General features: G+C 45.7%; 3 long non-coding RNA genes across 3 annotated transcripts; 2 read left to right on the forward strand and 1 right to left on the reverse strand.

Moving 5' to 3' along the window:
• The first annotated feature begins 21,324 nt into the window (after nucleotides 1-21,324).
• LOC123069854 (uncharacterized) lies at nucleotides 21,325-24,325 on the forward strand. The gene is made up of 3 exons (XR_006433094.1): nucleotides 21,325-22,373; nucleotides 22,885-23,245; nucleotides 23,348-24,325. It is a non-coding gene; the product is annotated as an uncharacterized lncRNA (long non-coding RNA).
• A 2,972-nt stretch (nucleotides 24,326-27,297) lies between these two features.
• On the forward strand, nucleotides 27,298-31,782 carry LOC123069855 (uncharacterized). Its single transcript, XR_006433095.1, has 3 exons — nucleotides 27,298-27,641; nucleotides 29,846-29,941; nucleotides 31,087-31,782. It is a non-coding gene; the product is annotated as an uncharacterized lncRNA (long non-coding RNA).
• A 723-nt stretch (nucleotides 31,783-32,505) lies between these two features.
• LOC123069856 (uncharacterized) lies at nucleotides 32,506-35,316 on the reverse strand. The gene is made up of 2 exons (XR_006433096.1): nucleotides 34,349-35,316; nucleotides 32,506-32,912 (listed from the first exon to the last, which is right to left on the reverse strand). It is a non-coding gene; the product is annotated as an uncharacterized lncRNA (long non-coding RNA).
• Between the last annotated feature and the right edge of the window lie 36,773 nt (nucleotides 35,317-72,089).

The raw sequence follows: 72,089 nt of genomic DNA on the forward strand, positions 1-72,089 counted from the left end.
GACACGGGACGAAGTCTTCAATCTTGTATCTTCATAGTCTTGGAGTCCGGCCGATCATGATAGTTCGGCTATCCGGACACCCCCTAGTCCAGGACTCCCTCAGTAGCCCCTGAACCAGGCTTCAATGACGACGAGTCCGGCGTGCATGTTGTCTTCGGCATTGCAAGGCGGGTTCTTCCTCCGAATAATTTATAGAAGATTGTGAACACCAGGATAGTGTCCGGCTCTGCAAAAATAAATTCCACGTACCACCGTAGAGAGAATAATATGACACAAGTTCAATCTGCTGACGTATTTTGTGGCGTGACGTCACACCACTACCAAGCCTTTACTAGAATCGTTTTTATTGTACCACCTCAGCGCATTTAGTGAAGCGGTTTCCTTGGCATGTCTTGTCGAAGCAGAGATCGTGTTCCCCTTATTCCGGGATTCCCATCAATACGGACATGGGTAACCCAACCGCGCCCGTTGCCACGCCCCCTCCATCGAAGGCGGGTTCCAAACGGTCACGGGGACGGCTCTTGGTATTCTTCCTCTTTATAATGAGACCAAGGCCCATTCTTTTCCTTCAATCCTCTATCGAATCCGCCCCTTGCCCCGAGTTCCAACACCCAGGGTTCCAGATTCGGGTACCTTCGATCTTCGACAATGTCCGGCCCCGACTTACGAGGTCGGTGGATGCCCTCCTCTGTCACGAAAGAGGACGTGCTAAAGCTGAGAGACGCCAGGTACTTAACCTACGAGATTTCGCATAGGCTGCATGCCCGAGGGCAAGTTATTCCTACTCCCGAGCTTGGTGAGAGCGTCATGTTCGTGTCTCACCTCCGTCGGGGTTTATGCTTCCCGACGGATCCCTTCGTGAGGGGGCTCATGTTTTACTATGGGCTGGAATTCCATGACTTGGCTCCGGAGTCCATCCTCCACATCTCATCATTCATTGTCATCTGCGAAGCCTTCCTCCGCACTACCCCTCACTTCGGCTTGTGGCTCAAAACCTTCAACGTGGAGCCGAAGATGATTGAGGGGCGTCAGGCAGAGTGCGGCGGGGTGGTTATAAGCAAGAGGGCCGATGCTCCATGGCCCGAGGGCTCTTTTCAGGAGGAGCTCGGCTTGTGGCAACAGGAGTGGTTCTATATCACCGCTCCCAGGGGCAGCAGGCAGAGGCCGCCGCCCGTCTTCCGCTCGGGCCCTCCACAACAGCTGACGTCATGGGTCAACAAGGGGCATGATTGGGGGCCGTCCAAAGACGTACCCCTGTTGCAGGACCGGATTCGAGGCCTCCAAGAAAGGCAGATCAATCTGGTCGTAGTTGTACAGGTTATGTTGATCCGGCGCCTACTGCCCTGCAAACGTCGCCCCCTCCGCCTGTGGGAATTTAATCCGGAGGGGCCACGAGCTCTTCAACACTTCATGGGTTTGACACCCGCGGAGATGTACAAACTGTTCTTCGGATCGCAAGAGATGCGTCCGGACTTGACCGAGGATGCTGGCCTAAGCTGCAATCACCCGGATACTCAAGTAAGTAGCCCTGTGTCCGGACACATCGTCCATTTATTTATCGTGGGTTTGCCTTTTAACCAGCTATCCCTTGGACAGGAGTGGATAGCGCAAGCAAAACTAATACGGTGTCCGGCCCCCCTCCCCGAGACCACGCAGGATCCCGTGTTAATCAAAATGTTGGAGGTTGCACCTTTGGAGGAGGGCGAAGGGGGCACAGGGGAACTACCACCTCTGCCAAGGAGGCTTTCAGTAAGGGAGGAATCGAGAGTCCCTCCTTCCAGGGGGAGAAGAGGACCGCTTCTGAAGACCCGGAGGCCAAGGCCTCAAAGCGGGGAAAGAAATCTGTATCGGAAGGTCCTGTGCCGGGAAGAGCCCCGGCCGTACTGTCTCCTCGAGAGGAATCAGCCCTCCAGCGAGCCGTAAGTAAAAAAGGGGGAATTTTGTAATAGGGACACCCCTGCTTTATTTCTAAGGTAACCGAAGTTTTCACCTTGTAGTTTCGGATCTCAGCCCATCTCAGCAGAGCTCATCTTCGGGGGACCTTCGTCCGGAGATGATGGAGAGCGAAACGCCTCCATCTGCCACCCGTCGGCGGGCGGACGACCCTGAGGTGTCGTCACGGAGGGTCTCCCCGAGTCCGGCGGGGCCGGAGAGTTCGGCACCCATTGGAGTACGGCCGGTGGAGCTGCAGGATTTGCTCAAGAGGGTGTCTATCTCAGAAGATCACCGCACATTAATGAGTAAGGTGATTGAGAGGATATCGTCCGCCGAAAGCGGGTTGTGTGAGGCCGTCGGAAGTTTGCTGACGAGATTTGAGGTACGCAGAAAATGACATACCTTTTGACAGTTTTGCACACGAAGTGCGCCCTGTATAGATAGTAGCCCCTGAGACTTGGTATGCTGTCGAAAGCGACAGCGTGCCGAGGATCATAATCTTAGTTATAGATTGTTGCCTTTCCTATGCATGTGGCGGAACGTTTGGTGGCCAGCCGGACTGATGGAGTTGCCGAGCTAAAGAGGCAACTCGACGTTGCGGATGCGGACATCTCGCTGGTCAATAAACGACTTGATGAGTCACAAGGTATGTGGTTGCTCCGCGGTCGCCTAGTAAGGGAGTTGACGCCCATTCCTTACAATTTGTATGCTTGATGCAGATGGTGCTGCTACTGTGGAAGACCTTCAAGCAGAGCTTGCTCGGGCCAAGGAGCAAACCAAAAAAAGCGAGGCGGCTGCCTCGAAGGCAGCGGAAGAGCTAGAAGCCGAGAAGGCTGCTCATTGCCGAAGCAGGGAGGAGATGGCCGGAATGGCCGCAAAATTAAAAGATGCTACCGACCGCCAGGAGGTTCTTGAAAGAGGACGCCGAGCGGAGCAAGAGGACCTGAAGAAGGCCGACGCCGAAGCCAAGGATGCCCGTAGTGCGATGCGGGCTATGAAGGAGGAACTGCGTCAGGTCGGAGACATTGTGGCTGGAAAGCCCTTTATGCTGCGTAGGAAGTTCATGGATCCGAAGTATGCTCAGCTGGGCCGGTTGTGCGGTGCGGAGGATCCTTATCTGGATTTGGCGGCGAGTGCGGCGGACGCAGTCGTGCACTTCCGAAGCCAGAAGGATCACGAAATGGAAGAGCTTTTCTGGTCTCAATTCCATAGTCCGGAGCATCCACTTCCGTTGAGTGATCGGCTGGTTGAGTGGGCTGAGCTGAATAGGTTGTCCGGACTTGCCATGACGGATGTGGTCGCTCATCTGTGGCCGGAAAGGCCCAAGCCGAAGAGTTATTTTGGCTTGTTGCAGCAATTCCTTGGGGCGGTGCCGCATATCGGGGCGATGAAGCGGTCGGCATGCATAGAAGGTGCATGGATGGCTCTCGCCCGTGTTAAGACATACTGGGCGGAGATGGATGCCACCGCTGTTGCATCCCGGGGTTCGGACAAAAGCCGATTCCCCACCGAGCACTATTTTGAGGAAGTCCTGCAGGGCGCTCATTTAATAGAGTCGCAGTGCTCGAAAGATGTTATGTTTAAATGACATGTATGATTTCTGAGATCATGTTTATAATGCAATAGCTTTTTATACTTGTGCGTTCAAGTATTGAACTATCTCCTGTGCGGCCGTATATGTATGAATAACCTGAAAGATGGCAGTCTTTGGCTTCAGCCCCCACGCACATGGTGCGGGGGTGTTTGCAAAAAGAAAAGCGCTTTTTCACACTTAATCCAACGTCTTGGTCCTTTAAGGAGGTGATAGCGTAGCAAACTAGGCAACCGGACTATAATGCTTTATCACTTTCACTTAGCCATAGGAGCTCGAATGTGGGGCTACTATATAGCCCCTAGAGGCACCGCTCTCTCCGAACTCGGGCGCGTATGTGCCTGACCGGGAAGCGGTCCTTCGTCAAAGCGGAGGAATTCTAAACATTCCAATGGTCGATCGAGTGGTTGACCAGTCTCTCGCTATATCATGACAGTCAGTTTTCGGCTTTCTCTACTGAGGTGCTCGCCCGGCCGAACCGGGGCACAATCGCAGTAGTTCTCCTGGTGCCGCGTTAGCCGATGGAGCGGAACGTAAGGCAGCAAAACACAGGAGCCGGGCAAACCCAACATTTGACCAAAGACATGATTCGGAGCTGATGCATATAAGGCCTAACTCGAGACGCCGAACACTCCCTGAGGTGTTCGGTCTTTATGATACCGGGCAGAACAATGCCCTAAGCCCCTAGTGTCCAGGTACAGGCGGGAACTTCTGACGCGGCCGATGCCAAAACGCCAGCCTCCTCCTCGGCTATGGTAGGAAACCGGGGGATGTGTATCAACAAGAGACAGTAAGAAAGGTTTACGCAGGGTCTTAATCTGAAAAGAATCCTTGCAACGGGTCCCTGCTGCACGTCTGCGCCTGTGTCTCCGTTGTGCTGTATCCTGGACGGGTGTAGCACGTGCTTCATCTGTAAAAGAGAAGGACTTAGTTTCGAAGAAATATCGTGCAGAAGTTGTATTAAAATAAAGTATAATTTGGAAGATGAATAAAGTTGAGCTTTATTGGCTCTCATCGTTTATACGCGCGGCCCCTTATAAAGGGGTATGCGGCTGGGAAGCCCCTTGTTTATTTACGCCGGACTCGCCTAACCGTGTCCGAGGTCTGAATGACCTGTTTTAGGGGCCTTGACCTGCAAGGTCGGATTAGTGTGTGGCTGTCAAGGCAGCCTCACGTTCTCCGTGGTCGAGGAACACTCGGAGTTACTCTTTAAGGAGATTATGCCGCGTGGACCGGGCATTTTAAGCGTAAGAGACGTGTAATGTGGTATTGCGTTAAAGCGGGCGAAAGCTTTGCGTCCCAGTAGTGCTCGAGGGCCACCGTGAAATGGGGCGATATGGAGAGTGAGCTTTTCGCGACGGAAGTTGTCGGATGAACCGAACACAACCTCTAGTTGTACAGAGCCTGTATAATCGGCTTGAAGGCCTGGCGTCACTCCTTTGAAGGAAGTGCTGCTATGGCGAATTTTGGTAGGGTCTATCCCCATTCTGCGGACGGTGTCCTGGTATGGCAGGTGCCGCGCTCTGTTTTCGTGTTATCACATGAAGTGAGTTCACTGTTTTGACTTCTAGTGGGAAAGTCTTCTATTTTCTGGAGTGCTGCTTTTGGGGTTCGTCACTTTCGCTTGGTGTGTCGAGCCCCTTGCGTTTGGCATTAAGTCGGCCGGACTGCTTGAAGACCCAACAATCTATGTGGGTATGGTTTGCAGGCTTCCCGGAGGTACCATGTATTTGACATAGCCTATCCAGAATCTTGTTTAGGTTGGATAGCTCGTCACTGTTGTCCTTGAGGGGCAGTGTTTTGTTATTCGGCCGAGAGCTTTTGAATCTGGCGTTGACCGCCGTACTATTTGGGCCATTTTCCTTATTCCGGCACTGATCTTTTCTGCGTCGTGATTTCCCATTTCCATCCCTGACTTCGGATGTACTCGGGTCGCTGGTGCTGCATCTAGCCAGCCAGCTGTCTTCCCCCGCGCAAAAGCGGGTCATGAGGCTTGTTAGTGCGGCCATTGTTCTTGGTTTTTCCTGGCCGAGGTGTCTGGCAAGCCATTCGTCTCGGACGTTGTGTTCAAAGGCTGCTAAGGCTTCAGCGCCCGGACAGTCGACTATTTGGTTCTTTTTAGTGAGGAACATGTTCCAGAATTTGCGTGCTGACTCTCCGGGCTGTTGAGTTATGTGACTTAAATCGTCTGCATCCGGAGGGCGGACATAAGTCCCCTGAAAATTTGCTCGAAACGCATCCTCAAGCTCTTCCCAACTTCCAATGGTATTTTCTGGGAGGCTTTTGAGCCAATGCCGAGCCGGCCCTTTGAGCTTGAGGGGTAGGTATTTTATGGCATGGAGATCGTCTCCTCTGGCCATATGTATGTGTAGGATATAATCCTTAATCCAGACTCCGGCGTCTGTTGTTCCGTCATATGCCTCTATGTTTATGGGTTTGAATCCCGCTGGAAATCCATGATCCAGTACCTCGTCGGTGAAACATAGTGGGTGTGCGGCGCCCCTGTATTTGGGTGTGCCGTTGTCTTCAAATGCTCGGCGGGTTATGTTGCTTCCTGGAGTCTTCTTTTTTGGCCCATAGATGGACCTGGCCGGGTCATCCTTTTTTTGAGGATCGTGTGCCGGCTTGTGTCCGGCGCCCCTTGCTGCTCTTGGCCTGTCATCTGGTCGTCTATCCGGCCAGGCGGCTTCTTTCTGTTTTGGCTGCGGGGGCTCTAAGGCCTCCTCGTCAAATTCGGGTAACAGCTTACGCTTCGGGTAGCTCTTTATCTGATGACTAGCGCCATATTTATCTGCGGTGTTGAGTACTTTTCTCCATCTCATTCTGAGTGCGTCCTCCGCTGTTTTGAGCTTCCGCTTTTGCTTCTTCAAACTTCTTGCAGTGGCGACGAGCCTTTTATGAAGGTTCGTATGCTCTGGTGATGTGAGATCGTCTTCGCCGGGGATGGGTTGCTTGTCCAGTTCATCATGTTCGGATGGTTGCTTGGTGGCATGTTCGTCGTCCACTGCTTCGCCCTGCTCTAGGGCCGGGTCCGTATGGGTGCCGTTTTTATCGAGGCCGGTCTTCGGGCGGCGCTTGCGTCGCCGTTTTGGTTGTTTGTTGGGGGAGTTGTCCTTCGCCACGTCCCGTTTTTCCTCGTTGTCGCTTCCTTTTGGTGTATCCACCATGTATACATCGTGCGTTGGGGTGGCTTTCCGGTGCCGGATGGGTGCTGGTTCTTGGTCGTCTCCGACATCGTCGTCCATACCATCGATGTCTTCGGAGTCGTAGTCTAGCATGTCGGTTAAATCGTCGACAGTGGCTACCAAGTGGGTGGTGGGTGGGCTTTGAATTTCTTCGTCGTCCGCATCCCAACTGTCCTGGCCACAGTCCGGCCAGGGCTCTCCTGATAACGAGAGATACTTTAGCAAACCCAAGATGTCGCCGAAAGGTGAGTGTTGAAAGATGTCCGCTGCGGTGAACTCCATGATTGGCGCCCAATCGGAATCGATCGGAGGGGGCGCGGGAGGTTCGGAGTCCGGTGAGGAGTTCGACACCTCAGAGTCACGAGCTTCATGAGGGACAAGGTTAGTGTTCAGCTCTGTCGCCGTAGAGGTTGCAGCCCCCGAGGCGGTGTCTAGCCATCCGTCCTCGATCTGCACAGCCGGCTCCGAATTGAAGATCGAAGCGGGCTCGAGTGCGGCCTCCAGGGTACTGTCCGGCTGCAGAGCTAAATCATGCTCTTCGTGACAGTGCAACACGCTCGGCTGTGGCTCGAATCCATCGAGGATCAAGTTCCCGCGGATGTCAGCCGTGAAGTTCAAACTTCCAAATCTGACCTGACGGCCAGGGGCGTAGCTTTCGATCTGCTCCAATTGGCCAAGCGAATTGGCCCGCAGTGCGAAGCCGCCGAATACGAAGATCTGTCCGGGGAGAAAGGTCTCACCCTGGACCGCGTCGTAGTTGATGATCGAAGAAGCCATCGAGCCTATCGGTGACGACACAAAGGAACTCTCAATGAAAGCACCAATGTCGGTGTCAAAACCGGCGGATCTCGGGTAGGGGGTCCCGAACTATGCGTCTAGGCGGATGGTAACAGGAGACAAGGGACACGATGTTTTACCCAGGTTCAGGCCCTCTTGATGGAGGTAAAACCCTACGTCCTGCTTGATTAATATTGATGATGTGTGTTACAAGAGTAGATCTACCACGAGATCAAGGAGGCTAAACCCTAGAAGCTAGCCTATGGTATGATTGTTGTTCGTTCTACGGACTAAAGCCATCCGGTTTATATAGACACCGGAGAGGGCTAGGGTTACACAGAGTCGATTACAATGGTAGGAGATCTACATATCCGTATCGCCAAGCTTGCCTTCCACGCCAAGGAAAGTCCCATCCGGACACGGGACGAAGTCTTCAATCTTGTATCTTCATAGTCTTGGAGTCCGGCCGATCATGATAGTTCGGCTGTCCGGACACCCCCTAGTCCAGGACCCCCTCAGGCGGCGCTGGACCTCCTCCAGGGTGAGCTTCAGGGCCCGGATCGTCGTTCGGCGCAAGGACACCTGGGATGATCTCTGGTTGGCTCAAGGCTGATGCGTTTGTTCGCGCAGCCTTGGGCTCCGCGGAGGAGGCCTAGAAGGCACTTGGGGTGGCCGCCACGGCACACGACCTGGCACGGAAGGAGGCCACAGAAGCTGAGAACTGGTGCTGTGTGGCAGAGGCTGATCTGAAGACTCTCCAGGACCAGCAGGCCACCTAGGCCAGCCAGCTCCAGGAGTGTGAGGAGAAGCTGAAGGCCCAGGAGGTTGCGTCGCCAGTCGAGACACCGAGGTGAAGAAGACGGCCTTAGAGCAGGATGGAGAGCGTGATCGCCTAGTGAAGCTGAGGGAGGAGGCGGAGGCAGCCCAAGCGGCCGTGTCCGAGGCCAAGAAGGTGGCCGCCATGGAGTGATGCACCCTCTCCTTCCTCAAGGCACGCTTCCACAAGGCCTAGAAGGCGCTCTTTGGAGATGGTCCCTCGGGAAAGGCGGTGGTGACGATCCCAAGGGAGAGCCCTGTTGCTCTGCTTCCTGAAGTCGTGGCGGTGCTCAAAGATGTTGTCGACGGGTTTACATCCCTGGTGGAAAGCGAGGCATGCTCACTTTCTTCCTCGGCTCTGACATGCGTCTTCAGCCATCTTTATCTCCAGGATGCCAACTTCAACCTCTCCTCCTTCCTTACTCCGGTGGACGCCGACTCCCGGGATGCTACTGCTGCCGCCATGAAGAGCTTCGTGGACGCCATGCTGAACAAGTACATGGTGGTTGGTCCTCCAAGTGAAGCCGGTGGGATGAGCGACGAGCCTGGCGATGAGGTTCCACTGGCGAGCAGTGGTGATGCCCAAGTCTGAAGAGGTAGCTCGGAGATTCTATTTTTGCCTGTTTATCCTGCACCATGCGACATGCCTCGGGGAGGCGTTTAAAACTATTTGCTTGGAACAATATGTCTTGTAATAACTAGATTATGCTCCTTCAGCTTCTCCGTTTGCTTTGTTGTTCTGCCTCGGCAGAGCCCGGCCCCGCGCGTACCTCAGCTGTCGTTGGGTCATCTGGATCACCAGGACGAGCCCAAGAGGTGAGGGTCTACGTGACCAGTTAGGCTCCTGAGTCGCGATGCTCAGGAGTCCTCCTTGACGTGCGAACAGCTTAGGAAAAGATGCGGGGGCAAGCCTTGATGTTCTGCGTCGGCAGGGCCCAGCCCCGCGCATACCTCAGCCGTCATTGAGTCGTCCGGATAACCAAGACGAGCCCAAGAGGTGAGGGGCTACAGGGCCAGTTAGGCTCCTGAGTCGCGATGCTCAGGAGTCCCCCTTTCGTACGAACGACTTGAAGGAGAAGGGTGACAACCAGGTCTTGGCGTTCTGCGTCGGCAGGGCCCGGCCCCGCGCATAGCTCAGCCGTCGTTGAGTCGTCTGGATCACCAGGACGAGCCTACAAGGTGAGGGGCTACATGGCCAGTTAGGCTCCTGAGTCGCGATGCTCAGGAGTCCCCCTTGATGTTCGAACAGACCATCCTACCTTTCCCTCACTGAGCTCTTCCTTGGGAGGGGTGCGTGAAGACTAGACCCGTGAGGCCTAGCGAGGTGGGGTACGCCAGGCGTGACCTGAGCGTAGCCCCCGTGCCCAGCCCCCCTCGCGCTACCTTCCCGAGGGAGAGCAGCGCGGTGAGGCTAGTCACTGAGCCCGGAGGCTCCCTGAGGTTAACGCGGCTGTGAGGCCATCCCTAGTTGTTTATCACCAGCGCGGAGCATAGCGCTTCCGCTCTTGCACGGGCATAGCCCCTCCTCAGCAGTGTCAACGGCCAGCGCGGAGCATGGTGCTTCCACTGGTGCGTGGGAGGGGGCTCCTCTAAGGAGAGCCCCCGGGGCGTGTACAGCCCTGCCCTGACACGTGGCTTGCACGGTAGGGTTGGAGGAGGTGTATATGGGCACCCGTGAGCCAGCGCGGGACTCACGAGGCCCTACCTCAAGGTGGGTTGCGCCTGGTCTTGATTGGGGATTCTTGAATTGGTCCTGTGAGATGGTTAGGCAGCCCCCGCCGAATGAATTTCCTGAGGCTATTGCATGAGAAGGCTAGACACCAACGACCCCAGGAGGTGACATGAACAGGGCCGGCCCGCCAGACAGAGCTCAACCGCTAGATTTATCGATGCTGCAGGGACGGACCCGAGCACAGACGCCGTGCCCAGTCTTCTCATGCAAAGATCCTGAAGAAAAACAGTCGGTGTGCGGTTCCCGTGGCCACGAGGGCACCATGTCGCGTGCCCTTGCTCATCCATCACGATTAGCTCATGTGAGAACAAGGCACCAAGAGCCACGGGTGGTGATGTACACGGGACTGGCCCGTGAGCTAGAGCTCAGCTACTTGGGTTTAGCGACGCTGCAGGGACGAACCCGAGCACAGACGCCGTGCCAGTCCTTAATCATGAGGTGGTCGTGGGAGGACTTGCAAGGGTGCGAGACATTCTGAGCGACGAAGCGTCGGTCCGGCAGTCGGTAATTCGAAAGTAGTTTGCAAAGGATTGTAACTGGCTCTGATAAAATGCAAAAGGGATACACGCTATAGGGACAGACCCACACGACCTGGGGATGATGCAGTCCGAGGGGCGCCCCCAAACTGAATGAACTAGGCGGATGTCACCTGGTACCGTTGCTGAAGAGTTTTTGGAGTAGCCAAAAAACGCATGCTGCTAAAGCCGTTCCTCATGAGCCGCTCCGGTGCCGAGCTTCGGGAGGCTCGGAGGAACCGAAAGGCTCCTGAGGGTGCTCCTCCATCTCCACCAAGATTGCCTGGTGCCTGGCCTCGCAGGCCACCTAAGCGTCCCTCGTGCAGCGCTGGAACGCCTCAGCCGCGCCTACCAGGCCGAAAGGCATGCGGACGTAGCTGTGAGGCGTTCCTCGCATCGGCCGACACGAGACGGCCACATGAGCTGCCGAGACGTGGCCTTGTTGAGCCCAGGGATGTCGATGCAAATGCGGAACTCTTTGCCCTCACCAGGGCAGCGAGCCCCGCCTCGCGGCAGGCGACGATCACCTTGCATAACCCTTCCTTCCTGAATCTCCTTGATCGCCTCGTTGATGAACTCCTGAACGTCTAGTGCCTCACGCATGCTGCCTTCTCCTGGGAAGCGTGCTCTGAAGGGCGCCTCCACATGGTGCTCGAGCGCCACTCTCGCGACATTGGCTAGGTCTGAGGCCCTCCAGAGGAGAGCCCCCGAGCCTAGCCTGAGAGGGGCGCTAGACACGCCTTCCTATGCGATGGGTGAAGGTGCCGTGTCCAGAGACGCGAGACTCAGTGTTGCGTCCTCGAGTGATGCTCCCTCACGAGGCCCCTGGCCCAGCTGCAGCTTCTTTGTTTTGGGGGCGACCTCAGGAGGGAGGGCGCCGTCTTTGTCTTCCGGGTTCTCAACTGCTACAGCCTGGAAGGCGCGCTCGAGGGAGCACACCGCATCCTTCTCTTGGCAGGCGACTATGATGATGCCGCTGCTTCCTGGCATCTTGAGGACGTTGTAGCTGTGGTGTGTGGCTGCCATGAACTTGGCCAGTGCTGGGTACCCAAGGATGGCATTGTAGGGCAGGCGATGTCGGCGACGTCGAAGTCAATGAGCTCAGTGCGGTAGTTGTTGCGCTCGCCCAAGGTGACTGGGAGGCAAACCTGCCCGATCGGGTGCGTTGATTCGTCGGTCACTCCTGAGAATGGCTTGGTGGGGTGCAGCTGGTAGTATGGGACCTGGAGCCTGTCGAACGTCTGGACGGAGATAACATTGAGCCTTGCTCCGCCATCAATGAGAGTCTTGGTGACGGTCACGTTGTTGATGACGGGGGAGCAGAGCATGGGGAGCGTGCCAGCGGTGGCCGCGCACTTGAGCCGGTCTGTGGAGTCGAAGGTGATGGCGCACTTTGACCACTTGAGAGGGCAAGTTGCCTCAAGCTTGGGGAGCGCCGCATTGACCTCGCGCGCAAACTGCTTGAAGACACAGTGGGAAGCTGGGGCTTGTGAGCTGCCCAAGATGCAGGCGATGGCCCGCGGCTCCTGGAAGCCCCCAGCCGTCTCATCCTGATGGTGATCTTCGTTCCTTCTTGGAGGTGGAGGCAGAGCAGGCAAGGGTGCATTGCCCGTAGGGCGGTCCTCACGAGGTTGCTCCCTCCAGTTGCCCTCGCAAGGCTGGTCCTGCCAGCGGTCCTCACGAGGCTGGTCGCGCCAATCCTGACGGCGGTCGCGTCCATCCCAGCATCCTCCACCTCGGCCACCTGTGCGACAGTAGTCACGATCATTGCGCTCGGGGCGTTGGCCGAGGCGCCCATCGCGGAGAGCCGTGAGCTCCTGGCAGTCGCTGGTGTTGTGGATGTAGACGTTGTGGAAGGCGCAGAACGGCCGCTTTCCCTTGGATGACTCGGGGTGGTCGCAGCCGCGCTTGGTCTCTGGCTCTGCCGCAAGCACAGCTAGCCCCTCACGCTTCGTGTCCTTGGTCTTGGTCTTCTTGTCTTCTGGATCAGCATCAGGGAGCTCGAGGAGGGAAAGGCGTCCCTCCTCAGCCCTCGCACACTTGTTCGCCATGTAGAACATCTCCAGAGCAGTGCAGAGGTCCTCGCGGATGGCGAGCTCCTCCTTCATCTTGACATCGCGGAGGCCATTGGTGAATGTGGAGATGATGGCCTCGTCAGACACCTTGGAAATCTTGAGGCGGACGTTGTTGAAGCGCTGGATATACTTATGCAGGATCTCCCCAGGCTGCTGCTTGACGTGGCGCAGGTCGCCCGTGGCCGACGGACGGTCGCGAGTGCCCTGGAAGTTGGCGATGAAGCGGCTGCGCATCTCATTCCAGGAAGAAACTGACCCCTCGGTCAGGTTTAGGAGCCAAGAACGCGCGCCATCCTTGAGGGCCATCGGGAACCAGTTTGCCATGATCTTCTCGTTGCCGTTGGCCGCCTCAATGCTCAGCTTGTAGATCTGTAGGAACTCGGCGGGGTCTGTGGTGTCGTCGTATTGTGGAGGCAGGTCAGGCTTGAACTTGCTCAGCCAAACGACGTTGCGGAGCTCTGCAGTAAACGCACGGCATCCTGCCGTGGCCACCGGAGGTCGTCGAGGGGGTGGAACGTGGTCCTGGTGCACGCGCACCGCCACCTCCTATGGCGGCTCGCGAGCCTGGTGCTGGGGTGCTGGAAGCACGCGCTCTTCTCCTTTGGGACGTTGAACCACCTGGCAGCTCACGTCGTCCCGAGCTAGCGCCGAGCACTATGGGTTGCGTCATGGAGCCATACGCCTTGGCTCGACGATGGCGCCCCGGGCCGGAAGCGGAGAAGGAGCCCCGTGCACGACGTCGCCCGCTGCAGGTGGTTGCTGAGGCAGCGAGCGAGCCAGCCTGTCGGAGCCCCCGTGCGCGACACTGACGAGCTCGGCAATACGCTCGAGCCACTCCTCGTAGAGATCACCCATGGGACGGTAGCGAAGGAGCTCCCGCGCCGTGAGCAGAGCGGCCTGCGCGTCCACCTGGCCGCGGTGCGCGTGGGAGAACGAAGCTGCTGGGGTCAGTGATGGAGTAGCGGTGCGGCCATCACGGCGCACTGATGGGTGCAGCGACGAAGCTTGCTGCTCGTGGCCGGCAGGGCCCATGGTGGCGTTGGTCACCGGAGAAGGAGCACGGTAGGCGCAGTCGTCACCCGTCGGAGCCGTCTGAGCGACGCGGGCAACGACCCCGGCCTGACGCTTGGCGCGAGCCCTGCGCGCGTCGGCCATGGAGATATCAGAGCAGAGATGGATCAAAAGACGGAAGAGAGGATCCGACGCACCCCTACCTGGCACGCCAAATGTCAGATTTTGGGATCCGGCAACCCTTGAGAGGTCCAAACTCTGGGGTGCATGCGGAGATCTCAACCTGTCCAGCCTGCCTACTCGCGATCCTCCTTAGCCTAGCGTGTAGAGCTCACAGAGACACAAAGACACAGAGATTGATACTGGTTCGGGCCACCGTTGAGTTTAATACCCTAATCCAGTGTGATGTGGTGGATTGCCTCGAGGGGCTATGGATGAACTATTACAAGGATGAACAAGCCTCAGGAGGTGAGGTGTTCTTGAGACGGTGTGGTGCTCGGGGTGGAAAAATGATCTCCCTCCCACTATGGTGGTGGCTAAGTCCTATATATAGTGGCCTTGGTCCTCTTCCCAAATATGAGCAGGAAGGGATTCCACAACGGCGGGATTTGAAAGGGGACAAGTAGTACAGTCTATCCTGACAAAAGTAGTCTTCGCCTACGAAAAGGCTTTGGTTGTGACGCTGCGGTGGGCTCGGTGATGACCTCCGTCCTGCCGTCCTGGCGGTCTTGGTATTGTTGCACCAGAATGGAAACCTTTGGTTGATTCCTCGGGACTCCGCGCCTGTGGCTTGCCTCCCTTGCACCGAACAGGAAACTTGCGCTCTGCACCCGCCTGGTGCCCGCCTGGCCTTGGTCGTCATGGCTCACGTCAGTTGTGCCTCATGAGGTAGCTCCATAGAACTCTCCACCCCTCAGGAGCCCTTCTGAGGAGGCTAACTCCTTCAGGGGTCTTGGCGTCGTTCACTCGCGAGGCTCGGCCCCTGGCGAGGGTCTTGATGTGTTGGTGTTGAAGCTGAGCCATACCAGGTCGTCGATGGAGTCACGCGGTGGGCCGCAGCCAGGCAGGACTAGATACCCCCAAGTACAGGACGCCGACAGGTTCCACATGGGCAAAAGTGCCACTACCATTTCTACCACTAGACAAAGGAACTTTCTCACTAGTAGCTTCCCCCTTCTGGGAGTTAGCATCCGTCACCTTGTTAGTGGAATCGACCACTTCCAACGGTGCGGTGCATAATTTGAGACCATCAAGAAAGTTCTTAAGCATGCCTTTAACCTCGGCCGTCATGGAGGTTTTCAATGTGTCCAAATCCACATTGAATTCCTCACGTGTGACCGAGGTTCCCCCATCGGCCGTAGACGAGGTCGGAATCGCACCGGGGTGCTCCTCCTCACCGTCAATGATGTCAACCATACTCTTTGGACGACAAAGTCCTTAATAAAGAGACGAGGCTCTGATACCAATTGAAAGGATCGATATAGTTTACTAGAGGGGGGTGAATAGGCAACTAACAATTTTTAGCTTTTCTTTAACAAATTAAACTTTGCATCAAAGTAGGTTGTCTAGATATGCAACTAGGTGAGCAACCTATATGATACAACAACAATAAACACACAAGCAAGCAAAGGATAGAACACAATATATCTTGCACAAGTAAAGGTAAGAGATAACCAAGAGTGGAACAGATGGAGACGAGGATGTGTTACCGAAGTTCCTTCCCTTTGAAGGGAAGTACGTCTCCGTTGGAGCGGTGTGGAGGCACAATGCTCCCCAAGAAGCCACTAGGGCCACCGTATTCTCCTCACGCCCTCACACAATGCGAGATGCCGTGATTCCACTATTGGTGCCCTTGGAGGCGGCGACCGAACCTTTACAAACAAGGTTGTGGCAATCTCCACAACTTAATTGGAGGCTCCCAACGACACCACGAAGCTTCACCACAATGGACTATAGCTCCGTGGTGACCTCAACCGTCTAGGGTGCTCAAACACCCAAGAATAACAAGATCTGCAAGGGATTAGTGGGGGATCAAATTTCTCTTGGTGCAGGTGTAGATCGAGGCCTTCTCAAGCAATCCCTAAAGAATCAACAAGTTTGATTGGCTAGGGAGAGAGATCGGGCAAAAATGGAGCTTAGAGCATCAATGGAGCTTGGGGATGGAAGAGGTAGTCAACTCGAAGAAGAAGACACCCCTTTTATAGTGGAAGAACAAATCCAACCGTTATCCACCAACTCAGCCCGCGACGCGCGGTACTACCGCACCAAACAAGCGGTACTACCGCACGGGCCTGCGGTACTACCGCGGGGGACCGCGGTACTACCGATGGCTCGGCAGAGACCAGGACTAGACCTGTTGTGCAGAGACAGGGAGCGGTAGAACCGCTGGCGCGGCACTACCGTGCCCCCTTGCGGTACTATCGCAAGGCAGGGATAGTCAAGCCAGAGAAGGCATGGACATAAAAAATTACATCCGTGACTACTTCCGCTGAGTTTAGGACTATGCAAAAATCCGACATGGTACTACCGCACGACAAGCGCGGTACTACCGTGTAGGGCGCGGATGTAAAAAATTACATCCGCCCCTACTACCGTTCATGCCGCTGTGCCTGGCCAGGGCTTACGGTACTACCGCACCGAGAGCGTGGTACTACCGCCTTGGGCGCGGATGTAAAAAGTTACATCCGCGCCTACTACCGCTCGGGCAACAGCACCTGACCTGAAACCTACGGTACTACCGCTCCCGTGGAGCGGTACTACCATGGGCACTTGTGGTACTACCGTGCAGGATGCCGGTACTACCGCAAGGGCATGCAGTAGTACCGCTCAGGGGAGCAGTACTACCGCCTGCCTCAGAACAGCAACATTAGGAGTCCTTCATTTTGTCTAGACATGGAAAGACGGAGGATGCTCCAAAGAGCCAAAGGAAAGGCGGTGCAAAAAGGAACAAATGTGTACGTGAGATTCCACCCAAACCTTTCCAACGCGGACCCCCTCTTAATAGTATGGCTTTCCTACGACTCAAATCCACCGAAAAGAAACGTAGAGAAACACCGTCTTCAATAGTCTTCGAGGGGCACCAAATCGTCTTGTGTTTAGACATGATATATCTGAAATGCTCAAAGCACACGATTAGTCCGCCAAAAGCATTGTCATCAATCACCAACACTACTAAGGGATAAATATGCCCTTACAACTGTGATTGCAGTGTTAGGCCTTGAGTACTTGAGGGGGGCAAATGTTGAAGATACATCGTGCTTATTGGCGATGAATGCCAGTAGGGGCTTCCCGGGGATGCTTGGCAGTATAGACTGTATGCACTAGGAGTGGAAGAACTGCCCTTCTGCTTGGCAAGGGCAGTATAGGGCCCATGTCAAGGCTTGCACTATCATACTTGAGGTCGTGGCCTCACAAGATCTTGCACTTTCTTCGGCATGGCCAGATCGCACAATCATATCTACGTGCTTCAACGCTCGCTGATGTTTGCAACTCTTGCCAAAGGCAACTGTCCGCCGGTGAATGTTAACATCAAAGGACATAACTACAACAAAGGATATATGCTACCTAGCCGATGGTATCTATTCTCAGTGGATCACTATTGTGAAGACAATCTCCAACCATGTCGGAGAGAAAAATGTGGTGTGCGGGCCCCCTTGTGCGGATATGTAAGGTTCATCCTATAGAGAAGATTCTCGAATGCAGAAAGAAGGGTTCCTCAAGTTGGGTGGGTGTGGTTTCGATAATGTAGAAAGGAGGTTCTTCACATAATGTAAGTGTTTGCGATGGTCATTTTTCAGCTAACCCAGCGCACATGCTCCCATCCTTTGTCATCATCCCCGTAGGGCAAAAATCTGGTGCGCATGAAACACACAAAAGGGAGGGTGGGCGGGCAATTGATAATGGGTAGTGTAACTATTCACCATAATCTCCCCGTTGTGTTGATTAACCAATTTCAAAGAGCACATAACAATTTTATCATATTAATCTAAAAATGTGTTTTACAGGGTTAATTATGGTGTGGTCACTAATCGTTGGCATGTAGAACACCCAAGACGTAAGAAGGGTGAGGGTGAAGGAAGTTGTTGTTGTAATGCCTGGCAAGTAGCTTTGGCTTTAAGGGATAGCCGAACCACTAAATCACGTTGGAGAAGTGAAAAAACCAGTTTACTCCTCTAAACCAGATCTAGCCGATCGCCTCAAATCCAAAGAGAAGTAAAAAAAATACTCCAAGTGACCGCCGAGGAGTATACTCGCCCCCTTGGCACTGCTCACTCCACCGCCGTCGTCGCCTAATCCACTCCCCTGTCGCCCATACACGCTGCCCGAGACCCATCAGCAGTCGACATTGCCGACTGCGGCGGCCACGGCACCAAAGATGGCGACGACGGGAACAATGACAACAATATTGGCAAGGGCGGGCGGGCGGCGGTAGTGGGGTCGATGGGAGCGTGTACTGTGACCTAGACGACATCACAAACGTGTACCCTTGATCGGGGGTCTGTCCAGAGCTGAGTGGAAGGAGATCGTCGAAAAATCCGATAGCAATTAGGTTTAGCTTGACTGACATTTAAATTTTTTATGAAAACGACACCGAGTTGCAGTTTGTATGTTTAAGTAGTATACTTCTTTGAATCTACTTTGTGTTCATTTGCACCGGATTAGTTTTTAAGCTTTAACTTTGTGGAGTGATTTTACTTCACTGATACTAACTTGGCGGTTTTTTAGTGGTCGGCTGGGTAGGATCAAAAAAATTAAACATAAACGTATTAAAAAACAACAGCAGAAAACGCAGGGGTGCGAGTATGTGGTCCTACGTGAACTAAATGGATTGTTAACTAGCCAGTGCACTCGAATAAAAAGATCAAGACCACGTGATACATGTGATAAGCAATTCAAACTATTAAAAAAAAGAATAAAAAGATTGTGAAAGAATGATTTTATCTTTTACGATGCGCCCATGAGCATCCTTTCGCCCGTAGCCCATGCTCTGTAATGTTGCGTGCCGTATCGAACGTGGCCGTGGCAGTACGGGAGATCATGATCTCTAGTCTAGGGCTCACGGGTGCTCCTTTCTTTCCCTTCATCCCTATCCCTATCCCTATCCCTATCCCTATCTATATCTATACTTACTAATAAAGGGGCTATTGCTTCTTATACCATCGTAAATTTCGTCCGTCCTTGGTTTCGTCCGTCGTCGTCCCTCGCTAGATTATGCGAGGCATCGTAGGTTCACCGTATGGGCCGGCCCTAACTTTTGTTTAAAAAAGACGGTGCTAGAGCGATTTCAGGTTCCAACTCACGACTAGTATTTTTTTCACGGGCCAGCAGCTAGCTACCCAAGTCCTTTGGTCAAAAACAAGGTTGACTTACTCATTGAATAGTCCCACCTTGGTCCCCGACATGAAATCATCCCAATTTATATATATTTTTAAGTTCCTGAGTATCAAGATGACATCAAGGGGAGAATCAATCTTAAAGAAGGAGAGAGAGACGAGATCCGTGGACAGAAATCAATCTTAAAGGAGAGAGAGATGAGGCAAATATTTAGAAAAAATTGCTACAACCAGCCATGGATGTGCCCAGCCTAATAGAAAGGTTGCAGCAAGAGTTTGAGCTAATAAATCTTCAAGAAGGAAGAGAGAGCCAGTGAAGCTCACCCACATCAGAGAAAATTCAAAAAAATAGTGCAGGCAGGCGCCACTGCTGATTTCGCGGATGAGAAAACCTGGGGCTCACCAACATCCGACGCCCCAGCGGGCAGCTGCACTGCACACATCGTCCCACCTACGCGCCCTGAGCAGTCCGCCGCTACGCCAGACCTCATCCGCCACAGGCCGGCCGCAAGCCAATACGCAGCCGCGCTGCAACCGGTCCGACGCGCGGTCCGACGAACGCGAGTCTCCAGATCTGGCAACCGAGCGACTGCACATCGGCACCGCAGTCCCCGTCGCCCAGCCACCAGCAAACGAACACCGATCCAGCCCGGCGGCGAGGTGGCCTCGTACTTGTGTTTAGGCAAAGTCGTGCAAAAGAAAAGGAATATAATATAATTTTGCAAATGAAACAAACAACCAGCATTTTCTAAAAAAACATACTAAAAACCTGTTTGCTTTTGAATATTAACAAATAAATTTTGTATAAACAATCCCACTTCAATGAATCACAACTCTTGCATTCACTGATAGTGTGATGCTGAAGGAGTGTCGTCAAGACATGGGTGTGCCTTCATAAAAAAAATTAACTGCAGACACAAAAACTCCTACCATCGTCGACGGGGGCGTCGAACATGAAAAGTGGCAACATGAATGAAGCGCTAAAAATGTATACACTTACACCTAGAGAGGCTGAGCTGACGGGTCTTGAGATTGATGAACTCACCACAAACATTTCGCTATCGACGCAAATGTCACCTCCCACTCAAAGAAGAATCCGTCTCTTTACGAGACATTAAAGTGTCCAACCTGATTTTTAGTTCCTGGTGGTATTGGGGTACCACCGTCCTACTAAGGGGGTGTTTGTTTTCAGGGATTTTTTTATGTAGGGACTAGAAAAAGTCCCTCTTAAAAACTTTTTTACCAAACGTGAGGGACTTTTTAGGGACTAAACTAGGCATTTGGGACTAAATGAAGAAGACTCTCAAGGAGAGTCTTTTTTGGGACTTTTTGAGACTTTTCCAACAATGCCCCTCCATGCATCCATTGGCCCGCCATCCCATGGTGTTGTTTGATTGTTATTTTTCTATATACTAGGGGCAACATGGTCATTTAATAACCTCTAAAAAGGGACTAGGGACTTTTTAATCGCTGGAAACAAACAGGAAGGAACTTTTTAGGGACTAGGGACTTTTTAGTTGGGACTAGAAAAAGTCCTAAGACTTATGAACCAAACAGGGCCTAACCCTCCAAGCAAAGGTTGGTTATAAGGGTTAAAGATAAATTGGTCAGACCTTATATGGCCATGCATGCATGCGCTGTAGTAATGAACATTAAAGTAGGATATGCATTTCTTCTATACCTCGGCATGCGCCTCCATGCTCCTGTCGTGCTGCGCTGATGGGTGTTTTGGTGAACACATCAATTTTCTTTCTTGTTGCTATAAAATACTCTTCCAAACCAAACAACTAATCATCTCTAAAAGCAACATAGTAACAATCGTGTTTGCATTCCAAAGTTTTGAAAATTCTTATAAAACTTTGGACTACTTATTAAACCCTTGAATAGTATATACAACAGTTCCGCCCTCTCTATATCCCACTAAAAATGTGTTAAAAAATGTTCATCTTCAAAACAATTTCAGTTCTAATTTTTTTCAAGATTGTTCAAAAAAATTCAAATAAAGAAATATTCATGTTTTTCAAAAAGAAAAAAGAAAACCGATTGACAAATTATTTCATAAACCACTACCGATGTTTATCAAAACTACATGTATGAACGGTTCAAAAAAAACTACATGTATGAAATTGTGCATAATGGCACACAGAGTAAATTTTACAAGTTTTTTGGCCCGTTGCAACGCGTGAGCATTTGTACCACTCTTTATCTTTATCTTTATCTTTACCTATTAATAAAGCACTTATTGCTTCCGGTCGTACGTTGTCGGTGTTTTCGCAAAAAAGTCCCTGCTATTGTAGTTATTCGACCCGCAGTCCTCGTCATAAGTCAGCCCGAACCGGTACGAAGGAAAAAAAATAACCCAGCCCCGCGCTCCGCCTCTCCGCGCCGCGCTCTGCCCCGTCTCCTGCTCCCCCGCCTCCTGCTCCGCCGGCCGCCTCCTGCCCTGCCTCGTCGCGGTCCGCCGGCGGACTCCTGTCCCTCCCCGCCTCGCCGCGCTGCGCCGGCTTCCTTCTGCTCCGCCCCGCCTCACCGTGCTCCGCCGCCCGCCTCCTGCCCTGCCTCGCCTCGCTCCGCCGACGGCCTCCTGCCCCGCCCTGCCTTGCCACTCTCTGCCGGGAACCTCCTGCGCCGCCCCGTCTAACCATGCTCCGCCGGCCACCTCCTGCCTACCACCCTGGAGAACGGCGACAGGCGGCTGCCAACGGACGGATACAGGCGGAGGAGGGTCAGAGAGGCGCGCAGAAGGCCAATGAAGTTGGGGGCCACCGGATCCAGAGTTCGGGATGGCGCCATGGTTGCTCGGTGAGCTCCTGCAAGGGAACATGGTGGGGCGCGATTTAAAGGGAGATGTGAGAGAGAAGGAAAAGGGGGTGGGGCAGAGATTCTGCTGCTCACCGGCGAATATCGAGCGCTTGGGCGCCATGCGCGGCTGCGGGCGATTGTGGACACAGCCTTAGGCAAGCCGTTGCTGCTTTCGAGTGCGAGTGTCGCTCCGTCGGGTCCGACGGATGAAGGATTAGCGGAGGGGCGGGCTGTGGAGACTTCTGGGAGGCTAGTGGAGGCATTGGCCTTGTCGGAAGGCCGGAGGAGCCGACCGGTGGCGGCTCGCCATGGCTGCACTGCACGGGAGTGGAGGCAGGCGTTCGATGGCCAGTCCTTGTGGATGCAGATGAGACCCAGCCATGATGAACAAATAGCAGCAAACTGTGTTGGTCTTTTCCTCCTATCTGAATTTTCTGCAGATGGGATCCAGCCGTGATAAACAAACAGCAGTAGGCCGTGCTGCTCTTTTATCTATCTAAATTTTGTGCAACTCAGATCCACCAAGGAGAGATGGATGAGGCCGTGCTGCTCCTTTTATCTATCTCAATTGCTATATGAAAAGCTCTGAATTTCCAATCAGGTAAATATCACCACTAACTCTCATTTTCAGGCATAGTATATGTGCTTCTGCATATAAAGAATATGCGTGCTTCTTTCATTTTCTCTGTTCATACTTATACTGCAGCAGATAGATACATTTGTATACGGCACTACCATTTGTGTCCTGTCTAATATAGTTCTTTTTTGGGATTGAACAACATCAGTTATTTTTTTAGGATTAAACAACATCAGTTAGTTGTACTTGCTTGAAGTCTTGACCCTGAGCATAACCTGATATCAACAAGCAAAAAAATTTGTTTTAATGTATGCAAATAGTCACATTGTCTGTTTAGTTGAGGGTCGTTTTTCAGTACATGAATTTGCTGCACTGTCATGTAAAAGGATTTGCACTGATGCTAATCATAGTTCTATGGAATTGAATCAACATGGTATTTAATCCTTCTCAACATGAGTTACAAGTTCTTTATTTATTATCCTTTTAATTTAGTATACTAAGTAATTTTGATGTGAAGCTCTGCCTTTGTAAGCAGCCATGGGGGACCGATCAGAAGCGAGGTCCTTGTTGCTCGTGTCTTCTTCAGCTTGCCAGCGACAGGCAGGAATCCGGTCAGTGGCCGCTACATAAGTACAGATTACGGAAGAGACCTAAGTCCGACCACCGCCCAGCTCCCAGCTACTCGCTACAATTCGCACATCCACCTCAACTTGGATAAGCGCTCCAGGCGAGGTGTCCCCAGCTAAGAGCAGATCGGGATCCCATAGGTCCACCTCTCCACGGGCGTTGGATCTTTGCCCCCCAGCCGTGGCCACTCCTCAGGTTTGCTGGCTAACGTCACGCCGGTTCCAAGGCAGGTTTCTCCTAGGGGAACCTCCTAGGGTGTGTCCTACGAGGTATGTATATGCTTTCATGCACTCTTTGTGCTCGACCTTTGTATGCTCGTTTAGGCAATCTTAGTTGACTCACGCGATAGATCATTTATGTTGTGTGTTTAGGTAGAAGTTTCTTGCTCGGTTCCTATTGTTTGGGATGATCCAGATGAGATAGTGCATCAGTTGCTCACATGAAGAAACCATCACAATGAGATTCCTCTTCTAATCTGGCAAGTACTATTCCTACTTGACTGACGAACATCGTATCTGTAGTATCTCTCTTTGTGCACTGTTGGTTATGTTGTATTACTTCTGCGTGTTTTTTTTTCATATTTTACCAATGGATGTTTGTGTTAGGAACTGATATTCACTAGCTTTCATATTCTGCTTTAGTTTTTGAATACTGAAAGTGCATGTCCAATCTTAATAAAGACTGGAATCAAAATTGTCTCACAGATGACTGATTGATTTTTTTTAGGGAATTCACATTATTCATATATACGAGTAGGTGACAGTAATATCCTGAAGTGCAGAGTTGCTGGGCTAATTTACTAATGAAACTCACTATCATATGCTTGGATGTCTTGATCACCTCAAGGGACATTAGGGAGCTCAACTCAGGAATGTTTATACTAAAGGTGTAGCTAAAGCAACTTCATGTCTAAATACTTGAAACTTTGGCTTCCTTCTTGAAACTTTGGCTTCCTTCCTGTGGTCGTATGTATTTCGTTCTTAAGGCTTATTTTTTTTTCAGTTTAGCAACAAAGGTTAGGTAAAGGCACCCATAGGTACACCGAAACCTGAAAGTTTCTTTCGCTCTCCTCCCTGCAGATCTATGCTTATTTCCCAATAGATGTAGCTTCTTATATAATTAAAAGATCGTATTCTGAGTGTGTTCGTGTTCTAAAATCAGTAATGGTGGTATCTTGGTAGAACTAATGCATTTCATTATGATTTACTATCTCGACTTAAAAAACATTGACTGATTTTACAGCTGATGTGCACATAATATACTGCCATACGTTTTGTAGTATTATCCTTTTAAGAACAAGTGCCGGTGCTCTGTTTTGCTAATCAAAAAGGTGCAGTTTATTATTGTCCTTCAAGTATGGTGCCAGCATATGTGTTTTAACTTTTTGTCCCTTGTTTTGCTATGTTTAACCTTTCATGCCCAGCTTCTTTGATAAACTAATTGTCCCCTTCAAGGCCACTGACTACATGACGGAGAGGTTGTCAATTGGACAGATTTGTCCTAAATTTCATTACTCAGTGCTGACCTCTTTATTATTATCTCATTTGTCCATTAGACTTTTTGAAGGATGATACTAATCTGTACATTGCAGAATTGCCATGCTTCTCTTTGTATTCATATACAAATTTGAAGCTTATAGCTTGATTTACATCTAAATGACTTCGACTTTAGTGTTTATAGAGTGGTTTCATGAATTGATCAATATCGTCGTTCCAAAATGTTACCCATAGAGTTTCCAAGCATAACCACATACTGTTTTACCAGAATTTAGTGTAATGTTATTTCTCTAAAAATCTAACCAATGGAATAATTATACTATTTTATGCGTGTGTTAAAACACAATCTGTGGACTATAACATACGTCACTGACCCTATATATATATATCTACCTAATAATAAAGAGAATTGGGTTTCTGTCGTCCGTCAAAAAAAAATACCCCCGAAGTTGCTAGAAATTACCCACTATGCCACCCATAAGTAAAGAAAACGATTTGATTTTTTTTCCAAAAGTCACCTCCATCTTGGTGTTCTTTAAAGGTCCGACTCCCTTATTAAACACAGATGCACGAGTGCTCCAGTGGCTAACTCATTGCTTTTCTTCCCTGGAGACCAGGGTTCGCCCTTTCACACTTTTTCCCTTCCTTTTCTCACAAACGTTCACTGTATTAATGGGCCGGCCCATGTGCGTGGCTTCACATATCTTTTTTAATTTCATTTTTCTCTTTTTTCTTTTCTCATTTTATTTCCGTTTCAGAAAATAAAATGTTTGTGAATTCAAAAATGGAAAATTCGGGATATTCCATATGTTTCTCATTCGGGATATTCCAAATTTAAAAGTTATGAGTTTCAAAAAATTGTTAAAGAAATCATAAAATGTTTGTGCATTCAAAAATGGAAAATCATCAAATTTTCTCGGATTCGAAAAGTGTCGGTGATTTTACATACCGTTCACAAATATTCCATATGTTTCTCATTCGGGATATTCCAAATTTAAAAGTTACGAGTTTCAAAAAATTGTTAAAGAAATCATAAAATATTTGTGCATTCAAAAATGGAAAATCATCAAATTTTCTCGGATTCGAAAAGTGTCGGTGATTTTACATACCGTTCACAAATATTCCATATGTTTCTCATTCGGGATATTCCAAATTTAAAAGTTACGAGTTTCAAAAAATTGTTAAAGAAATCATAAAATGTTTGTGCATTCAAAAATGGAAAATCATCAAATTTTCTCGGATTCGAAAAGTGTCGGTGATTTTACATACTGTTCACAAATTATAAAAAACATGATTTTAAAAAGTGGTCAGGAAATAGTATCATGTTCATGATTTTTAAAAAATAACCATGTATTCGAAACACATTCGTGTATCTGAAAAAAAATCCATAAAATTTTAGAGGTTGTTAACAAAAGTTCAAAAAAATTACAAATTCACAAAAGTTCTAAAAAATCACAAATTTTAAAATTAGTTCTCCAATATTTTTAAAAATCATCGATTAAAAAATGTTGAGTCAAAAAATGTTGAAGTATTCGAAAACTATTCATGCATTTCAAAAAATGCTCATAAACAAAACGAACGTTAAATCCAAAATTTCAAAAAAGAACTTTTTCGATTCGCTAAACTGTTCGCCGATTCAAAAGTCTTTTATGTATAGGATTTGATTAGTTTTTGAAAACTTTTTATATGTCTAAGCATTGTTAGTAGTTTGTGGTTGATGAGATAGAAAAATTTAAGTTTTAAACATTCCCTTGCACAATATAATGACAAGTTTGGCATGGAGTGGCAAGCTCATAGCCTTGGGATTTACCACGTCAAATGCATTATGATCACGTGGACATCGCGACCATCATTAGCAAGGGTGAGAGAAAAGATAAGTGGCAACATGGTGAGCCTCCGTGTTAAAATAGAGGAAGCTCATATGTCGTGGTATTAAGTCCAACTTATTAGACTAATGCATAATTTTTTTTCTAAATTTTTTATCTTCCGTTGCAACACACGGGCATGTTTGATAGTATATATAACAAATGTATATATATATATATATAACAAATGTTTCCTACAAGCAGTGGTAGTTACCACCACTTGCATTTTGTATGTTGTGTTGTATGTAGTATCTGTCAAAATTGAGAGTATGTACGTGTAGTATGTAGTATATAACAATGATTAGGTAGTATATATACTAATTTTTAGGTAGTATATACCATGTTTTGAGTATGCTCTTTTTTACGTACAAATATGTATGTATTTCACAAATATAACAAAAACTATGGGTTCATATGCAATTTTTCCATGTAACTTGCTTTTAAATATCTTAGATATAGTATATGAATATATTTAAAATGATAAAATAGTATATATAGTACCGCATGGTAGTATATGAGACATATGGGGTAACTACCACCAGGTGGTAGGATGTATTTTTTTTCTCTCTCTCTCTATAGGATGGATTTTCCATATATATATATATATATATATATATACTATAATAAACCAGCGAATGCTTCTGGTCGTATGTCGCCGACGTTTTTGTAAAAAAGCCCCTATGCTTTTACGTATTAAACCCGCAGTACTATTTTAAGTGAATCTGATAAAATCGTTTTCAAAAAAACACCCTGCATCTGCCGGTGCCCGCCGCCGCCGACCGCACCCAGCGCCTCCATGCGCGGGCTCGCGCTCGTGCCTCCCCGCCGCACCGCGCCACCGGCCACCGGAGCGCCGCCGCCGGAAGAGCGCGCCTCCATGCCCTCTCTCCTTCTTCCCTCCCCTTCCTCCGGTTCTATTTCTCACCTCCCTCTCTCTCTCTTTTGCAGGAAGCGGAAGCCATGGCCGCCGCCCCGCCGCCCCGCGCCGGCCGGCCATCGGAGCGCCGCTGACGGACCAACGCGCCGCCCTGCCCTCCTCTCCTTCTCCCCCCTCCCTCTGGTTCTATCTCTCACCTCCCTCTCTCTCTCCTTTGTAGGAAGCCACGGCCGCCGGACCTCCATGCCTCCGCGAGCCCGCCGCCGGCCTGTGACCTCTACGCTGCCTCCAGTCCTCTCCGGACTCCTCCGTCGTATTCTTCTCATTCTCCGACGCTGCCAAGTTCGCCCGAGGAAGAAGCGCCGAGTTCGCCGGAGGAACAAGAACATCCGTCCAGCCGTCCATTGTCGCTTGAGCTACACCAGAGGTATGTATCCCCTTGATATTCACTGAATGGAATCCCCTGTTTACATCAAAAGGTACTAAGTTTGTGCAATTTCAGAATAATGATGGTCAAGATATCCCCAAATAACAGTTATGCTTATTAGTCTTAGAGGATTTTCTGTCCAAGCAGATTTATGTTTTGCAAGAATTAGTCTACTTATTACAGGCAGAACGAGTTTTTCGTCGCAACATGAATTTCCTGATGATATCCGTAGTGTGCTCATTTGCTTGATTTGGACAAGCAGAGCAAGCTTTACAGATTTCAGAATTCAGTTAATGGAACAAGTTAGAATTCTGGTTCCTTTTCGGTGGGCAGCGGGCATCATATATTTTGTATTATGTTGTTGCAAAGTAGTATAGTTTAATTATATGGTTTTACCACTAGCTCTACAAAGATATCATCCATGGTCCCTGCTTGTATTGCATTGCATACATAACACTATTGTTTGCTAGCTTGACTGAACTTTGGCTGCTGCTCCTGCGATGGCCAAAGCATAGGTTGCAACTCGATCTGGGACTTGCAGTAGGAAAGCAAGCCACGATTTCTTCTTAGGGAAGCGAGTTGTATCCTTGCCGAAATGTACATCTCGATTCCAGTTTTATTGGACTATTCAAGTGTCAACTCTTCGCATGGATATCTTCATATTTGATCTGTTGGGTTTGTAAAAACTTTATTAACAAATAGCTGCGGTTGTTGTGCAAATGGAAATTGTTAGGCTCTTTTATGCTGTAGGAATTTCTGACATGAGCTTGGCCTCATGGAAAAATCATTCGTACTGCAGACATCTCTACCCTTGAAAGCTAATCACCGGAAAGAATCATTTGTTCAGTTATCAATTAGCTTTGCAGTGGCATACACATGAATAGATATCTCAGCGTGTACTACAAACAACTTATGTTGGATATGTGTGCTTTTCAACATATATTTGAAGTGTAACAAGCCTTTCCCAGTTGGATCTATTCTGAACATATGAGTTTATCTCCTGAACCCATGTTTACTTCCTCAACATAGGGTAGCAAAACTGAAAGTATATATATAGCTTATGTGTACTGTACTTTCAGTAATATAGATGCCAATATCATTACCTTTTTCAGTTAGGGGGTGGTGGGGATTCACTTTGGTATAAATCTGATTGATAGTTACTGCTCTGGTCTTTATTTTTTTGCGTAAGTCTACTTAGAGTAGCAGTGATCGTACGTGTTTGCTTATCTTTTACGAAGCTTCGTATTACATCAGAGTTAAGGTAAACTGAAGTTAGCATTTTTGGAATAACATAATTGTGTTAGCATGAAAGGATGAGTACTCTGAAGAAAATAGGATGAGGCTATAACTAAGAAACAGCAGGCCGAGATTAACATTATATTGCTGTAAAGGACAAAGGGTCTGCTGCTATACCATCGTATTTTCTGCCATGGGTGGCTTCAGAGATGCTGTGTTCTGTGCCATGGGTTACTTTTTCTTTCCCATAAAGTATTTTTTAGTTGCATGTATATATCACATTGCCAATATTTGCATGTGTGAGTTGAATGATGCACTTGGTAGGATCAAAAGGTTCAAAACTTCTGCATGTGTTGCTGCAACATAGCATTAATTTCTCCCAGAGAAACCGTAAAATCGAACAATTCCTAGCATTACATCATGGGCAGACTAATAGTTTTCCACGTTTTGTCAACGTGACAAGAACTGGATGCTATATGATAAAGAGTCATGTTCATAAAGAGGGTATTTTCTCTCTTAGGGGTTGCTTTGCTTACCTGTAGGATTTTCATCTTTTTGTCTTTTTAGTTAGTTTGTTTACCCTCTTTCTGTACAACTCTTTTTAGTTAGTGAAATAATCTAAGGCAAATTGGCATAGAGGTGTATTTATACAAAACTGAAACTATATATTCACTTTGGCTTGATATTGTAACAAATGCATGTGCATTAATCTGTACAAATACTGCCAATTCTGACTAAACCTGTTTTCATCTCCAAATTTAAGAGGGGACAGTCTCACGTGATTCAGTAGATTTATTTGTACCTAGCTGATTGTGCTGTGCATTAACACCAGTGAAAGGAAGGACGAAGAAGGGGGACTTAGTTGCAGCATCACCATGATTGCCCTCCTCATTGTAGAATTATATGTTGGTGTGACCTCAGTTTGATTTGGCCTGGTTTTGATGTCTCTGCTGTGTGTGCGCGTACAGGTGCCAAAGGTGTCCGATCTAACTAAGGTGGAGGCCAAGGAGGTTTAGCTCTCGGACATTGCACCAATGACGCTGGATAATACCGACATGCATACTGTAAGTTTCATTTATTCAGATTGGGACCTTTCTTCCTGTTATTTTGCCGTCAAAACTGAAAAAGAGTGATGCTAATTCGCTAAAGGTCAATGTAGTCATCAGCCTGTATGCTCTCAATCTCGTGGCAGAGTATTTTCCCTTAAACGATGCTACTGTCACATGATGCATATCATGGTTCTTTGGCCTTGGATCAATTTATTCTGCATTTACATGATATATTGCTTCTAGCCAATGAAATTTGATCCACATTTGTGTGTGTATGCATATCCTATACTGGAAACTTGTGCTTTGCCCATTATATGATTATACTAGCGGGCAGAGGCGCGGCGGCACGCCGCGCTTGTGAAACAGCCCATCTAAATGCTTGTTGTTGGTTTCGCAAGAGAAAAACAATAACTGCATATCAGCTCTCATTTTTACTTGCATATAGTGCTACTTGAATTGCTTCTAGAAATATTTACCTGACAGCAAAGTGTTTTGCTGTATTCACATTGCCAATACTAAAAAATTGAAGACAGTGTAAGCAAAGATGGGGAAATTCTCTAGCTGAGACTGCATCTCTACTGCCAATATTTTTTTAGCAAGCAAATTCTCAACGGAAAGTCACTGCTTTGTAAATCTTCTTGGCATCCTGAAGATCAAAATTTCGAATTCGGTAGAGAGCGCCTTGCTTTCAGTTTATTCTTGAACTTGTTTGTTTTATGTTGTGGCACCATTTACTCCATGGTGGTCCCCTTTCGGAATAACTTAATTTTTCATTAGACACGGTCCTAAGCTTTTTACATGAAGCAAAACATAATAAAATATAAGGTATGTGTTTGATCTAACCAGACAGTCCACCATGACGAAAACCAGTTCAGGTAGTGTTCCTACTTTTTGTCTTATAAATTCTCATACCCTAGGAATTCGTCCAAGGACCGTCGGAAGATCAGAATTGCGGCTAATGTCCCTTAAGAGGTGTGTCGTGCATATCTATAGTTTTTTGGCATGTACAAAATATTTGGCAAATTGCAAAACAAAAATTACTATTTTTCCTGAATGTACATTTTTTTATAAAGTTCAATTGTTGGCAATTAGAAGCAATATAGGCAGACCTTTTTCAGTATTGTTAATGAATTTCCTTGTAACTTGATTAAATAATTCAGGAGTGTACGCATTGTGCAAGCTGGGAGAAAAGAGACTCCAGTGCAGCTCCTCTTTCTCTCCATCTCTCTCTCTCCCTCTCAAGATTATTAGGGAAGGAGCGATGGATTGGGGTGGGTAGTGCTCTAGATTATTCGGTGGCCCTCAGCGGCAGATCCTTGAAAGAAAGTTAAAAGAAGTCAAATTTTTTTTGCATACAACGTGTCAGCCTAGGAGTGAGCACCCACCAGCGCCTCAAATGCATGGCATGGGCTATAGCTTACCACTTTAATTCTTTCATATATTAGAAGTAGACAAATGCAAATGTCCATAGTAATAAACTTGTGGTCACAAGATTGCTAGCTTAAAGTTTGCTAGATTATGTAAATGGGTAATTTTGTTGCCTGCTTTTTAGGTTTCCATAGTATGACTCATTCTACATAATGGCAGGCAAGAAAAAATAAAATAGCTTGACTATTCCATGCACAACTATTCTTTCATCCAATGAGACCGCGGATCTGAATTAGGTCCTGACAAATGCCATTAGGATATAAGAAGTGTTGTGTAATGCCACACAGAGCATGTTCAAAAAATATCGTCCGTTGCAACGCGGCATGCAATCGTATGTCATACACCCAGTTCGATATCACTATAAAGAATACCAATGTCAGGCATTCAACATCCATTGGGCCAAACGCCTCAACCCATCACCCTCCTCTTGTCGTCCGCAGTTTTGCAGTTAGCAGCCATATCCAGCGGTAGCTCCGCCTCGTCTCGGTTCGCGAGCAGCAGGGGAGCCCCTCTCCCCTACGCCGGGAACCCGCTGGACTACGGGCCAGCTGTTTTTTGCAGCTGCGGCACAAAGGCAGCCCGTCTGACCTTGTGGACAGACGGCAACCCGGGCCGGAGATACCTGTCTTGCTCACGGGTGACGGTGAGGGCGCAGTTCATCTTTTTCCTATCGCATGGCTTGGTCAATGGGCGGCGACATGTGTGAAAAGCCAAGCTTTGTAATGGATGCAGGTTTGCCGCCATCCTCTCTGGCACTGGCTTTATCCCAAGCCGAGCCCTTACGTGCGTGCGTGAGTTTTTGGTGGATACGCGTGACAAGATCCGTCTGCTGGAGAAGGAGAACGACGTACTACTAAACAAGAGTTCTGACCAGCAGCGTGACCGGAGTTGGCGTTCGCTGATCGCTGTGGCTGCCTTTGCTTCATGCATGTCGGTCGGTTGACCTACCGGTATGTGTCGTGGTTCATATCGTTGTCTATTGTTTGTTAGATGATTTTAAGCTAATAAACTAGCAGTGTTCGTCAAGAGCAGTATTAGCACTAATCTTTTTTTTGAAACGGATATTAGCACTAATCTTGGAGACCACAAAATAAATTGGCTTAAAGCCGAGCTCGAGCGGATCAACTCGGCCAAAATCAATGCACCAGGAAAAAACAACCGATTGCTTGTCGTCCTCGGTCCGGTCTGAGCAATCAAATAATCCAAGGGAGGAAACATCAACTATATCGAGCACACCACACAAGCTCACACACCGTTCGCTCGCTTGCATTTTTCTGGGCTACCCTTCCAACATCAGAGGTTGTCTATTTATTTTTTGACAATCAGAGGTTGTCTATGCTATGACCCTATATCCCATCGCGTGTATACCTCGAGGCATATGTACTTTTTCGAGAATGTATTTCCTTTTCAGCAGGTACCCCCATCTGTCGAGTCTTCCGGCGGAGCTTCTCACCGCGCCCCGGACGTGGCACAGGTCTCGCTCGCGGCCTGCCCCTACTACCACCGCTGGCAGGTCGCCCCATCACCGGGTCCAGCCTTGGCCGCTTCTTCGAACATACTGTGTTTGATTAAATTAGATCATTAGCCATTGAGGGAAAAAGGAAATAAATATTATCACCCTATCAGTATACATATTTAACAAAAATAAATAAACATCGAACCTAAGTCAGTGGGGCCGGAAAAATGATAAATGTTTCACATTTGAGCTACATAGTAGCGGTGACGACTAAAATAGACCTGGTGAGAAAAATGATTTTGCATGCTCAAATATGCAACTGGAGGGCGTGACTTGGGACCATCAGAAGTATTAACATCAGGTGGCATAAAACTGTAATATCAAAACCATGGGTAGCTAAGTACAGGTATCACCACTAAAAACCCCAAGGAATATGGCAACGCTAATTACAGGTATCACCACTGAAAACCCGAAGGAATATGGTAACCACGGGTTAAAGATGAGGAAAACCAGCACTTCATATTAAATCTGAAGCAAAACCCAAGGAAAAGATAATTATATTTGTTCTAAAAATGTAAATATTAAATCTGCAAGCTCCAACTGTCCGTCATTTAGTCAAAAACAGAAACTACAAACATGGTCATCATTTGGACAAATGTTTAGCTGCATATAGAATGTATTTTGTAATTAGAAAATGGGTCCTAATTAAAACATTTAAAAGAAATACATGAATAGTACCTAAAAGGGAAATTTAAAATAGAGACAGGACAGCTCCTCATTTGGTGAATGAGATGAGAGTTGATGCATCCATTCTTCACTGGATGGTGAAGTTTTAGTAATACGGACACCCAACAGTTTCAAAAAGAAATCAGAACACGGGTAAGTGGAGTAAGAAACAAACCTGTGGGACTTCCATAAAAATTTCCTAGTCACAACATTCTGAGAAATGGTATTCTGAACATGTACTAACCGAGCCAGAAAACAAGCCAATAAGGAGTATACTAAGTACCAAATCATAGAATCGTAATAGGTATAGTGTACCCACTTCTAACAAGATAAAATCCTAGGAGAGAATGGAACGGCCTGCTACAAATAAAGTATAACCTGAAAATAGTAGATCCACACCATACTACTCCTTGTTAATACTTCTTGACAACCTATCATACGCCCTCCCCATGAAATACCCAGTTGATGGAGAATTTTGTTTGGCGCGTCACCCACAATAAACAGAGAACAAGTCGCTAAGAAAAAGCAAAAAGATAAAAGACTAAAACTTCACAAATAACATACTAGAATTTTGACCAAATTTACATGGTACACACTGTAAACATAAACACTAGCACTGTAAAAAAACAGTATTAGATGCTACAAGCGATGGACATGCATAAAGTAACCAACTACACTGGCCTATGAAGCTAGCAACCAAGTCATGAATGCCAAATTTTCTGAATCTGTAAACACATAGAAAAGTTCAGATAACGAGTGTAATTATAGTAAACCATGACTGTAACTTTTAATTTTTAAAACTCTAAACTTACAGAAAAATCAGAGGAATACAGAAGCTCAAACTACGTAAATTTCAACCAAATTTACACAGAACTCCATGGTGGTCGGCCTCCTGGTGGTGGCGGCGATGGGGCAAGGGGGGTGAAGGCGGCCTGGGAGCTCCTCCTCCTACTGCAAGTCAAGGCCGACCCTCCCCGTAGGCAAGTCAAGGCCGACCCTCCCCGTAGACCAGCGGGCTTGCCACCGTCCTATAGAGATTTGAGAGGGAGTGGTGGGTGGCAGCCAGGATCTCAACCCCTCCACGGATCTCAAATCAGGAGGATGAGGGTGGAGGCAGCTGGATCTAGCACCGGTGGGGGTCATGGTGATTCTGGTCCTCCACGGAGCGCGGCAGGTTCAGATCGGAGAAGAGTGTGGCCGGTGATGGCTGGGGGGCGGTAGGACCTTGCTGCTGTAGCACAGGTTGTAGGAGGAGGTGAAGGTAGAGAAGGCGGTGGTGGAGGAAGGAGGAGGGTGGACAACTGGACATTCAAACGCGACCATGAAATAGGCCTGCTAAAGCGAGACAGTGCCACTATAAGGAAAAACGGGAGCTCCTGTTTGACGCTCGTTAGCGTCAAACAGGAGAGCTTCCGCGCAGGGCTCGCGCAAACGGGCCGGCCCATTACGAGGCCACGAGTGAACATAAGAAAATACGATACAAACGAAAAATTATAGCCTGGTTGGATTCGAACCGGTGACCTTAGCTGTACGGCTGCATCGTCAGCCACTGCACCTAGCGACTCGGATTGGATGTAAGTACAACGTAAACTTGAAGTACTATGTACGGAGGCAGATCTGGTTTTTAATCTTCATTCAAAAGAATGTATAATGTTTTCCTGAACAAATTTTGAAACTCGAACAACTGTTAAAGTGTTTTCTTTCTGGAAAACGTGAACATTTATTCAAAACATGAACAAAAGTTTATTGCTTTTTTCATATAACGATGAATGATTTTCAAATATACATTGAACATTTTTTAGATATACGATGAACAATTTTTAACTACACAGTGAACGTATTTGTGATATACACTTAACAAAATTGAACATTTTTGAGATATACGATGAACAAATTTTATACGTTGAACATTTTTGTAAAAATAATCTGAACCATTTTTAACTACACATTGCACAATTTTGTGTATATATGCTGAACAATTTTGTGTTCACAGTTTTAAAAATGATATACCCATTGAACATTTTGTGATATACGCTAAACAATTTTAAATTGCGAACCAAATTTGTAATAGTAATAAAATTTTAAAACTGTGAACACTTTTTTGAAATGATGAACAAAATTTGGGATGTCAAAGCATTTTTTGAACAAAGTATACAAATAAAAACGAAAAATAATAAAAGGAAAAAAAGGAAAAAAAGAGAAAAAAAATGGAAACAGAAAAAAGAAAGAAAAAAGAAAAAAAGAAAACCGAAAAAAAAACAGTTCAGGGAACCTCCTAGAAGGTTCCCAAAACCGGGTGCTGGCTCGAAGTGGGCCGGCCCGTGTTGCTTCCGTCGCTCACTTCGCTTCAGCGAAGCAACGACGATCGGACGCACGCGAGCGTCATACAGGATCTGCCAGGAAAAACACGCATGAGAAAAATAAACTTGGGCTGGAAAGTTCGCACCTTGGGCCGACGGTTCTCCAGAGCGGCTGGAACCGAACACGGACGGGCCCTGCGCACTACTGGGCTCTCGCAGACATCGTGGTCCTGCCGTCGCTATAAGAGAAAATAACCACCTACAGCTTAATAACACGAAAATGCAAAGAAGAAAAGTGGAGGGACCATATCCCAACATGAATGAGTGCTCGTGATTGCAACCGCTCCAGCGAAGTTTCACAAGTTTATATATATATATATATATATATATATATATATATATATATATATATATATATATATATATATATATATATATAAGTCCGTGTAGCTTGCTACGACTTGGGTTCATACGTTGTTGAGACACGTTCATTGCTGGGTCATGTATGCATGTCCCTGTAAGTTAGCGCCACCTTAGGTTTACGACTAGTCATGTCAACCCAGGTTTTTTGTCATATGGATGCTAGTGGCACTATCATATACGTGAGCCAAAAGGCGCAAATGGTCCCGGGTCAGGTAAGGTGGCACCCGTGGGAATACCGTGCGTGAGGCTGCAAAGCGATATGATGTGTTACATGCTAGATCGGTGTGACTTAGGATTAGGGTCCTGACTAGTATGTCATGCTGTGTACCAAACCTATAGTGTACCTTGCCAATGAGTTTTGCAAGGGGCTACAATAGTGATCCAGGAGTAGATCACTAGATAACGGTAAAAATTATCCTTGGAAGACTAAGGAAATGTTTCTCGGCTATGGAGATAATAAAGGGTTCATCGTAAAGGGTTCTAATAATGCAAGCTTTAACACTAATCTAGATGACTCTAAGTCTCAGCCTGGATACATATTGAAAGTGGGAGCAATTAGTTAAAGTAGCACCATGTAGAGCATCTAGACATAGAAATTTGCAAAATAAGTACGGATCTAAATGTGACAGAACCGTTGACTAAACCTCTCTCACAAGAAAAACATGATCACACCTTAGTACTCTTTGGGTGTTAATCACATGGCGATGTGAACTAGAATATTGACTCTAGTAAATCCTTTGAGTATTGATCACATGGCGATGTCAACTATGGGTGTGTTAATCACATGACGATGTGAACTATAGGTGTTAAATCACGTGGCGATGTGAACTAGATTATTGAATCTAGTGCAAGTGGAAGACTGAAGGAAATATGCCCTAGAGGCAATAATAAAGTTGTTATTTTATATTTCCTTATTTCATGATAGATGTTTATTATTCATGCTAGAATTATTAACCGAAAACTTGATACATGTGTGGATATGCTACCTCGTGAGCACTGCGTTGGTTTTCCCCGAAGAGGAGAGGATGATGCAGCAAAGTAGCGTAAGTATTTCCCTCGGTTTTTAAGAACCAAGGTATCAATCCAGTAGGAGACCACGCACAAGTCCCTCGTACCTACATAAAACGATAGCAACTCACAACCAACGCGATTAGGGGTTGTCAATCCCTTCACGGTCACTTATGATAGTGAGATCTGATAGAGATGATAAATAATATTTTTGGTATTTTTGATAGATAGATGCAAAGTAAAAAGTAAAAGGCAAAGTAAAAACAAAGCAAGTAAATAAAGTAATAGAGATTGATATGATGAGAATAGACCCAGGGGCCATAGGTTTCACTAGTGGCTTCTCTCAAGAGCATAAGTATTCTACGGTGGGTGAACAAATTACTGTTGAGCAATTGACAGAATTGAGCATAGTTATGAGTATATCTAGGCAATGATCATGTATATAGGCATCACGTCCAAAACAAGTAGATCGAAACGATTCTGCATCTACTACTATTACTCCACTAATCACCGCTATCCAGCATGCATCTAGAGTATTAAATAAAAACAAAGTAACGCCTTAAGCAAGATGACATGATGTAGAGGGATAAATTCATGCAATATGATAAAAACCCCATCTTGTTATCCTCGATGGCAACAATACAATACGTGCCTTGCAACCCTTTCTGTCACTGGGTAAGGACACCGCAAGATTGAACCCAAAGCTAAGCACTTCTCCCATTGCAAGAACTACCAATCTAGTTGGCCAAACCAAAAAGGATAATTCGAAGAGACTTGCAAAGATAACTCAATCATACATAAAAGAATTTAGAGAAGAATCAAATATTTTCCATAGATAATACTGGATCATAAACCCACAATTCATCGGTCTCAACAAACACACCGCAAAAAGAAGATTACATCGAATAGATCTCCACAAGAGATGGGGAGAACTTTGTATTGAGATCCAAAGAGAGAGAAGAAGCCATCTAGCTACTAGCTATGGACCCGAAGGTCTGAAGTAAACTACTCACACTTCATCGGAGGGGCTATGGTGTTGATGTAGAAGCCCTCCGTGGTGGATGCCCCCTCCGGCGGAGCTCCGAAACAGGCCCCAAGATGGGATCTCGTGGATATAGAAGGTTGCGACGGTGGAATTAGGTTTTTGGATCCTGTTCTGATCGTTTGGGGATACGTAGGTATATATAGGAGGAAGGAGTACGTCGGTGGAGCTTCGAGGGGCCCACAAGGTAGGGGGGCGCGCCCTCCACCCTCCTGACCGCCTCGTGGCTTTCTTGACGGAGGGTCCAAGTCTCCTGGATCTTATCTGATGAGAAAATCATGTTCCCGAAGGTTTCATTCCGTTTGGACTCTGTTTGATATTCTGTTTCTTCGAAACACTGAAAAAGGCAAAAAACAGCAATTCTGGGCTGGGCCTCCAGTTAATAGGTTAGTCCCAAAAATAATATAAAAGTGGAAAATAAAGCCCAATATAGTCCAAAACAGTAGATAAAATAGCATGGAGCAATCAAAAATTATAGATACGTTGGAGACGTATCAGGGATCCCCAAGCTTAATTCCTGCTCGTCCTCGAGTAGATAAATGATAAAAAAGAATTTTTGATGCGGAGTGATACTTTGGCATAATTTCAATGTAAATCTTCTTAATTGTGATATGAATATTCAGATCCGAAAGATTCAAGACAAAAGTTCATATTGACACGAAAATAATAATACTTCAAGCATACTAATCAAAGCAATCATGTCTTCTCAAAATAACATGGCAAAATAAAGTTCATCCCTACAAAATCATATAGTTAGGCTATGCTTCATTTTCGTCACACAAAGATGTTCCCAACTTCTATACCCCCGATGACAAGCCAAGCAATTGTTTCATACTTAAATAATCTCAAACTTTTTCAACCTTCACGCAATACATGAGCGTGAGCCATGGATATAGCACTATGGGTGGAATAGAATATGATGATGGGGATTGTGTGGAGAAGACAAAAAAAAGGAGAAAGTCTCACGTTAATGAGGCTAATCAATGGGCTATGGAGATGCCCATCAATTGATGTCAACATGAGGAGTAGGGATTGCCATGCAACGGATGCACTAGAGCTATGAATGCTCAACAAAATAAAACTAGTGGGTGTGCATCCAACTTGCTTGCTCATGAAGACCTAGGGCATTTGAGGAAGCCCATCGTAGGAATATACAAGCCAAGTTCTATAATGAAAAATTCCCAATAGTATAAAAAAGATAACTTATGAGACTCACTACATGAGGAACAAGGTGCTACTTTGAAGCATAATATATGAGACTCATGAAGAACAAGGTGCTACTTTGAAGCACAAGTCTGGAAAAAGAGATAGTAGCATTGCCCTTTTTTTGGGCCTTTATTTTTTTGGCCTTTCTCTTTTTTTTATTTGGGCAATGCTCTAATAATGATGATCATCACACTTCTATTGATTACAATATAAGGATTACAACTCGAAACTTAGAACAAGATATGACTCTATATGAACACCTCCGACGGTGTACCGGGATGGTGCAATGAATCAAGAGTGACATGTATGGAAAATAATGCATGGTGGCTTTGCCACAAATATGATGTCAACTAAATGATCATGCAATGGCAATATGACAAAAGTAATGTATGTCATGATGATGATGGTGGAAGTTGCATGACAATATATCTCGGAATGGCTATGGAAATGCCATGATAGGTAGGTATGGTGGCTGTTTTGAGGAAGATATAAGGAGGTTTATGTGTGATAGAGCGTATCGTATCACGGGGTTTGGATGCACCGGCGAAGTTTGCATCAACTCTCAAAGTGAGAAAGGGCAATGCACGGTACCGAAGAGGCTAGCAAAGGCGGAAAGGTGAGAGTGCGTATAATCCATGGACTCAACATTAGTCAAAAGAACTCATATACTTATTGCAAAAATTTAGAAGTCATCAAAAATCAAGTACTATGTGCATGCTCCTAGGGGGATAGATTGGTAGGAAAAGACCATCGCTCGTCCCCGACCACCACTCATAAGGATGCACAAGCCAGGTACACTTCATGTTTCAAATTTGTTACACAACTTTAACCATACGTGCATGCTACGGGACTTGCAAACTTCAACACAAGTATTTCTCAAATTCATAATCACACAACTAGCATGACTTTGATATTATCACCTCCATATCTCAAAACAATTATCAAGCATCAAACTTATCTTGGTATTCAACGCACTCAAAAGAAAGTTTCACATATCTTGAACACCAAGTATATTAACATTAAGCAAATTACCATGCTATTAACGACTCTCAAAATAATCTAAGTGAAGCATGAGAGATCAATAGTTTCTTTAAAACAAATCCACCACCGTGCTCTAAAAGATATAAGTGAAGCACTAGAGCAAAAATTATCACGCTCAAAACATATAAGTGAAGCACTATGAGCAAAACTATCAAGCTCAAAAGATATAAGTGAAGCACATAGAGTATTCTAACAAATTACAAATCATGTATAGGTCTCTCAAAAGGTGTGTACAGCAAGGATGATTGTGGTAGACTAACAAGCAAAGACACAAATAATACAAGACGCTCCAAGCAAAACACATATCATGTGGTGAATAAAAATATAGCTCCAAGTAAATTACCGATGGAAGTGGACGAAAGAGTGGATGCCTTCCGGGGCATCCCCAAACTTTGACTTTTTGGTGTCCTTGGATTATCTTGGGGGTGCCATGGGCATCCCCAAGCTTAGGCTCTTACCACTCCTTGTTCCATAATTCATCAAAAGAATTCACCCAAAACTTGAAAACTTCACAACACAAAACTCAACAGAAATCTCGTGAGCTCCGTTAGAGAAAGAAAACAAAAGACTACTTCAAGGTACTGTAATGAACTCATTATTTATTTATATTTGTGTTAAACCTACTGTATTCCAACTTCTCTATGGATTATAAACTATTTTACTAGCCATAGATTCATCAAAATATGCAAAACAACACACGTAAAACAGAATCTGTCAAAAACAGAACAGTCTGTAGAAATCTGTAACTAAAGCAAACTTCTGGAACTCTAAAAATTATACCACAATAGGAAGTCCTGGACAATTTGTTTATTGAACAGAAGAAAAAAGAATCAACACAAAAGCACGTTTCTGTGATTTATCATAACTATATTCATGCGCGCAAAGTTTCTGTTTTTCAGCAGAATCAAATCAACTATCATCGTAGGTTATCCTATATGTTCTACTTGGCACAAACACTAATTAAAACATAAAACCACATCCGAACAGAAGGTAGATGGATTATTTATTACTAAACAGAAGCAAAAACAAAAAACACAAAATAAAATTGGGTTGCCTCCAACAAGCGCTGTCATTTAACGCCCCTAGCTAGGCATAAAAGCAAGGATAGATCTAGGTATTGCCATCTTTGGTAGGCAATCCATAAGTGGCTCTCATGATAGATTCATATGGTAATTTTATTTTCTTTCTAGGGAAGTGTTCCATACCTTTCTTTAAGGGAAATTGGGATCTAATATTCCCTTCCTTCATATCAATAATTGCACCAATCGTTCTAAGGAAAGGTCTACCAAGAATAATAGGACATGAAGGATTGCAATCTATATCAAGAACGATAAAATCTACGGGCACATAATTCCTATTTGCAACAATAATAACATCATTAATTCTTCCCATAGGTTTTTTTAATGGTGGAATCCGCAAGATGCAAGTTTAGAGAGCAATCATCAAAATCACGGAAATCTAGCAAATCACATAAAGCTTTGGGAATAGTAGAGACACTAGCACCCAAATCACACAAAGCATGAAACTCATAATCTTTAATTTTAATTTTAATAGTAGGTTCCCACTCATCATAGAGTTTTCTAGGGATAGAAACTTTCAACTCAAGTTTTTCTTCAAAAGATTGCATGAAGGCATCAACAATATGTTCGGTAAAGGCCTTATTTTGACTATAAGCATGAGGAGAATCTAGCACGGATTGCAACAAGGAAATACAACCAATCAAAGATCAATTTTCATAACTAAATTCCTTGAGATCCAAAATAGTGGGTTTAGCAACATCTAGGTTTTTATTTCTTTCACTCCCACTTTCATCAAATTCATCATCAAGATCTAGAAACTCTGAATTCTTAGAATGCCTTCTAGGTAAAGGAAGATCATATTCAGTTTCATCAAGATTCATATTGCAAAAAAATGATTTAATGGGGGACACATCAATAACTTTTAGATCTTCATCTTGATTTTCATAGGAATTGGAAGAACACGCTTTAATAAAGGCATCTTTGGAAGCACGCATCCTAGCGGTTCTTTCCTTGCACTCATCAATGGAAATTCTCATGGCTTTGAGAGACTCATTGATATCATGCTTAGGAGGAATAGATCTAAGCTTTAAAGAATCAATTTCAAGAGAAATTCTATCAACGTTCCTAGCCAAATCATCAACTTTAAGCAATTTCTCTTCAAGCAAAGCATTAAAATTCTTTTGTGAATTCATAAACTCTTTAACACTACTCTCAAATTCAGAGGGCATCTTATTAAAATTTCCATAAGAGTTGTTGTAGGAATTTCCATAATTATTAGAAGGATTACTAGGATAAGGCCTAGGATTAAAATTCTCTCTATACGCGTTGTTTCCAAAACTATTCCTACCAACAAAAATCACATCCATAGATTCATTATTATTCTCAAGCAAAGTAGACAAAGGCATATCATTGGGATCAAGAGGAGTATTTTTAGGAGCAAAAATCTTCATAAGTTCATCCATCTTTTCACTCAAAACATTGATTTCTTCTATAGCATGCACTTTTTTACTAGAAGATCTTTTGGTGTGCCATTGAGAATAATTAGCCATAATATTATCAAGCAATTTGGTAGCATCCCCTAACGTAATTTCCATAAAGGTGCCTCCCGCGGCCGAATCTAAAAGATTTCTAGAAGCAAAATTCAATCCGGCATAAAAAATTTGTATGATCATCCATAAATTCAAACCATGAGTAGGGCAATTGTGAAGCATTAATTTCATTCTTTTCCAAGATTGGGCAACATGCTCATGATCAAGTTGTTTAAAATTCATGATATCGTTCCTAAGAGTGAAAATCTTAGCGGGAGGAAAATACTTAGAGATAAAAGCATCTTTGCACTTGTTCCAAGAATCAATACTATTTTTAGGCAAAGACGAAAACCAAACTTTAGCATGATCTCTAAGTGAAAACGGAAATAACTTCAATTTGACAATATTGTTATCCGTATCTTTCTTCTTTTGCATATCACACAAATCAACAAAATTGATTAGATGAGTAGCGTCATCTTCACTAGGAAGGCCGGCGAATTGATCTTTCATAACAAGATTCAGCAAAGCGGTATTGATTTCACAAGACTCATCATTATTAACAGGAGCAATCGGAATACTAAGGAAATCATTATTATTGGTATTCGAGAAATCACACAATTTGGTATTATCTTGCGCCATGGCAACAAGTAATCCAACACACAAGCAAACAGAAAGGCAAGAAAAAAGGCAAACGGAAAAGAGAGGAGGAGATTGGGAAAGAGAGGGCGAATAAAACGGCAAGGGTGAAGTGGGGGGGAGATGGCAAATAATGTAATGCAAGAGATAGGGATTGCGATGGGTACTTGGTATGGTTGACTTGCTTGCGTGAGCCTCCTCGGCAACGGCGCCAGAAATTCTTCTTGCTACCTCTTGAGCACTGTGTTGGTTTTCCCCGAAGAGGAGATGATGCTGCAGCAAAGTAGCGTAAGTATTTCCCTCAGTTTTTGAGAACCAAGGTATCAATCCAGTAGGAGACCACACACAAGTCCCTCGTACCTACACAAAACGATAGCAACTCACAACCAACGCGATTAGGGGTTGTCAATCCCTTCACGGTCACTTATGATAGTGAGATCTGATAGAGATGATAAATAATATTTTTGGTATTTTTGATAGATAGATGCAAAGTAAAAAGTAAAAGGCAAAGTAAAAACAAAGCAAGTAAATAAAGTGATAGAGATTGATATGATGAGAATAGACCCAGGGCCATAGGTTTCACTAGTGGCTTCTCTCAAGAGCATAAGTATTCTACGGTGGGTGAACAAATTACTGTTGAGCAATTGATAGAATTGAGCATAGTTATGAGTATATCTAGGCAATGATCATGTATATAGGCATCACGTCCAAAACAACTAGATCGAAACGATTCTGCATCTACTACTATTACTCCACTCATCGACCGCTATCCAGCATGCATCTAGAGTATTAAGTAAAAACAGAGTAACGCCTTAAGCAAGATGACATGATGTAGAGGGATAAATTCATGCAATATGATAAAAAAAACCATCTTGTTATCCTCGATGGCAACAATACAATACGTGCCTTGCAACCCTTTCTGTCACTGGGTAAGGACACCGCAAGATTGAACCCAAAGCTAAGCACTTCTCCCATTGCAAGAACTACCAATCTAGTTGGCCAAACCAAAAAGGATAATTCGAAGAGACTTGCAAAGATAACTCAATCATACATAAAAGAATTCAGAGAAGAATCAAATATTTTCCATAGATAATACTGGATCATAAACCCACAATTCATCGGTCTCAACAAACACACCGCAAAAAGAAGATTACATCGAATAGATCTCCACAAGAGAGGGGGAGAACTTTGTATTGAGATCCAAAGAGAGAGAAGAAGCCATCTAGCTACTAGCTATGGAACCGAAGATCTGAAGTAAACTACTCACACTTCATCGGAGGGGCTATGGTGTTGATGTAGAAGCCCTCCGTGGTGGATGCCCCCTCCGGCGGAGCTCCGAAACAGGCCCCAAGATGAGATCTCGTGGATACAGAAGGTTGCGGCGGTGGAATTAGGTTTTTGGCTCCTGTTCTGATCGTTTGGGGATACGTAGGTATATATAGGAGGAAGGAGTACGTCGGTGGAGCTTCGAGGGGCCCACGAGGTAGGGGGCGCGCCCAGGGGGGCGCCCTCCACCGTCGTGACCGCCTCGTGGCTTTCTTGACGGAGGGTCCAAGTCTCCTGGATCTTATCTGATGAGAAAATCACGTTCCCGAAGGTTTCATTCCGTTTGGACTCCATTTGATATTCTGTTTCTTCGAAACACTGAAAAAGGCAAAAAACAGCAATTCTGGGTTGGGCCTCCGGTTAATAGGTTAGTCCCAAAAATAATATAAAAGTGGAAAATAAAGCCCAATATAGTCCAAAACAGTAGATAAAGTAGCATGGAGCAATCAAAAATTATAGATACGTTGGAGACGTATCAGGATACATAGATAAAACACCATGTCCCTAGTAAGCCTCTACTAGACTAGCTCGTTAATCAAATATGGTTAAGTTTCCTAACCATATACATGTTGATGAACGGGATCACATCATTAGGAGAATGATGTGATGGACAAGACCCATTCGTTAGCTTAGCATTATGATCATTCAGCTTTATTGCTATTGCTTTCTTCATGTCAAATACATATTCCTCTAACTATGAGATTATGCAACTCCCGGATACCGGAGGAATGCCTTGTGTGCTATCAAACATCATAACGTAGCTGGGTGATTATAAAGATGCTCTACAGGTATCTCCGAAGGTGTTTGCTGGGTTGACATAGATGGAGATTAGGATTTGTCACTCCGAGTGTCGGAGAGGTATCTCTGGGCCCTCTAGGTAATACACATCATAAGAAGCCTTGCAAGCAAAGTGACTAATGAGTTAGTTGCAGATTACAGTACGGGTAAAGATTTCCGGTAACGAGATTGAACTAGGTATGAAGATACCGATGATCGAATCTCGGGCAAGTAACATACCAATGACAAAGGGAATAACGTATGTTGTCATAACGGTTCGACCGATAAAGATCTTAATGGAATATGTGGGAGATAATATGAGCATCCAGGTTCCGCTATTGGTTATTGACCGGAGAGGTGTCTCGTTCATGTCTACATAGTTCTCGAACCCGTAGGGTCCGCACGCTTAAAGTTCGATGACGATATTGTATTATATGAGTTATGTGATTTGGTGACTGAATGTTGTTCGGAGTCCCGGATGACATCAGGACATGAAAAGGAGTCTCGAAATGGTCGAGAGGTAAAGATTGATATATAGTACGATGGTATTCAGACACCGGAAGTGTTCCGGAGGGTACCGGGTACATATCGGGTCACCGGAAAGAAGTTTCGGGCAACCCCGACAAAGATATGGGCTTAATGGGCCGAGGGAGGGACAGACCAGCCCACAAGGGGCTGGTGCGCCCCTTTCCCTGGCCGCAGGCCCTAGAGGAAGGAAAGGAGGGAGCACCACCTCTTCCTGCATTGCCCCCTTGGTGGGAGAAAGGAAAGGGGGGCCACCTCCTCCTTCCTTCCCCTCATCGCCAAAAGAAGGAAAAGGGGGCGCTGGCCTAGGGCAGGAGCCCAAGTAGGATCCCTACTACTTGGGGCGCCCCTAGGGCTGATGCCTCTCCCTCCCACCTATATATATGAGGGGGGATGCCTAGAACACACAACAACATCTGTTAGCCGTGTGTGGCGCCCCCCTCCACAGATTACACCCTCGGTCATATTCTCGCGGTGCTTAGGCGAAGTCCTACGTGGATCACTTCACCATCACCGTCACCATGCTGTCACGCTGACCGAACTCATCTACTTCCTCGACACTCTGCTAGATCAAGAGTTTGAGGGACATCATCGAGCCGAACGTGTGCAGAACTCAGAGGTGTCGTACGTTCGGTGCTTGATCGGTCAGAACGAGAAGAAGTTTGACTACATCAACTGCGTTGTCAAATGCTTCTGCTTTCGGTCTACGAGGGTATGTAGACACACTCTCCCCTTCTCGTTGCTATGCATCTCCTAGATAGATCTTGTGTGAGCGCAGGAATATTTTTGAAATTGCATGCTACGTTCCCCAACAGTTGGCCCTCTCCAAATCGCACCTAGACGGTAGGGATTTGCCAAAGATGGCCGCGATGACATGCACGTGTTGCTCCCTGAATGGTGAGTAAAAGAGCTCCTTGAGGTATTACATCATCACCTCGTCCACTTGGAGGTCCTCAGCCGCCAATCCCAAGGCATGGAGCAGGATGTTCTCCGCCAGGCCTTGGCCAAGGGTTGCATATGGTTTTCATATTCTCCAGATCCAATTTGTCTCCCCAAATCCCAAACATAATTGTGCAATAAGGGCATCTTCAACGCCGATCTATAAACCTCCCAAAACTATCCGGACCGTGCTGTTCGGACCGCGGAAGCCATCCAACACCGACCTCCTGTATAGGTCTGCGAAGCGGTCCAGACGCGATTTCTCTCGCAAACCAGAGACAAACATGGGGGAGATTTGCGGGAGTCCGCACACACAAGACATTGCTCTCCGCCCCTGGCCCGCACTTTTGTAGCATCCTGCACTATTTCCGCGCCAAAATCCCTGATTCTCTTCTTCCACTCCCCGTCGCTCTCCGCCAAATTCCCGCTCTTTTCTCGCACCCCATCCTTCCCTTCACCGCCGACACATGGAACCCGTCGAAGAACTTGTCGGAGATGGAGGCGGCGGAGGTGCCGGAGGATCCTAGCATCACGATCGCCCGAAATATCAGCCTGTAGACGCGGCAAAATCATCGCGTTAAAGTAAAGGCCGCAAAGAAGGAGAAGACGAGGAAGCGTATGGCCTCCGGTGGGCCTGGTGGTGGCGATGGGCATGGCAGACAGGGCGATCGACGAGGCCGCGGCGGACGTTGCCAAACGAGTGCGCCCACAGTACAAACGGCGCCGTGGCCGGAGCCTTACAAGCCTCTATACTACTATTCCGCCAAGAGCTCACAAATCCCACTTGTACGGTTCCTTACATCGTCAATCTTAACACAGTGCCGCTTCTTCATCGTCGCTCATCTAGGCGAGGACGGTGGGCGGAGAGCAGATGGGTGTCTGATATGTCTCCAACGCATCTATAATTTTTTATTGTTCCATGTTGTTATATTATCATTCTTGGATGTTTTACAATCATTTTATAGCAACTTTATATCATTTTTGGGACTAACCGATTGACATAGTGCCCAGTGCCAGTTGCTGTTTTTTGCTTATTTTTTACTTCACAGAAAATCAATACCAAATGGAGTCCAAATGCAGCAAAACTTTTTGGTGATTTTTCCTGGACAGAAGACACCTGTTGGACCAAAGAAGTACCAGGGGGGCTCCGAGGTGAGTACAACCCACCTGGGCGCGCCTGGGGGCCTAGGCATGCAATGGTGGGTTGTGCCCACCTCGACCGCCTCCCGCACCGCCTCTTTGCTCTATAAATACCCCAATATTCCAGAAACCCTAGGGGGGCGACGAAAAACAATTCCAGCCCCCAAGCGCGCCCAGGTGGGTTGTGCTCACCTCAGCCGCCTCCCGCACCGCCTCTTTTCTCTATAAATACCCCAATATTCTAGAAACCCTAGGGGAGGCAACGAAAAACAATTCCAGCCGCTGCAAGTTCCAGAAACCATAGATCCAATCTAGACACCATCACGCAGGGGTTCATCATCCTCATTGGTGCCTCTCCAATGATGCGTGGGTAGTTCATTGTAGACCTACGGGTCCGTAGTTAGTAGATAGATGCCTTCCTCTCTCTCTTTTGATTCTCAATACAATGGTCTCTTGGAGATCTATTTGAAGTAATTCTTTTTGCGGTGTGTTTCTTGGGGTCCGATGAACTTTGAGTTTATGATCAAATCTATGTTTATATCCATGAAAGTTATTGGAGTCTTTTGATCTCTTATATGCATGATTACTTATAGCCTTGTATTTCTTCTTCGAATCTTTGGTTTAGTTAGGCCGACTAGATCGATTTTTCTTGCCATGGGAAGAGGTGCTTTGTAATGGGTTCGATCTTACGGTGCTCGATCCCAGTGACAGAAGGGGAACCGACACGTACGTATCGTTGCTATTAAGGATAACAAGATGGGGTCTATTCCTATATGAGTAGATCTTGTCTACATCATGTCATCGTTCTTATTGCATTACTCCGTTTGTCCATGAACTTAATACACTAGATGCATGTTGGATAGCGGTTGATGTGTGGAGTAATAGCAGTAGATGCAAGCAGGAGTTGGTCTACTAATCTTGGATGTGATGCCTATATAATAATCATTGCCTGTATATCGTCATAATTATTTGAAGTTCTATCAATTGCCCAACAGTAATTTGTTTACCCACCGTATGCTATTTTTCTCGAGAGAAGCCACTAGTGAAATATACGACCCCCGGGTCTCTTTTTTATCATATTTTCCTTCGATATCTATTTTCCTTAGCTTTTATTTTCAGATATATATTATCAAAACCCCAAAAATACCTCGCTAAATTTTATTTGCTTTTATTTGCATCGATCAACCTACTACAATTTTATCTCGTCAACTTGACAATTCATGGCACCGTTACCCGAAAGGGATTGACAACCCCTTTAACACGTCGGGTTGCAAGTATTTGTTCTTTGTGTGCAGGTACCGTTTACATAGTGTTGCATGGTTCTCCTACTAGTTCGATGACCTTGGTCTCATCACTGAGGGAAATACCTACCATTGATGTGTTGCATCATCCCTTCCACTTTGCGAAATACTGACGTAGTTCAAGCCAACATCAATGCCTGTGTGTTGTTTGCTGCAATGCCGAGAGCTGGGGAGCCGGTGTATGACACGGACAGGGAGATGCTCGATATCATCCACGAGGGAGGCGAGGGAGGAGGAGGCTATGAGGACAGGCAGTTGGAAGACTCAGATCCCACCCAGTCCGGCAACCAGCAGCACCAGTCCTACACCCAGATGGCCGTCCTACACCCAGGCCGGTGATGGCACCCAGCAACAACAACATTGGGCCGACGGAGAGCAGCATCCGGAGGAATGAGGAGGGAAGGAGGAGGAGGACGGTGACGACGATGATCTGGATGGTGCATCTAGCGACTTGAAGTAGAAGGGTAGAGGAGAAAGCCTCAACATGCAGGCGAATGAGCTGCTGTGCGACGCATGCTTGGCCGCTAGCCTTGATCATGTCCATGTCACGGAGCAAAAGGACACAACCTTTTGGAGGAACATAAACATATGGTTCCATGAGCACAACCATTTCGCGCCCCACTCCGACGCTTTGATCTACAACCGTGAGTTGAAGTCCCTCAACCATCAATGGTACACCATCCAAGAGGCCGTCTCCAAGTATTGCAGGTGTCGGTGTTAAATCCGGCATATCTCGTAGTAGGGGTCCTAAGCTAGGTGTCTTGGAGCGATGGTAACACGGACACAGGATTTTACCCAGGTTCGGGCTCTCTCGAAGAGATAATACCCTACATCTGCTTTTGATTGTATTCATATGGGGTGTAGTACAGAGTACATGTATCTACCATGAGATTATTCTCATCAATATGACCTCATCTATTGACTACCTTGGCCTCAGTTTATATAATTCACCAGAGTCCTAGGGTTTAGGAGAGTCCTTGTCTTGTGCGCCAAATCTTGCGGAAACCTCCTTGTATGCGTCATGGGCTGCCCGAAGTGGCCCATGAGCGAACCGCCATGGGGGTCCTCGACCCGATCCACCAGATCGGGGGATGCTACTTCTTGAGCTTGCGTTAGTTTTTTTCCCTTGAAGAGGAAAGGGTGATGCAGCAAAGTAGAGATAAATATTTCCCTCAGTTAGAGAACCAAGGTATCAATCCAGTAGGAGGTACAAGCAAGTCCCCAATCTATGCACCTGCACAAACAATCAAACACTTGCACCCAATGTGATAAAGGGGTTATCAATCCCTTCACGGTCAATTGCAATGGTGAGATCTGATAGAGATAGGTATAAAAGGTTGCCAAAACGTAAAAGTAAATAAATTGTAGCAAGGTATTTTTGGGTTTTTTGGTTTATAGAGCTGAAATATATGAAGGAAAATAGACACAGGGGCCATAGGTTTCACTAGAGGCTTCTATCTTGAAGGCAAATAATACAGTGGGTGAACAAATTACTGTCGAGCAATTGATAGAAAAGCGCAAAGTTATGACGATATCTAAGGCAATGATTATGCATATAGGCATCATGTCTGTGTCAAGTAGACCAAAACGATTCTACATCTACTACTATTACTCCACACACCAACCCCTATCTAGCATGCATCTAGAGTATTAAGTTCATAAAGAATAGAGTAACGCCTTAAGTAAGATGACATGATGTAGAGGGATAAACTCAAGCAATATGATGACAACCCCATCTTTTAATCCTTGATGGCAACAATACAATACGTGCCTTTCTACCCCTACTATGTCACTGGGTGAGGACACCGCTAGATTGAACCCAAACTAAGCACCTCTCCCATTGCAAGAAATACCAATCTAGTTGGCCAAACCAAACCGATAATTCGAAGAGAAATACAAAGATATCAAATCATGCATATAAGAATTCAGAGCTGATTCAAATAATATTCGTAGATAATCTGATCATAAATCCACAATTCATTGGATCTCGACAAACACACCACAAAAGAAGATTACATCGGATAGATCTTCAAGAACATCGATGAGAACATGGTATTGAGAATCAAAGAGACAGAAGAAGCCATCTGGCTACTAGCTATGGACCCGTACGTCTGAGGTAAACTACTCACGCTTCATCAAAAGGGCGGTAGGGTTGATGTAGATGCCCTTCGTGATCGAATCCCCCTCCGGCAGATCGCCGAAAAAGGCCCCAAGATGAGATATCACGGGAACAGAAGGTTGTGGCGGCGGAAAAGTATTTTTGTGGCTCCCTGTGATGGTTTGGGAATATTTCTGAATTTATAGGCCGAAGAATAGGGTTAGAGGAGCATCGAGGGCCCCACAAGGCAGGGGGCGCCCCTCCTGGCCCCCCTCCCCCGGGGGCGCGCCCTGCACCCTTGTCGCCGCCTCGGGACTCCTTTGCCTTGGTTCTCAAGTCCTACGTGTGTCTTCTGGTCCAAGAAAAAACTCCAACACCAAAAACACAAAAGAAGATGCATAAGAAATCGGTTTTCAAAGAACTCGATCTTGTCATCAAGATGACCATAAGCTCTAAGACTCACAAAGATAACCAACAAAGAACCAAGAAATATGGTGCAAGGATGCAATGGTTTGAGCTCTGTACGAATGATACAACCAAGCTACTCATCGAGAGCCCCCTTGATAGTACGGCAATCGATCCTATAACCCGGTCTCCCAACTACCACCATGAGATCGGTAAAATAGAAAACCTATCAAGGGCAAACCTTTGCCTTTCACATGGTCCACTTGAGCTAGATGATGACGATCTTGACTCCCTCAAGTTGGACCACCTCTCTTGGTTGCATTGGCTCGATGAAGACTAGATGATTGCCCCCCATACTCCACTATGGGTGAGCCACTGTTCGGCACATCTTCACAAGTCCATTAACACCACAGTGGATGGCAAGCTTCAAGCACTTGATCTCTTCGTGATGCTCCACTTGAACTTGCACACGACAATCTTGATGACGATCACCACTTGATGTCATCCTCTCCATGGGTTGAGTGATATCTTCCTCTTGACGCAAGCCCATGAACACGTACCTAACCCCACATAGAACTCTCACATAGACATGGGTTAGTACACAAAGTGCAATGGACAATGCTTACCATACCATGGGGTCACTTGATCCCTCTTGGTACATCTTCTACGCTTTGTGAGTTGATCAACTTGATTCACTCTTGACTTAGTCTTGATCAACCTTGAACCTTTCCAACTCTCTTCATTTGGATGATGTCTTGAAGGTAAACATGAATGATCGCACAATCTTCTTCTTCAAGAAATGCTTGCAATAAGCTCAACACTCACATGGCCAATCTTAGAATAATTCCTTAATAGCACCTTGGTCAACTCATAAACTCCTTGAAACCAACACATGGACTTCAAGAAATGCCTATGGACAAATCCTTCAAATATAACTCAAGGCAACCATTAGTACATAGAGATTGTCATTAATTACCAAAACCAAACATGGGGGCACCGCATGTTCTTTCAATCTCCCCCATTTTGATAATTGATGACAATCACTTTCAAGAGAGTTTATATAAGGAATCATGCATCACCATGCAATGCAACAACCAATAATGCATGCGTAAGAGATGCAAACGCTTGGGAACACAACCAAAGCAAGAAAAGATGACTCTCTAAACTTCTCCACAAAACTCTATGAAACTTCTCCCCCATTGGCATCGATTGCCAAAATGGGAGAAAAGCTTAGAAGGCCAATATAAATTGTGTTTCTCCATAAATTGTGTATTTCTCCACAAGAGAGTGGAATGCAATACACATATCCAACGGTAAATACTTGGAGGAAGACAAACTATATTGAGGCTCAAAGATTGCAAAAGAAAGATTTGCCACAAAGACATAACAAAGAGAGAAACAAGCAATCAAGCAATCAAAAGATACCAATTGAAGAAAGCTATCAAAAGATACCAATTGAACCAACTAGACCAAAGATCTATGGGCCACATGAATAAAGGATATTATGATATGAGAAAATGAGTGATCTAAAGAAAGTAGAGAATCTCCCCATGATTTGTGCACACATACGAATTTTTGAATTAGGATACAAAGTGCACAAAATAGGATCATAGATCCCCCAAAATCAATAGAAACTCACAACAAGTGTAAGTGAGCATATAGGAAACAAAGCCGCACTTGCAACAAACACATGGTTGAGCAACATGTAAAAGAGGCAACTTAAGAATAGGCTCAACCAAAATGATGTGTGTGAGTCATGGCAAAGCACTTGAGAAGACTAAAATAAGGATGAGCATTAAGCATCAACATAGTCTTGGATAAATGAGATACACGGTGCATGACATTCCTCCCCACACACACCCAACTAACAAATGGGTTCACAAGCTCAATAAAAAGAAAACGACAAAGCTTGCGACAACCCATGGTGAAGATAGAAGAAGAAAGCCTCATCAAGACGAGGGATACCAATTAAGATGGCAAAAGCCTCATAAGGACAAGCATGAGGAAAATAATCTTCACCACACAAGAGTGCATCAAGATGCAACAAGATAAGACACGCACTCAAGGCAAAAGCTTTCATGGAGCCACCAAAGAAATAACACAAGAAAGACAAGGTGGACGTGAAAGAAAGGATATCATCTAGAGATGTAATTTCTCTCAAGTGTATAAGGTTCTAGGTAGACGAAATCATGGTGATATATGTCTACAAAGAAGGATGTACACCCGAAATAGTTACAACACGTAGGAACAAGATATCCAAAAGGAAGTCATACATATACCAATAAGATATTTGCTTGGAAGCATAGCACATGGCTAGATATGGTCTTATTGTATATAAATGAATTCCTACCACACAACCATTAAAGACATCACAACTAGCAACATGAGATCGTCGTTGAGATGCTTTGAGAAAGGAAACAAGTATCACAAGATGGAATGAATATCATGCCAAGATGCAACCTACACAAGGTTGAAGCAAGAAATGTGTGCATGAAGTATATGAAGATATTTGTTACCGAGTTAACATTGGAAGGATGTAGTAGAAACCAATTGAAGGTAGTAGATAGTAGTTCATTGAGCATCCTAGCTTGACTCCAATAAGCACATGGTGACACCACCTCCCTTGTGAGTGAGCCGAGCATCCAATGCATCTCCAATTGTTCCTAGACTAACATCACAAACATGGTACCCAAACTCATTGGGACCAAAGAGTTAGAAACACCAATATACATAGGACAAACTCCACATAAATATGTGCATATAGATATGGACATGAATTCCATGCACATCTCATCCAATTTGAGACTTGGTGGAGTTTCCCCTATATATTGGGTCAGAGAAAGAAAGCATGCCAAAGAAAATACATGAAGTGAATATGCATGCTAAAGACTTTCAAGAACCAACACCAAATGAAAAAGCAATACCAAGTGAAAAGGATACCAAAAGGAGAAACCACCACTTGGAAGATATCATTAACCGATACATCAAGGAATCCATTCCATTGGCGCACTCAAAAAGAATGATGTCAAACTCCCAAAAGAGAGAATGGTTCCGAACAAACCAACTGCTCTACAAAGTTTCATGATGGCACAAAGTACCAAAAAGAAACGGTTTGCATTCCACCAACACACACTTGATAAGGATCACAAGGTGAGCGTTCTAAGAAAAATAGGATAGCTCCCCCAAGCATTGTGCATTATAGAGAATTTGCATTTGAATACAAAAAGCACAAGATGGGATCACCACTTTCACTATATCTATACAAACACTAGACAATCTCAAAGAAATAACAAGATCCACAAGTGCTATGGAATACACTGGGATTTGACACAATCCTAGGCAAGAGATAAGGCAAATAAAAGCAAAGGCCAATGTAAAGATGATCAATAATTTCTACCACACATAAGTGAGTACAAATTGTCAAAAGACAAGAATTATTTGGAAATAATTCCATTGGTAGATAGCAAGGATATCCAACATCGTCTTCACACCAAACACAAGCAAATTGCATCTTGTAGAGATAACATGCCACCTAGGAACAAGATAATTTACAATATCAATTCTAGGTGACAATATCTCAAATGTACACATTTTCTAGGCTTGTAATATGCACATAGCATATTACTCCCCCATAATGATACCAATGGGAACTTAACAAGAGGCAATAAGAGGATCCAACAAGAGATAATTAATGGACTATTTATAGTTTGAATTTCTCATGAGAAGACATACCACATAGTGACTAGATAAGCTTGCAATATCAATACTAGGTGGTATTCCTCATGTACACACATTTGTGGGACCGTGAGGTGCACAAAGCACATCACTCCCCCAAAATGGGATGTTCCATTAATCTCTCACACAAGCCAATTAAGATATAAACAAGATGCAAAAGGCTCAATGCATGACGCACACGTGCATCACGTGCAAACCAACACACACATACTTGATTGCTCAAGATAATCAAGTTGGAAGCACAACATATACAAACACATGCAAGGAACGAAACCAAACATGCAAAGCGGCAAGTAACTATCAATGTAAACACTTTAAGCACGAGTTACCTCAAGGAGGAACATTGGATATAAGATGGAAACTTGATCATTCGAATGACATGGCTTGAGACAATATGAATGATGAAAATCCCCTTAATTCTTCATAATGTAGCCAAGTCTCCAATGCCCTCTATAGACACATGTTGATCAAGTCTGAGCTAGTTGGTCCCCAACCAAGTTGGGTCCTAAGAGGTTAGTCACAATAGGCTTGGCTACCCAAATGGTTCTTTGCTTGACACCACTTTGAGTACCAACAAACTTGGCAAACACATTGCCAACCTTATCCTTCCCAAGAGAATAGATATCATCAATAATAATTGGGTTGGATGAGTTACCACTAGTGCATGAAGAAGCGAGGTGACCTTTCTCATGACATAAGTAGCAACATCTACTCTTCACTTTCTTCTCACTTGAGTTCTCAACTTGAGAAGCATTAGCTTGAGTATTCTTGGGAAGAGGCCTTTCTTAAACTTGTGGTTGAGCATGAGATTGAACTTGTGGCCGCTTCCCTTGTTGCTTGTCACTAATGGCCTTCTTCTTCAATGGGCAAGATCTAACATGATGCCCTTCAATTTTGCACTTGAAGCAAACAATCTTGGCCGAATTCTTGACTTGTTCTTGGACCTTCTTCTTGTTCATCTTGGACTTATTCTTCTTATTGGAGTTGAATCCAAGTCCACCTTTGTCATTGGGGGATTTTTGCACACTCAAGATATTGTTGAGTGTGGATTTCCCTTCATGACACTTTTCCAAGTCTTTCTTCAAAGAAGTGACTTGGGCCTTGAGCTCTTTGATTTCCTCTACATGGTTAGTCTCAACACAAGCACTAGAGGAAGTATAAGCTTCATCGTTAGAGCAACAAGGCAAGGAAAGCAATTCATCACAAGATGTGCCAATGTTATGCATAGATGAATTACGAGGACTAGCACAAGGCAATATAGCATTTTGACTAAAAGTAGTGCTAGTATCCACATGAGGCTCACTAGATGTTACCTTAGCAATAATGGCCTCATGAGCTATCTTTAGCACATTATGGGGTACTAGAAGATCATCATGAGAGCTTGAGAGCTTTTCATGGCTTTTCTCCAATTTCCCATAATTGCTAGATAGCAACTCAAGTTGAGCCCGAAGCTCAACATTCTCCTTCAAAATGGATGCTTCACAAGTAAAAGAGTTAGTAGCACAAGCATCATCAATAATAGCAAGCGGAGAAGGCAACTTGGCAAGCTCTTTTGAATATGAAGCTTTAAGTTGTGCATGAGACTCTGTGAGTTTGATGAGCTCACTCTTAATGACCCTTGAGCCATTTTTGAGGTGCCCAAAGTCCTCAAGAAGTTTAGCATGTGCAACTTCAAGCTTCTCATTTTTAGTTTCAAAATCATTGGCCACCTCAAGAGCTCTATCATGAGATTCCTTCACTCTAGATAATTCTAGAGCAAAAGTCTCCTCAAGAGATTCCTTGGTGGTTTGTTCAAGTTCAAGAGCTTGAGAGAGGTCCACAATCTCATTAGCGTAATCACGTTCATGACCTTCCATCTTTTCAGTGGTGACCTAATGCTCCTCTAGATGAGATTCCAACTCCTCTATATATTTCTTGCCCTCAATAGCAATAGACACGATTTCCATGAAGTTGAAACGAGCAATTTTATTCTTATGAAGAGCTTTAAAAATCATTTCCCCCTTAATTTTTAAGGAGGCAACATTATCATTCTCTTCATCATTATCCTCATCATTATTAGCATCAACATCATCAACAAGAGACATATTGGGGTTCAAGTTAGGAGATACCTTTGAAGGCTTGGCCATAAGGCAAACCGCAATAGATGATGATGTAGGATCCCTTGAAGCACCATTTAAACCCACATCTTGTTCCATGGAGTGTTGGGTTTCCTCTACATTGTTAGCACAACAACTCGGGGAAATACAAGCATTTTTATCATGGCAACAAGACATAGCAAGCATATCATCATGAGATTTAGTCAAGCAATTTCTACAAGATATGCACGGACTATCAACACAAGCATGAGAAACATGTAGGGTGCTCAAAGTGTTAAAGTGCAAAGAAGATGCATTGCAATAAGATAGTGATGAAGGATCATCCACAATAAGCATACTATCAGCATTGCAATTACCAACACTACTCACCATTTCATTACCTTGTGGAAAACCACATGTAGGTGAAGTAGAAGAAGTTGAGAACACAATACGGCCGGAGGTGTAGGGAGAACAATCATCCCCACAAATCTTGGACACGCCATATTTATCTTCAAGCTTTGTCCACAACTCATGAGCATCCCGGAACGACATGAGTTGAAATATAACTACATTGCTCAAAGCATCGAAAATCACATTAGAAGCTTGAGCATTGAGATAAGAGTTTTTCTCATCCTCTAAAGATAATCTTTGGGGATCCTTTGGAGGAGAAAAACCCATATCTACAATTCACTCTAAATTTGGGTCCATGACCCTAAAGAGATTAAGCATGCGAATTACCCAAACATCAAAATTTGTGCCACCGAAACTAAGAGTGTCAGAGAATCCTAATCCCCTAGTCGACATCTTTACTCTCTAGGTGGTTAATCCTAACAAAGAGAGACCAGGCTCTGATACCAATTGAAAGATCATGGATGTCTCCTAGAGGAGGGTGAATAGGCGCTTTAAAATAATTACGGTTTAGGCTTGAACAAATGCGGAATAAACCTAGCGGTTAATTTGTCAAGCACAAAACCTACAACAACTAGGCTCACCTATGTGCACTAACAACTTATGCTAAGCAAGATAAACTACTAGGTGATAGCAAGATATATGAAAAGAAACAATATGGCTATCACAAAGTAAAGTGCATAAGTAAAGGGCTCGGGTAAGAGATAACCGAGGCACGCGGAGATGACGATGTATCCCGAAGTTCACACCCTTGCGGATGCTAATCTCCATTTGGAGCGGTGTGGAGGAACAATGCTCCCCAAGAAGCCACTAGGGCCATCGTAATCTCCTCACGCCCTCGCACAATGCAAGATGTCGTGATTCCACTAAGGGACCCTTGAGGGTGGTCACCGAACCTATACAAATAGAAACCCTTGGGGGTGGTCACCGAACCCGTACACTTTGGCAACCCTTGGGGGCGGTCACTGAAACCCCGTCAAATTGCTCGAGGCGATGTCCACAACCTAATTGGAGACCCCGATGCTTGCCCGGAGCTTTACACCACAATGATTGAGCTCCGAACACCACCAACCGTCTAGGGCGCCCAAGCACCAAAGAGGAACAAGCTCAAGGGTACCAAGCACCCAAGAGTAATAAGCTTCTCAACTTGTAACTTCCATGTATCACAATGGAGAACTCAAACCTATACACCAAATGCAATGGCAAGGGTACGCGGAGTGCCCAAGTCCTTCTCTCCCAAATCTCACCAAAGCAACTAATGCTAGGGAGGAAAATGAGAGGAAGAACAAGAAGGAGAACACCAAGAACTCCAAGATCTAGATCCAAGGGGTTCCCCTCACATAGAGGAGAAAGTGATTGGTGGAAATGTGGATCTAGATCTCCTCTCTCTTTTTCCCCAAAACTAGCAAGAACCCATGGAGGGATTGAGAGATAGCAAGCTCGAAGAAGGTCAAAAATGGGGGGAAAACACGAGCTCAAAGGATAAGGTTCAATGGGGAAGAAGACCCCCTTTTATAGGTCCCCAAGAATCTGCCCGTTATATGCAGAAAACTGTAAGACCGGTACAACCGGTGCACGAATCGGTACAACCGGTCAAAGTAGAGGAAAAACCAATCTGTAGGAAAAAGGCCTAAGCGGTACAACAGCCCGGGGAACCGGTAGTACCGGTTAAACTAAACTAACCGGTACAACCGGCCAACAACCGCCCAAGAACGGCTCCAAAACAGAAACTAGTCCGGTGGTAGAGTGGTACATGGCCGATACAACCTTCGGACCAATTCTGGAGTGGTACAACCGCTCCAAACACCGGTTGTACCAGTCAACCGGTACAACTGCTCTAAGGGGCGGTACAACCTCTCTATGTAAAATAGGTAAGATCAAAAGAACCACAACTTTCGCATACGAGCTCCGAATTCGACGAAATCAAGTTTGTTGGAAAGCTAAAGACAAGAGCAAACACAATATTGATACAAATATCAAGAAATAGCAATAGATAAAATACCCAAAATAAAATGGTGAGAACCCTTTCTTAATTAAGACCGGTAAAAACTCCAACACCGAAAACACAAAAGAAGATGCATAAGAAATCATTTTCGAAGAACTCGAGCTTGTCATCAAGATGACCATAAGCTCTAAGACCCACAAATATAACCAAGAAAGATGATGCAAGGATGCAATGGTTTGAGCTCTCTATGAATGATACGACCAAGCTACTCATCGAGAGCCCCCCTTGATAGTACGACAATCGATCCTATAACCCGGTCTCCCAACTACCACCATGAGACCGGTAAAATAGAAAACCTATCAATTGCAAACCTTTGTCTTGCACATGGTCCACTTGAGCTAGATGATGACGATCTTGACTCCCCCAAGTTGGACCACCTCTCTTGGTTGCATTGGCTCGATGAATACTAGATGATTTCTCCCCCATACTCCACTATGGGTGAGCCACTCTTCGGCACATCTTCACAAGTCCATTGACACCACAATGGATGGCAAGCTTCAAGCACTTGATCTCTTCGTGATGCTCCACTTGAACTTGCACACGACAATCTTGATGACGATCACCACTTGATGTCATTCTCTCCATGGGTTGAGTGATATCTTCCTGTTGACGCAAGCCCATGAACACGTACCTAACCCCACATAGAACTCTCACATAGACCATGGGTTAGTACACAAGGCACAATGTACAATGCTTACCATACCATGGGATCACTTGATCTCTCTCGGTACATCTTCTACGCTATGTGAGTTGATCAACTTGATTCACTCTTGACTTAGTCTTGATCAACCTTGAATCTTTCCAACTCTCTTCATTTGGATGATGTCTTGAAGGTAAACATGAATGATCACACAATCTTCTTCTTCAAGACATGCTAGCAATAATCTCAACACTCACATGACCAATCTTAGAATAATTCCTTAATAGCACCTTGGTCAACTCATAAACTCCTTGAAACCAACACATGGACTTCAAGAAATTCCTATGGACAAACCCTTCAAATATAACTCAAGGCAACCATTAGTCCATAGAGATTATCATTAATTACCAAAACCAAACATGGGGGCACCGCATGTTCTTTCACTATGCATAGGCATTTTGCAAGCAAACAAATTATCAAGACAAGCAAAAACTAGCATATGCAAGGAAGAAGAAAGGAACAATAGCAATCTCAACATAACGAGAGGTAATTTAGTGACATGAAAATTTCTACAACCATATTTCCTCTCTCATAATAATTACAAGTAGGATCATAATCAAATTCAACAATATAGCTATCACATAGAATTCTCTATTCATGATCCGCATGCATGCAAAGTTGACATTCCTCCAAAATAGTGGGATTAACATAAAATAAAGTCATTACTTCTCCAAGCCCACTTTTATCAAAAATTTCATAAGATTGATCAATATTCACACTAGTGGGATCATTATTTCCTAAAGTTGACACTCTTCCAAACCCACTTTCAATATTATTGCAAACATTATTATCAATATCATATTCATCATGAGGCTTAAACAAATTTCAAGATCATTAGAAACATTATCACCCCAATCATGATGATTGCAATAAGTAGTGGACATAGCAAAATTAGCATCCCAAAGCTTAGGGTTTTGCATATTATTAGCACAATTGACATTAATAGAATTTATTATAACATCATTGCATCATGCTTTTCATTCAAGGAACTATCATGAATCACTTCATAAATTTCTTCTTTTAGCACTTCATCACAATTTTTAGATTCACGAATATCAAGCAAAACATCATAAAGATAATTTAGTGCACACAACTCACTAGAAATTGGTTCATCATAGTTGGATCTTTTAAAAAGACTAGCAAGTGAATGAGGATCCATAAACCAAGTAAGACATAAAGGCAAACGAAAAGAAGGCAAATAAAAAGGAAAATATTTTGTATTTTTCTAAAAACGTTTTAGAAGTGGGGGAGAGGAAAACAAGAGACAAATGGCAAATAATGTAATGCAAGAGATGAGAGTTTATGATGGGTACTTGGTAGGCTTGATGTAGACCTCCCCGGCAACAACGCCAGAAATTGGCAAGTTGACGGGAGGCTATTCTTGACTTGGTGTGAACCTCCCCGGCAACGACATCAGAAATTCTTCCTGCTACTTCTTAAGCTTGTGTTGGTTTTTCCCTTGAAGAGGAAAGGGTGATGCAGCAAAGTAGAGATAAGTGTTTCCCTTAGTTAGAGAACCAAGGTATCAAACCAGTAGGAGGTACAAGCAAGTCCCCAATCTATGCACCTGCACAAACAATCAAACAGTTGCACCCAATGCGATAAATGGGTTTTCAATCCCTCCACGGTCAATTCCAATAGTGATATCTGATAGAGACAGGTATAAAAGATTGCCAAAACATAAAAGTAAATAAAAGTAAATAAATTGCAGCAAGGTATTTCTGGGTTTTTTGGTTTATAGATCTAAAATATATGAAGGAAAATAGACCCGATGGCCATAGGTTTCACTAGAGGCTTCTCTCTTGAAGGCAAATAATACGGTGGGTGAACAAATTACTATCGAGCAATTGATAGAAAAGCGCAAAGTTCTGACGATATTCAAGGTAATGATTATGCATATAGGCATCATGTCCGTGTCAAGTAGACCAAAACGATTCTGCATCTACTACTATTACTCCACACATCGACCGCTATCCAGCATGCATCTAGAGTATTAAGTTCATAAAGAACGGAGTAATGCCTTAAGTAAGATGACATGATGTAGAGGGATAAACTCAAGCAAAAATGATGAAAAATCCATATTTTTATCCTTGGTGGCAACAATACAATACGTGCCTCGCTACCCCTACTATGTCACTAGGTGAGGACACTGCTAGATTGAACCCAAAACTAAGCACCTCTCCCATTGCAAGAAATACCAACCTAGTTGGCCAAACCAAACTGATAATTCAAAGAGAAATACAAAGATATCAAATCATGCATATAAGAATTCAGAGCAGATTCAAATAATATTCATAGATAATCTGATCATAAATTCACAATTCATCGAATCTCAACAAACACACGGCAAAAGAAGATTACATCGGATAGATCTCCAAGAACATCGAGGAGAGCATGGTATTGAGAATCAAAGAGAGAGAAGAAGCCATCTAGCTACTAGCTATGGACCCGTAGGTCTGAGGTAAACTACTCATGCTTCATCAGAAGGGAAATAGGATTGATGTAGATGCCCTCCTTGATCAAATCCCCCTATAAATTCTTCTACTTAATTAATTTAGCGAAGACAAAAGTTAGAAATATAGCCTGGCTAAAAAGCTCGCCTTGATGATGTCAGTGTCGCGAGGTGTGGAGCGGTGTCTGTCGGACCACGGGCAAAGAGGACAGCTTGAATTTGCAGTACGGATGGGATTAGGTAGACTACAAATGTCGTACAATCGTGCGACCGCTTGAAAATTTCCTACGAAAAGCGTTATAGTGAAAGCCCGAAAAATATATTTAAGAGCAATTTAACAAAGCACTCCTATCAAGGAAAAATATCTCCTGGACGTCGCGTGAAGCAGTAGTAATGTGTACGTAGAGTACTAATATTAGTTTTGGAAAACTAGATTTCATGGGTGGGTGATTGATCTTCTCCTGTGAATTGTACTATTGTACTTTGATTCAGAAGAAAGTAAAACCATTCTAGTTTACTACTAGACTAGGTTGATCCCTGTCATTGCGGTGCTCCAACAGCACCCGGCGTCTGGTAGAACAGGAGCGGCAGCAACCTCGGGACTTGTAGCTATACACTACAATTGTGAGGAAAACCAGCATGGTGGACCATTAGACGCTTACTTGAATAATAAAAATGATAAAAAAAGAGAAGAGCGGATGATCATCCCTGTGCATGCGTTGCTTGAGGAGGGCTGCTTCAGGCTGCTTGGGTCGCTCGGGACCCGGGGTCGCGTGGGGCACAAGGCCAACGCTGAGCCGACGTGTTCGGCAAAACGCTATGCTTGACAGCGGCTGGCATATACATTCTCTTATCTAATATAAGGTCGAAATCGATCTTGGACGAGCCTGCGAAATAAAGCTGCAATTCGACATCAGTAATTCTCAAAGAAATCAATTTGTAACGAATAGTTCTAAGTGAAAAATAGCAACTAATTTATTCGGTGGTGGATGCAACGATTCGAACAGAAACCAACAATGGATGTCATTATGCATGCCTGGGTCACCCCAATCTCCTGGTCGTGAGTACTATCGGACTTCCACTTCTCGGGTGATCATCAACGGGCAGCTAACTGAGGCCATTCAACACCGACAAGGGCTGAGGCAGGGGGATTCGCTCTCCCCATTCCTATTCATCCTGGCCATGGATCCGTTGCAAAGGATGTTCAGCCTCGCAACTACGCGCGGTCTTCTCACCAAACTTCTTGGTCGTTCCCCTCTGATGCACTGCTCCTTCTACATTGACGACGTCGCCATGTTCATGAACCCCAACGTGAATGATGCCCGTATGATCAATCTGCTCCTCCATTGCTTTGGCCAAGTCTCAGTGCTAAAAGTTAATGCAGATAAGAGCATGGCCTAACCAATAAGATGTGCAACAATTGACTTAGCATCTGTCTTGGCGCCCCTCCGCATTCCATGCAACTCCTTCCCGGTCACCTACCTGGGAATGCCACTTTCCCTCAGAAATTTAACCAAGGCAGACCTTGATCCTTTTTTGATGAAATTCGGAAATAAAACTGCAACATGGAAGGGTGGCCTAATGGCAAAAAGCGGGCGCCTAGTCCTGCTGAAATCCGGTCTCACCATGCTGGCCATTTATATGATGATGGTACACAAGCTGCCCGCCTGGGTCTTAAAACGCCTTACTCAGCTTTGTCGCTCCTGGCTCTGGAGTGGTGAGGACACCTGTAGCGGGGGAAAATGCAGAGTAGGGTGGAACCAAATATGTCGCCCCAAGAATCTTGGAGGACTAGGGGTGTTGGACTTGCGGAGGTTTGGAACGGCGCTGCGTTTAAGATGGTTATGGTTGGCTTGGCAGGATACACCCCGCCCTTGGGCACGGTCACCACTCCCTTGCGATGACAAGGAGCGCATGCTGTTTGCCATGGCAACAGAGATCAAACTCGGCGACGGGCGAAAGACTAGCTTCTGGCATGACCGATGGTTGCACGGACAGTGCCCAAAAGTTCTAGCATCTACCATTTTCACCGTTTCAACGAGGACAAACCGGACAGTACATGATGCGCTAACGGATCAGGCATGGTTGGGTGACCTTGCACATGGGCTGACTGACGACATGCTGCATGAGCTTTCCTGCCTTGCGGACAAACTGGATAGTGTGGTGCTTGAGGATGGCCAGCCAGACGCTATTGCTTGGTGGTTCACACCGAACCATGAATATTCCGCCCGCTCCGCCTACCTGCTTCAGTTCGAAGGATCCGTGATCTCCGAGGGGCACAACCTCATTTGGAAGGGATGGGCCCCGGGTAAATGCCGTTTCTTCCTATGGACGGCCATCCTTGGCAGAATCTTAACCGCGGATGCTCTGCTGCATCGGGGATGGGAAAACAACTATTTCTGCCCTCTCTGCGAGAGGAATCTGGAAACCCCGACCCATCTACTCTTGGAATGCCCGTGGTCGCGGTTTGCTTGGGAAAAGAGGGCTCATCTAACTCGCACGCCGGTGCTTCTACCGGCAACATGGGAAGGTCTGGATTCCATCAAAGCATGGCTAACAACCTGTCATGAAAGGACAAGGGAAGATGCGAGGAAAGGGGCTCTATCCATCTTACAGCTCATGTCGTGGGAGATATGGCGTGAGTGAAATAGACGTATATTTCAAAAAGAAGCCATGAGCAGGGAGACTTTCTTTGACAAAGCAAGAGAAGAGGTCCGGCTTTGGAACATGGCTGGAGCGGGCATCCCTTTTGACCCAGGTTGAATTCATGTAGTCATGTTTGCCCCGCTCTTCTTTCTTTTTTTGCCTTTGATTTTGGTCGAGCCTCCTCGCCGTCTACCCTCCTTGGGTACGCTTGTAGCCCGACTTGTTTCTCTCTCTAATCAATGAATTTGGTAGATACTACCAACATTCAAAAAAAATAGTAGTAGGAGGATCCCACGTGAGGAGGAATCAACAAATCAGCAACACTGAGATGGACTCTTAATTAATTAGATTGAGATGGATCGTTCCTAGTAGTACTCGGCTCCCAAGGAATCAATAGGTACTCGACTGGGGCTGTCCCGAGGAACGATAAAGGGAGTTTTATTGCAGGGGATACTTGGAAAATTGATCATTGCGTTCATGCTCTAACAGCGGAAGCTTGGGCTTCCAGATTTGGTCTTTCACTAGCGCAACGTGCGGGTTGCAATTGCTTTGTTATTAATTCTGATAATTTGGTGGTTATTGAGACGATGAATAATGGTGGACGGTCAGCAGGAGCGGCGGCGACAAATTTTGAGGATTGCTATTTTGGCGTGTGATTTTCCCACCTCTAGATTTGAACAATGCAATAGGGAAGCCAATAAGGTTGCGCACGAGCTTGCTAGGTTGGCTAGATTTTCTTCTACTGTTGATTGGTTTGAGGATCCTATTGTGACGCCCCGAGACCGACTCTCCAGAAGACTTCCAGCTATTCCGAGTTATGTCATGTGATTTATTTTTGCTTGTTGCATTTCATCATCCGCATGTTTTCATAAAACTCGTAGTTGTTCATAGTTGTCACTCCTTGATTTGTCTTCGTTGACCTTCCGTCAGGCCCCTTGCCTTTGTTGACCTCTCTTAGACCCCTTCGCAACCGTGTCCGAAACTGCCTCGAACCCGACCCGGTCACTCATGAGCGATGGGTCCGGATCATCCCCAAAAATCCCTAAAAAATCTTCGGTCATTTGTTGGACTCCCTAGTCTATTTTGTCTCGACAGTCTCATTTTGATCGGAGGGTCCAAACTTAGCCCTCTTTTCCCATATAGGTAGTCCACCTACATACTAAATCAGTCCAACCCTAACCTAACCCTATTCCTCCTAGCCGCCGCCACCCACCTCGGGATCCCTCCCGGTCCAATCTCCCCGACCACCTTCCTTGTTTTCCATCGATGCCCAATTCCCAGCCCCCTCGATCCATCAGTCTAACCACCAGTCGCACCACAGTCAACCACCACCTCCTCTCGATCCACCTTGCGAGCAGTGCTCGATCGCCATGCCTCCAGCTCCTCCCAAGTGAGGGCCTCGCACTCTTGGAGCCCCTGCCTCCTCTCGTTCCAGGAGGAGAGGAGCCTTCCCGAGCTTCTCCTTAACCGCGCCCTCGTGGCCACCGTCAGCCTCGTTGCCGCCGGCGACCTCAACCACCAGGGCGTCGCCCTCATCCACCAGGCCAGGCCGCCCGTTTCTTCTCCTTGTCATCCTCTTCTTCTCGTTTCTCCCCTTCTCTGACCTTCGTCCTCGTCTCCTCTCTCTCTTTTCTCTAGGCAGGAACCCAAAGGCCGCCGCCGCCAAGCCATGGAGCCTCCGGGGAGCCTCTGGAACCTCTCCACCGCCAAGACCCACCGCATCCGCTTTGTTCCCTGCCTCGACGACCCTCACCACGATCGGATCCGGCGAGCTCCACGTCTGAAACCGCCTCATGCGTCCCTACATCAAGCGTCATGGTTGCCCATCTCCTTGCAGCAATCCCCACCGTTGGGAGCCTCGCCTCGCACCGCCCGGATTCTGTGTCCCCTGCCGGACCTCCCCAGCTTGCTGCCACTCCACTCCCCGCCGCCTGCGCCAAGCCGGAGCGCCGCCGTGCCTTGTTCCCCTGTACTGCTCGAGTGGAGCAGAGCGCATCGCTCCAGCGTGCGTTGATCGCGTCCGCCCAAGTCGGCCTGCTGCTGTTGTTGACCTAGGCGCCAAGGCCAAGCTGCCTCTGCTCCAGCCCAACACCGAGCCGGCCCAAGTGTCGTGGTGAGAAACCAAGTCCACTCGAGATTCAGCCCCTTGTGTTTTTTTACTCCACCTGCGATTTTCACATTTATCCAGAGAACGCCTATTTTGCAGAAAAACCCTTCTAGTTCATGCATTTAATAACTCTTCAACCATGCATCAGTTTAAAATGATTTAAATATGTAAAATACTTAGAATTTCATTTACTTTCACAATTTGCAACTTTCATCCATGCTTAAAATGTTAACTTGTTGTTTGAATTAATTTGCATAAATAACATGCTAAAATGGTTTATTTCATAACTATTTAACCGTAGCTCGGTTTTTAATAAACTTTATATGTAAATGGGGTAGAAAAATGCATAGATTAACATGGTGGCATTACTTTTCATGTTTAACAACAATAAAACATGGTTTAGGGCAGAACAGTACCACATTCTAAATATGCACATGGGGATTTTCCGGAATTGTTGTTTTTTGTTCCGGCCTCATTTAAACTTGCCTAGATAGGTAGTTTTATTATGTTTTACCTCATGCCATGTTAACCAACATTTAATCTTGTCTTGTTCATAAAAAAAGAGTGAACTAAATAATTGAACGTGGCGTTTCGTCAATATGCAACTCGGTGCATATTGAGCTCCACTTAATTTGTAGTGTTTTTTGTTGCACTTTGCCATGCCATGAATCATTAAACTGGACATGCATCATACTTGGTTGTGCATCATGTCATGTGTATGTGATGGTTGTTTACCATGATGTTTGCTTCTTTCCGGTTGCGCTTCTCCTTGATAGTTCCGGTTATGTTGCGATTGTGAGGATCCGTTCGACTATGTTGGTTCGTTTACTTCATGGACTCGGTCTTCTTCCTAGCGGGATTTCAGGCAAGATGACCGTTACCCTGGACCTCACTACTATCATTGCTATGCTAGTTGTCTCGATGCTATCGCTATGTTGCTCTTCCTACCACTTGTTTATCAAGCCTCCAAATTTCCATGACCGCCTATAACCTTTTTCACCCTTCATAGCAAACCATTGTTTGGCTATGTTACCGCTTTGCTCAGACCCTCTTATAGCGTTGCTAGTTGCAGGTTGTTCCATGTTGGGACATGGATATCTTGGGATATCATAATATCTCTTATTCAATTAATGCATATATATATACTTGGTAAAGGGTGGAAGGCTCGGCATTTTGCCCGGTGTTTCCACTCTTGCCGCCCTAGTTTCCATCATACCGGTGTTATATTCCTTGATTTTGCGTCCCTAACACGATGAGGGTTTATGGGCCCCTTTTGACAATTATCTTTGAATAAAACTCTTCCAGCAAGGCCCAACATTGGTTTTATCATTTGCCTCATAATAACTTGCATAGGGGATATTTCTCCAGACCCCGAGTAATTTTAATCAACCCACCTGGGCCAGTGCTCCTCTAAGTGTTGGTCCGGACCGAGGAGCCTGCAGGGCCACCTGGGGGAAACTCGAGGGCTGGTTTTACTCGTAGCTTGTCTCATCCATGGTGCCCTGAGAACGAGATACGTGCGGCTCCAATCAGGATTTGTCGGAACACTGGGAGGTCTTACTGGTTTTGTTTTACCATTGTCAAAATGTCTTGTGCACCAAGATCCCGAGTCTGATCGGATGTCCCGCAGTAGAGGATTGTCTCGCGGATCATGAGCTTGTCATGGGCTAAGTTGGGACATCCCCGTAGGGTTTGATCTTTCGAAAGTCGTGCCCGCGGATATGTGGCAGATGGGGGTTTTAAATATCCAGTTGTAGCGAACTTGACACCAGATTCGAACTAAAATACCCAACCGCGTGTGTAACCGTGATGGTCTCTTTTCGAGTGGGTCGAGAAGAGAACACGGTGGGGTTATGTTTTTGACGTAAATAGTTCGGGATCACTTCTTGTTCATTACTAGTTTGCGACCGTTTACGTAGCTTCTCATCTCATTCTTGTATTCGTAAGTTAGTCACCATACATTGCTTAGTTGCTTGCTGCAACCTCACCACTTTACCCCTTCCATACCCATTAAGCTTTGCTAGTCTTGATACCCATGGTAATGGGATTGCTGAGTCCTGGTGGCTCACAGATTACTACAACAATAGTTGCAGGTACAGGTAATGCGATGCTCTGACGCGAGTGCGATGCTTGATTCCTTTTGGAGTACTTATTCTTCGATCAAGGGAAATAGGTTCCAGGTCGGGGAGCCTGGGTTAGCATGGTGGATGTCGTTCTTCTTTTTCGTTTGATTTCATCCGTAGTCAGATCCTGCTCTTCTACATGATGAATGCTATGTATTGATGTATTGTTGTATGAATGTTGTAACTTGTGGCGAGTATAAGCCTTTATCTCGTATTCCCATCTATTCAGTACATGGTATGTTGTAATTGTTGGGTAACGCAGTAATTTCAAAAAAATTCCTACGCACACGCAAGATCATGGTGATGCATAGCAACGAGAGGGGAGAGTGTAGTCCACGTACCCTCATAGACCGTAAGCGGAAGTGTTTATCAACGCGGTTGATGTAGTCGTACACCTTCACGATCCGTCCCGATCAAGTACCGAAACTACGGCACCTCCGTGTTCAGCACACGTTCAACTTGATGACGTCCTCGCCTTCTTGATCTAGCAAGAGGGGAGAAGTAGTAGTTCCGGCAGCACGACGGCATGGTGACGATGTTGGTGAAGAACAATCTCCGCAGGGCTTCGCCTAAGCACAACGAAAACTATGACAAAGGATAAACTAGAGGGGACGGGGTTGCCGGCACATGGCTTGGTGTTTCTTGATGTGTCTTTGGTGCTAGCCCTGCCCCTCTATTTATATGTTGAGCCTTGGGGTCGAAACTTGGAGTACAAGCCTCCACAAAGTTGGTTTCACCCGAAAGGCAAAAGCCCTTCTCGGACTCCAGGGCCAGATGCCAGGGTTCCCGGCGTCTGGACCCAGATGGCAGGGACCCTGGCGTCTGGCCCCTGGACTCCGCAAAACTTCCTTTTGCACTTTCCAAAAACCTTGTGAGCTTTCCCTTTTGGCCCAAATGAAGTGTTCTCGTACCCAAACATTTCGGGAAACATCCGGAACCCCTTCCGGTGAATTCTGAAACCCTTCCGGAGACCAAACACTATTATCCCATATATCAATCTTTATCTTCAGACCATTCCGGAGTTCCTCGTCATGTCTGTGATCATATCCGGGACTCCGAACAACATTCGGTCACCAACATACATAACTCATATAATACTATATCGTCAACGAACGTTAAGCGTGTGGACCCTATGGGTTCGAGAACTATGTAGACATGACCGAGACACCTCTCTGGTCAATAACCAATAGTGGAACCTGGATGCCCATATTGGCTCCTACATATTCTACGAAGATCTTTGTGAGTCGAACCGCATAACAACATATGTTGTTCCCTTTGTCATCGGTATGTTACTTGCCTGAGATTCGATCGTCGATATCATCATACCTAGTTCAATTCTGTTACCGGAAAGTCTATTTACTCGTTCTGTAATACTTCATCCCGCAACTAACTCATTAGTCACAATGCTTGCAAGGCTTATAGTGATGAGTATTACCGAGAGGGCCCAGAGATACCTCTCTGACAATGAGAGTGACAAATCCTAATCTCGATCTATGCCAACTCAACAAGTACCATCGGAGACACCTGTAGAGCACCTTTATAATCACCCAGTTACGTTGTGACATTTGGGAGCACACAAAGTATTCC

The sequence above is a fragment of the Triticum aestivum genome, chromosome 3B (assembly GCF_018294505.1).
Source record: "Triticum aestivum cultivar Chinese Spring chromosome 3B, IWGSC CS RefSeq v2.1, whole genome shotgun sequence".
Lineage (NCBI taxonomy): Eukaryota > Viridiplantae > Streptophyta > Magnoliopsida > Poales > Poaceae > Triticum > Triticum aestivum.